The sequence below is a fragment of the Myiozetetes cayanensis genome, unplaced genomic scaffold (assembly GCF_022539395.1).
Source record: "Myiozetetes cayanensis isolate MyiCay16 unplaced genomic scaffold, myiCay2020 scf24, whole genome shotgun sequence".
Taxonomy (NCBI): domain Eukaryota; kingdom Metazoa; phylum Chordata; class Aves; order Passeriformes; family Tyrannidae; genus Myiozetetes; species Myiozetetes cayanensis.
In genome coordinates, this window is record NW_026087456.1 from 1,519,373 (window position 1) to 1,591,461 (window position 72,089).

Consider the following 72,089-nt stretch of genomic DNA (forward strand, 5'->3'; position numbering starts at 1 on the left):
AACAGATAAAATTTAAGAAAATTAATTGATAATGGCTCACATTTATCAGCAGATAAAATGCAAAGAATTTTATAAACAATAGAATCATATCTCTGAGGTAGAAAGCTGTAGCCTGTCACATTTATGAGCTAGAGAAAAAATAACTAAATAATAAATTTTAAACTAAAAGGAAGCCTACCATAAAAAAAAAAAAAAAGGAACTCTTTAGAGTAGTTACGATAACAAAACAGACAACAGATGACAATGTGCATGTTAATGAACAGCAATCAATTTATGTTCTTGAAGCTACTTTGAAGGACATCACATCAGGAGTGTTTCACAGAACAAACAACAATCACCTGACAGGAGTCCTTCCCCTGGAGGGAACTGATATCTAAACCAGCAGAAATATTTGTGAAAAACAAAAGAATTTACCATAGGAACCAAAATTAAACAAGGAGAAATTCCCAGATGTGATGGCATTACTTTAATGAAAAGGAAAAAAATGAAAGCTAAAGAGTTAGATGGGAATGAGAAACAGATCTTGAAATTCACAAAGGAATAACAGCCTGAGTTTTCTTGGAATTCAATTTATGCTTTTGCTTGTTCAAGACTGAAGATAGATCTACCTGGTTTATGTTGATCTCAGAAGATTAAAACAAGATGAAAATATGATTTTCTTACCTTTTCTTTTTTACAGTATTCTTTTTTTAAAGTCCTATAGAGATATTTTTTACAAAAATAGAAAGATCCAAAATTGTCAATACTTAGTCTAATTTTGTTCTTTACCTGTGCACAGTCCCATGGACTGCAAAGGAATTACTCATGTTTTAAATCAACATTCATGTAAATAACTGCAGTATCAGTGGTTTAATCTTTGTGTAGTTCCCTAATGGAAGATTCACTTACAATACAGTTTTCTTTTGTTTTGTTTTAATAATTGTGTCCTACTACCATTGCATGTCATTCTTGTGTTGACATGTGCAGTGAATGTGCAAGTACTGCCAACATCTAGGAATGTATTGTTGTTGTGTAGCACTGTACTATATCTGACACCATTTGCAGTTCTTGCAGTCCACAACCCTGCTGTAAAATCCTGGCATTCAGGTTTAATTGTTTAATCTTTTCCTCTGATGCAGTAGGTGCCATTAATTTTTTGATCAGCTGCTTCAGATGTGATAGTCCTAAATCTAAAGGAGTTCTATGGACTGCTCATTAGGCTTAGCCAGGTAATTAGGAATTCAGGACCAAGTCCGAAATATCTGTAGAAAAATTGTTTAAGGATGCTGAGTAGGATCAGACACTCCTGTAAATGTAGCCATAATATATTAAGTTAATAGCTGCAATTCATTTTTTGTGTTTGAAATGGTTAACTAGAGTAAATATCCAGTTATTACTTTGTATTGCATTCAAGCATATTTGAAATATGGAGATCATTGAAATGTGAAGATCTACAAAGAAATTAAGCTTTTTTTTTTTTTTTTTTCTTTGAGTAGGGGTGGTCTGTGTACAGCACACAAGCTGTTTTCATGTTCTCTCAAGTAAATCATAATATGATGGGTGAAACAGCAGGTCTTCAATTCATAATTGCCATAGTGAAAATAATTTGTCATCTGAGCACAACTCCCACTAGGGAGCTCAAACTATTTACTGTATTTGTTATCATATTGGATGAAAAACCTAAGGAAATACTTAGATGTCTCTACCACATTCAGATTTGCCTGGATAAAGTCTCACTTCTAACCTTTTCATTTATCTGTTACGTATATTGATAGATTTGTAGCTTACATTTTTTAGGGTTATTTAGTAACCTTAACAGGTTTCAGATGACTTCTATGACTTGAATAAGGAAGTATGATTTTATCTCCTTTAAACTTATTTTGACTTTGATGTTGATGGGTAGAGAAAAAAAGGTTTTTAGGGTGTCATTTGACCCTGGAGCCAAGTTTAGTTACGTTATAATATGGATATAGTTTTCTGAATCTGTAAGGCTCCAGGGAAACCTTATATCATTCTTCCAGTGCTTAAAGGAGCTTCAAGAGAACTGGAGAGGGACTATTCACAAGAGCCTGTAGTGACAGGACAAGGGGGAGTGTCTTCAAACTGAAAGAGAGTAGGTTTAGATTAGGTACCAGGAAGAAATTCTTTACTGTGAGAGTGGTAATGCATTGGAACAAGTTGCCCAGAGAATTTGTGGATGCCCCATCCCTAGAAGTGCTCAAGGCCAAGTTGGATGGAGCTGTGATCAATCTAGTCTAGTTGCAGCTGTCATTGCCCATGGCAAGAGGGTTGGAACTGGATGATCTTTAAAGTCTCTTCCAATCCAAGCCATTCTATAACTCTGTAATCATGGCAGAGCTCAGAAAGGAAATGGAGAGGAAAGGACTGTATTTCTTCCTCAAAGAACTCAAGCATTCATTTGTACTGACAAGACTGACACTGAGATGTCTTCCCTTGAATTACTGTGAACTGATGACTAGAGCCATCTTATCCATTTACAAATCTGGATCCAAACACTTTACTACAAATAAATAGTGAGAAAAAGATTGGGAATGGGGATAGATTACAGCAAAAGCTTTTCACTTAGACATTCAAAAATTATGCCTAACCTCAATTTTCGATTTATAAGTTTAATGTCATGCTAGTTGGGGCTAATTTTTGGGGGGTTCAAGGCTGGCACCTGGCTTGCTCAGAACATAGGTAGGATGTGCTTGTGTGTGTATGTCTGCCTCTGTATATTTGTATTGGACTTCCTGAAATCAGTATCCTATGTAATTTTTGACTGGTGTAGCTTTTCTGCATCGTTAGTGAGCTTGCTGAGTCAGTACTGCAGAAGCACTCCTGGTATTGGTGTGGCATTAATCCTCTGCAGAGACCAAGCACCTGGAGCACAGCACACTTGGGTACCTTGTTTAAATCTTTATTTTGAATCACTAAGCAAGATTTACCTAGTGCAGGACTCTGTGCTGGCATCCTGAATGTGTGTGAACTTCACAGCATATATTTGATTTCAGCACTTAGTGTGGAAGTATATGCTGCAAGAAATGACTTCCATTTTGTAGTTCCTAAGGGATGCGGAACATTAATGCTCTCCACGAGCTTCATGAGGCTTCAAAGTGCTCAATAACTTTAGTATTATGCTATTAATATTAACTCTACAGGGATAGATTAGTCATTTGTAACCAGCTAAGATTTTTTTTTAATGTTTGTTTCCTTTTAGGAAATATTTATTTGTATTTTGCTATCAAATATAGGTACATAAGTAAGTATAAAAGACATAACTTTCAGGCCCTGTGGTCATAAAAATATTCTTTGCAAGATTATAAAGGATTTATTGTCTGTTAATTTTCACTTATATTGGTTGGGTTTTCAGGATAATTTGCATGTTATATTGCAATTATTCCACTAGGAATTACTCTGATGGTAAAATTTAAAATAGAATCAGAATCAGCAAATTCAAAAATGCAAGCTGATAAAGATTAGTTTTAATTTAATTAGAAGTAAGCTAAAAATATCTATATTGATATGTGCATACATTGAGTTATAGGTCACTGTCTTCAAACTTAGCTGTCTTAAAGTCTCTCTGAGACATAAATGCTGAGAAACTAGATTGCTTATAATTAAAGCAGAGATCTAGAAACAGAATACATATATATTTTAAATTTAATTTAGCTTATTCATCTAGTTTCCAAGATGTCACTGTAATATTGCTACGTTGTATATCAATGAGATATTGCAGGGCACATCTGAAGAAGTGAAAAAACATACAAACAAACAAAAAGCTACTTTTGCAAAACCTGAACAACATTTTAATTCAGGATTTGCTGGTGTTTTATTTTTACTGTACGTTATTTCATAGGAGGAAAAAAATCAGAATATATTATTGCAAAAAAATCTCCAGAACTTAAAGTAGTTATGCTGATGTAAGAAGGTTTTCTCATATGTGTACCAACTTTCTGTTTCTGTTCCTGTAACTAAATTAGTCTGTAAACTTTCTGAAAAATGTAATGTTATACATAACACTTGTTCATATATGTCTTTTAAGATTTCTTTATTAGGCCAATATCTGAAGATTTTTGGTGGTTCTAGACCTGTGAACCTGCAACCTCACAATTTATAATGTTTCACTAAAGCAGGAGCCTTTTGAAGCATATTTTAAACAGTTCCCAGTGAAAAAGCTCAAGATATTTGGCCTCCATTCTCATCATGGTTTTTTTTGGAGGAACTGGGTTGGAACTCTTCATAGATATCTCCTTTTGGGATGTAGTGAACTTTCATTTTCATAAATTACCAGCAAATGATCTCTAAGTACATTTCTTAAGGCGAGCCTCTAACTATGATTACCTAATATCTCTTTTGCATAGAAAAGTGAAACAGAACTGTAGTCTGGGGCCAGATGAAGAACACTGTTAAAATTAGTAAATATTTCAGGAAATATATTTCAAAACATTTTCATGAGGTGACAGATTCCAAAAGTTAGTTTTAAGCTGTAGAGATATCTTCATTCAGTGGTATTCTTACAAACATTCGGCTTTTGACTGACTTTAAGCTAATGAATATGTGATAGTTTACTGTCAAAACTTATGTATTAAATATGTTCATTAATGCATTTGAATATAAAAATTTATTATACTACAGAAGGTACAAGAGATTTTTATTTTTTCATGTTATTGCAGTGCTGAATTATGTTTGCATCTTCTCACAGTTTAAAATTCTTGGTTTTTTTAAAGAATATCAGACTAACTCTTGCAACTGTCCTTTTTATAATACCATGTTTTTCTGGAGAGCAGAAATTCCTACTGTTATTCCAGTCCTGCAGGTTTATATGTTCTTTTCTTCATTTGTGCTGGCTGTTTGTTACTGAAAAGAATTATATTTTACTCCACAAGGGGTGGTTTTGCAGTTGCTCAACCCTATAGAAATGTTGACATGTAAGCCACAGTGATGCATATCATCTTTAAATTTCAAGAACTCAGAGTTCTGAAAAGTTTCTTTATCATATATTCAGGCTGTGAAAAAAGCATAAGTTGTTTATAAGTGACAAATAAGCACGGGTAATTTTTCTTTGTCTTTCTGACAGAATTCAGCACAAGCTGGGAGATAATGATTAAACATCACTCAGTAAGTACTACTGGCAGAAAAAAAAAATGGTGTTTTTTTTAACAAATTGAATCTTTCTACAAATTGAATTAAAGAAACTGTTGCAAGAAAGTGGAGTCCATAACAACACATACCTCAATGTAGCATCTCTTTAAAAATTCCAGAGCTACATTCAGGGACCTGTTTATTTTAACACTATTTGTCAACAGTTCCTGTGGAAAAAAAAGAACAGGGGCAGACAGGTAGATGGTGTGACTCAGGTCAGTGTAGCATCACTTTCTCAAAAAGGATGGGTGATTTATTCACAGAAATCAACTTCGCAATGCACTTGTGTAGCGCTTGCTTTGAAACTTCACTTTGTCAATAGTTTTTGCTGTTATTATCTCTGACAGAACAATAACAGATGATTGGCAAGAAAAAAAATCCAGAATAGTATTTCTTTGAGTGAGGAAATGGCTGTTATTGAATGTGTTTTTATTTGATGCACTATTCCCTAGTTGCAAAATAAATATTTTAAAAGTTTGTACTGCATTCCCACTCCCTGGTTCTTTATGCTTTACAGAAGAGTGGTGGGTTTTTTTCCTTTTTTGATTGTTTGTGTGGTTGTTTTTCTTTGGTTGGTTGGTTGGTTGGTTATTTTTTCTCTCATCACTTCTGTTACTATTGAATTACTTGGTCTCTGTTTAAAGCCCATTGCTTTAACTGCAATATTTTTTTCCATTCTTTGTAGACAAGATCTGTTCTGGTAGTTTTTTCTTTGTTGCTTTATTCCATTTTACTGTGAAAAGAACAACTATGTATAGTTTTATTTGCCTACAGCAAACTTTGAAGTGTTTCTGAAGTATATGATGCTGAGAAGAGAAAATAAAGAGAAAAATGCCTTATTTTATAAGTTAACAGATTTCCTTGGCTTTTCCAAGATACTCAATGAATAATTATATAAAGATCCAAATTTATGTAAATCTGAGGGGCAATTAGAGGAAAAGCAAAGATATCTCATATTTTTATTACATTCCCTTACTTTCATGAGTGAGATGTTAGAAACATAAATCTTAGGTGTGTTAAGCTATCCAGGGATAAGGCAAAACCTCTTGTGTTCAAATAAATAAGAGAAATAATCTTTTGGAGCCATAAAGGAAAGCAAATCTACAGAAAGTTAATTGAGACATTAAACTATTGCAGAGTTCTAGGGTTAAATCTACAAGTAAAGATACTGTTTAGGGAGAATTAAACATGTTTAGCTTTAAAAATCTAAAATTACATAGGTAAATAAAAAAGACCAAACTCCACCCTCAAAATAAAGTCAAGTCAGCCAATATTTTATCAGTCTGGCTTTGATAGGCAAATAGTTTCATTTGTACTTCCAAAATACACATACTGCTCTCTTACAGGAAAGAGTAAAAAGTACTTTATCATTGCAAGTTATCTAGGAATGTACATTTGCAATATGATTTTTGATATTACAGTTTCACTACCTTTATTTTTCTTTTAAAAACCAAAGGAGCAAGAAGCGTTTCTCTCTTAACGAGAGGAATAAACTGACATGACAAGATTACAGCCTAATGGAAGGTTCTCTTCCCATTTAGCAATACAAAACTTTTATTCTGTTTTAAACGCTCTTAAAAATAGACATATTAATAGCCTACTGAAGTGCTTTGTTTAATTTTCTTTATATTTGGCACCAACAAACACTTGCAACAAATGAGATAATGAGAAAGTCTTTGACATTTGCAGCACAATGCAATTAAAACCAGAACTAGGATTCTTTTCAAATTTCATACTAGAGCAACTTGTAATTTATCTAGTGACTTTCCCAGTAACTTCTGCTGACTTAGTTTAAATAAGAACTCACTGATGTCTTCAAGTTATTAAGTTCATTCTCTGGAAATTATATGTGTGTATATTTAGCCACATTCTAACAAGAAAAATCAACTTTCCGTAAAACAGGGTAGTTTTTCTGGAGGCCTGTTCTCAAGAAGCTGTATAGTCAGGGAATAGATAAATTCTCTGCTGTCATGACCTCACTACTCCTCACAGGGAAGAGATTATCCTGAATCACCAGCACTGCAGTGCCTACCCACAGAACAGGGCTCCTTTCCTCTGCTGCTCACTGAATCAGAGAGGCTCAGTCACTGTACCACAACTGCCTTCAGCAAAATAACTTGAACAAGTGTCTGATCTTGTAGGCTTCTGAGTTCTTGCTGTCCTAAACATTCTTTAGAGCAAGCTCCTAAATCTGTTCAAGACGAGATTTCTTAGTCGTCAGTAATAATTATTTTCTGAGCAGATATTCAGGGATGAGACAGAAGATGCGCAAAAGAAATTGCTCAGCTTTCAAGCAGGTTCAAATATTGTGTGGGAAGCAAAAAGAGGTGTAGGTAATTCTCATTTTTACATTCACAGAACACTATTCTTGACTTAAGGAATGTGAATTAGCAGTATGAAAATTCTGCTACTTGGTCCATTTTTTCTATAAAGTGAACTGAAAAAATTTTATCCCTGAGGTGATGTTTTTGATCAGTCTGTGAAGGACGTAATTTTCCCCTTAGAAGTGGAATATCATTCTGACAAGTTTTGTTATTATTGTTTGTCATTTCCAGTGAAGCATCCTTTTTTATGATAATTAAAATCCGTTGAAATTCAAAGGTACTTATGAAGGAATTGAATTTTTAAATATTTGAGTCCTTTAAGTTCTTCATAACTTGAGTTTTCAAACCATGGGATACAACCCAGCATGTATTTACCTCATACTTGAAATACCATCTTTTAGAAGAAAAAATGTCATTAGAGAAGTAGTGGAGGCAGACACCATTCTATAATATCTCTTTTGTTTTGGTGAAGACTTAAATAATTTAATTTATTTCATTCATCAGCCTCTGGGGTTGTTAACTGAAATGCTGACTCTGTTAGAGCTAAAAACTCCCAGTGAGGCCAAGGATTTCAGCTGAATAAGAAATATACAGACGAGTTCCAAGTTGGATTGGCCTCTCCCAAGTCACATAATGTGTTTTAAAAAATTATTCTGTTTTATTTTTTTCATTCCTCGAGAGCTAGAGGGCAACATTGTTTCAAAAGACGCTGCAAAAGCACATCACAAACTGAAAGTTTTGAGCTAAAAAAAGTCTTTGTTCTGACATGTTCTTTAATTAAGATACTTGCCTAAGACATCATTCTATTAGGTCTTCTTAACAGGGCATTTTAAAACTGGTCTTTTCATGTCCAGTGGCTGGTAAGGATTTATGATGCTTGTGGATTGGATAATATATAGGATATTCAGGATGGAAGATGTGTTCTCCGACCAGTGATAAGGAGAAAGGTAATTTACAAGACAGTCTTGTTTAGTGAAATGCTTTTGGTAGTACAAGTGTATTGTAGGATTGGAGAGAGACATCTAGGGATTAGAAGTGACCATAATTAGGTGAGAGGTCCTTTTTCTTTTATATAAATCACGCTTGATTGAAAATGCAGAAGCTTCAGAGTTCATGTGAGGTGGTATCATACTGTTTATTGCCTGACCCACTTGTGTTTACTGCAGATCTGAATGTGTTTACTACAGTTCTGAATGTGGTCAATGTTTTTTGGACAAAATTATACGATGCATGATAATTAATTGGTTTGTCCATTTGGTGGATTAAAGAACTCTGTTCTTATTTTATTCTATTTTTAAAATTATTGTTATTTTTTCAAGGTTATCATAAAAGACATTTTATGGAGCTATATGAAGCTTTTTGAGCTTTATGAAGTTGCCAAAATGTCCTGTCTACAAGTAACCAAGAAATTAAGAAAGATTAAATAAAAATTTCAAATAAAGAACAATCTCATCATCTAGCAATAAATTCTACTACTATGCTTTTGGCATCCAAACATACAGTAGCAGTTCAGTTGACTCACAATCCATGGAAAGTGAGCTCAGAAGCTGTATGGCTGGATCATCATGTTCCACTTGGAAAGGAAATAAACACTTTAAAAATCAATCCTCAAGTCTGGGTAGAATAAAATATAAAGTTGCAGAAATTATCTACATGAAATTGCTTTTCAGGTAAACTTTTTGAAAATATTGACTTGAGGTCCATCAATTCTACCTATTTCTTCCTATTTTATTTTACTTCTTTCTCTTGGATATTTGATTCTAAATGAAATTACTTGGTTATATGAAACACTGATTTCAGCATAACAATTTATTGTAATGAAATAAAGTCTGAGGAAAAAAAAATGTTATAACCACGGTAGCTTGGTTACAGTTGTTTATGTGGATACATTTTATTTTTTTTTGTTAAAAAAAGTGACTTGAGATTTTAATACGAGTTGCTCCTGAAATATGCAAACATGAAAATTAGAATAATGTCTCCCTTACAGAGATAAATTAATAGAACAAGTAAAAATGTCAATTTGCCATTTCAGATTTTTTTTTACCTCAGTATTTACCTCGGCTTTGCAGAAAAGTACCGTTGAATTAAAAAATGTGGTGTCTATTTGCATGTTTGTGTCTCAATGTTATATCTAGACATATGTGCATGTGAATATCTATATAGTATCTATTACCTTAAAGCTGGAAAGTTATATTTTGATAGTTGTCACATAACTATCAGAGTCAGCTTCACTTTTTTGGTCTGCAACCTGTGTGATAAAACTTAGAAGTTCAGTCATCCCATTTCTTTTATAAAATCCCCTGCATGCTTTAATTGTCCCTGCCTATATCACTCCACAGTAATCTTGCAAGGACTATTACTCTCGTGATCATTCAGGGTTCTATTCTTCCATCATTGAATTAAGAATTTTAATGAGTTTATTAATTTCCCTGCATATTTCTCATGATGAAAAACAAATTGATGTTTAATATTTTTATATTAAGCAATTAGAGTTTAAAATACGAGGGGAACAAAACCCCAATAGAATAGCTGTGACCCCCATTCATAACCACTGCAAAAATGATGACATAAAAACTAAACAGGAATGGAATTTGCCCCACAGATGTGGAGGGCTTTTAGGAGAAAAGAAAAGGAAACTAAAAGTTGTACTGAGGGCACATTAATAGTGTCTGCCCCTACAAACCAGGAGGGAAATCTATTTGTCATTACCTTCAGAATTATGGATTTATAACTACCATCAGAGCTCCAGATTTTTCTCATATTTGTTGAACAGTGCTGTCTACAGATCTTCCATAACCCCTTTTCTGTTTTTCCAGTTCCATGATTAATGCTGTGAAAGCATACTACACTTAATGCTGTCCTGGTGATAGCTTTTATGTTTAGTTATTTCCAATTTTATCTCCTTATTTTTATTTCTTTTATTTCTCAGCTCCTACTTGGATCACTTTACTGGTGATACTCTGTGACAGATTAGCACTAACAGATCACACGGTGATTATCAACACTGGTATAATTTGTCTCTCTGAATTATGGACTCAATATCATGTTCTGATACTTAATCTCAGCCCTGTATGAATTCAATTAAGTGACAGTCTGCCATTAAATATAAAAAGTTAATGTATGCCACGTACTGATACATAAAGCCATGAGTTTTATGAAACCCTTTCTCCCTGCCCCTGATATTTGTGTGGTACCTCTGTGAAGCACATTTGTTATCTCGCAGCACCATGGAAGCAGTTATAAATAACTGGAAGCCAGACTTGAAGTACAGCTGAAAGTCTGTTGTGGTATAAAAATTACATCTGTTGCGACCTCAGGTAGGGTCTATTGAGCATCATTTCTGCGGAAATGAGGGCACCAACTCCAAGGCACATCACAATGAATGCCTCAAGGGAAGTGCTCTTCAGACTCCAGAGTCTATAACACTGCTCAGGCATCAGGCAGCATGTCCACTGATTCCAAGAAATCTTCTAGGCAGGAAGACCTATGACGTACATGTTACCCTAAAATTAAACTTGAAAAACATAAGCAACAGATAGTGTATTTTGGTGTTTTCTAGATTACAGGTTGACCCTGTGTTTTTGTATGTTTACAAATTTTATGAGAAAACCCCAAATTTTAAAAATGCACTGCTAATTCTGGTAATTTAGTAAAAGAAATAACAATGGCTCTAGTTTTTTATTCTTCAAAGTATGGTTTATTTTTCAAATTGCTTATTTTAGTTAATCAGCTTTGTCTAAATAATTATGTTTTATTAATAGGTTTGAAGGCTCCTTTGACTTTTAATGGAAAATGCAAGTTGAAAATATTTGAGTCAGGCTTCTTTTTTTTCTAAAGTAAATAGAGAACAAATCATCATCTTTGCACTTCAGTACTTTTGAAAGTAAGTCTGCTGATATGAGAATCAGATGCTGAATATCACTTCTGCTTATATACTTCCTGTTGCTGTTCATACCTACATAATGTGAAAGATTCATCTTGGTACATTTCAATATATACTGCCATTTTTTTTTATTTTATTTTTTTCTAATTTTTTTTTATTTTAGTGTCACATAAGTAGAAGCAAACATAAAAACAGAAGTCAGTGTATATCTTTTCAAGTGAGAAGGATGCATGACTTCACAAGATGTAAATGTTAATCTAATATCACTTCAGGATATGTATTCATGGCATATTGTTTCAAGAATTGTGGTAGTTTTCCCAAACATGCACTGACAACAAGAAAAAGGTGTGATATTTTGGATCTTGTGTTCCAGTCTGGACTTTAGTAAGGATTAGTTAATATGCATTTAGTCCTCTGATTTCATCATGAAGGAGTCTAATGTTTTAATTATACAATTTCTAGTTCAGTTTCTGATTATGTTCAGTGGGGATGACTTCAAGGAAAATCTTTTCATAGATTTATTTAAGTGAAGATGAGATTTTTAAATTTAGGGAAGAGAAGAATGCTATATAAAAAGATAATTCCTTGCCATTCCCAACCTTTTCCTTCTTTGTAACGTTCACTTCCTGCTGTAACATTGTATTTCTGAACTTAATCACAAAAAATGCTTCACTCTTTTGATACTATAAATCAAGGTGCTCTCATAAGTAAGAGATAATTGCAAGCTTGTTGTACCTTATTAAGCCTATACGCTCATACTGTCACAAAATTTAATAACTTTTTCTATCCAGTTAGAGTATTTTTATGCTTGCTTTTCTTTTCCTCAATTTTCAGCTTTTTCATCACTTTTAGTATAAAGACTTCTCATTTTGCTCCTAAGAAGAATCATGTAATTGCAACAATTTTAAATAGTTCTGTCATAGTTCCTTAACTTGTTTTTTGTGTAAATTAGCATGGCAGTAATATCGTTGTGTCATAAAAGCTCTCAGAATCTTCTAATCTAGAAATTACTGTGTAAGAATAGCTGAAAAATTGTTTATTCTCTATTCTTCTTCAAGGGCAAAAGTCTAATGATCTTACCTATTTGCTTCTCAAATACAAGTATTACATCCTGGAAACTTGCCCTTATTGCATACTAATGATGTATTTTTTTCAGCATGGCACATAACTACGAAAAAATTTTCCTTGTAAAATAATTCATGTGATATGCAATTGAATATCCACATAATAATTATATAGTGGCACTAAATTAATATAAGTATAAGGTAACATTGAGCTATTACTGATTTTTAGATGACTTGCTGCCTGAAAATCCTTCCCTTAGAGATTGACAACATGTCGTGTAGTTTCACAGTTCCTTAAACCTGGTAATTTTTTTCATTATACAATTATTGACAACTGATCCAAGCTGTCCCAGAAAACAAGAAAAAAGAGGAAGAGGAAATATTTTAAGGGAAATATTCATTTAGAATTTTGAATATTATTGGTTCCACTGAATTACTATAGGTGTGATTTCCTTTTCCAGATGAAAATATGGGAAAGCTGGAAAGGTCTGTGGCCAGGCACAGTGTTAATGTAAACTGATCTTCATTGATTCAGCAATAGTCTTAGAATGAAGCTGAAAATTGATTTTTAACTATACTTGTGTGACTTAGCATAAACAACTGGCTCACTGTGATGGAAGAAGGAAGGTAAAATGGCATCTCAACTGGCCATGAACAGAGGAGACAGGTTGTGTGGCACCTGAGCCAAAACTGGGGAATCTATTTGTCTAGATACAGCTCTCGGCCTTCTTCACCTTCCTGTGCCAAGGAAACACTGGCAGCAAAGCCAATTCCTTGCCTTGTTCTCTGTGGTTTCAGTTGGACAGCTGTGCCATGTGGCTCATGAGACGGTGATTGCAGTCTCCATGTGGGCTCTGACTGCTGCTCTATGAAAGATTAACATCTCCCAGATCTGTGTCTGATACATAAATTATTCACGGGACTCTGTCACATAGAGGTACGAGTAAGCTCATCTTACAGGGTAGACTTCGGTTCCTTCCTCTTTTACAAGAGGACTGTTGATGGTTACACAGTGAGAAAGGGGAAAGTATTAGCACATGATCATCTTTCCTCTCCATTACGTTGATGCACTCTGGCTTCACTCTACAATGCACGGCATGGTGGAACAGAGACTCCTACAGAGAGAGCTCAGCCCATGCTGCTGGTGTGGTTAAACACACTCACATAAATTTTTGGAAGTCTTTTACTGCCTTGGAGTTTGCTATAAAAGCGTTTCAGATACAGCAGTGATAATTCAAGGCAAGTTTCTGTTTAACCCATCCTGATGAAAACATTTTAAATCAGTAAATTCAAAATTCAATAATGTTTTACCTAGGGTGTATTATGACAAAGACAATAGAACTGCAATGCATTAAAGACAGAAAGTCTGTAATAATGTCTGTGTTTGTAATTTATTTCATTTTGTTGTGTGTTAATGGCTTTTACATTTCTATGTTCTTCTATTTCTACTTTAAACAAATGAACCATATTTTATGGAAAATTGTAAACTTCAGCCTACGTGTGTCAGGATTCTAAAGACTCCTTAAAGCAATTTCAGCTGTTTCTTATTTATTTGTGTCATGTGATCTTTATTTTGCCCATTTGCAATAATACTTGAACAATCTTATTCTTCCAAGAACTTACTGCTTTTAAGCATGGCTTATTAAAAATGAGGTTTTTTCAGAGTAGAAACAGAATTGATGCAGGTACTGCAAATTCAGAATGTATCAAATCCAGTTTTGAAAGGCAGTTTTTCATTAGTTCTCTTGAATCTTTACACACCTGTTAATAGAACCTGTTAATAGAACTTCAAAGCTATTTTTTTGGTTCACGAAGAACTAACTGAAAGGATAAGAAGGGCTTACAGAGGTAGGGCTTAAACAGGAATTGTAAGGTAGGGGTTTTTTGTTTTAGTCTGTGGCTCCTGGAAAGGCAATGGAAGATTTTTTTTCCTCATCTGGGGATACTTAGGATGCACTTGTCTGTTTCAAAGGGCAGGTTGAGCACATGAGCAGATTGTATTTGATACCAGCTTCCATGCAGAAACTCTCAATATTGGAGGTCACACAGGTGTTTTCTAAAATACCATTCCATGAACCAAAGCCCATTAGCTTTTTGTCCATAGATGATGTTTATAAAAAGAAATAAGACCAAAACACCCTCAGTGCTGAACCATATGGATTTTTGTGCATGTACCGTTGGCATCAAGCTGCTTCTGATCTTTCATCTCCAGAACTTGTAGTCATTTTGACATGGAAAAGTTAGCTCTCAGTTAAGGAAAGAAGTTGCCAAAAGAAAATGTTTTCCTGTTTAATATAAAACTAGGTGAAATTCCCTACTGTTCTGCAAAACCTGATGTGATCACCACTAATCCCTCAGGCTCCCTCTGCTCTTCTGGTGATAAAAACCAGGAGTGATTTGGCTGCCTGCTGACTATTTTCTGTTTTATTTGCTGATTCAAGGGAGGGGTTGTATTATCACTGTTTTCCAAGTTAATTTTTGTTTTCCAGAGTTCTTCATGGAACAAGTCTCCTCTATGAGTAGTCTCTGCAACTCCTGAAAGCTTTCGGTATTGTGAAGAATTGAAGGGCTTTTGTTTAATGTAGGAATATTTCAAATCTGCCACAGAGGTCTAATATTGAGGAGATACATTTATACTGCTGAAAATGCATCTGCAAACGATGCTGTGTAAGTGATAAGATTTTTCAGCTTGTCATTACTTTGTTTATTTTGTATTAGCAACTTACTAACAAGAACAAACAGCATGTTTATGTGAGCTATGCTGATTATGTGACAAAAAGGGAGAGAATTTTTTCACTAGTTCTCAGTGTAACACTGGCATGGTGGTCTTTGTGAATGTTGGCAGATTAACAGTTGTTTCTATTAGAAATTAAGGTTTTACTTATAACTGTGATGATCACTGATATTTTTGACCAAAAATTGATTATTGGTGCAGATGTATAACTCATCAATACAAGAGGTACTGTATGGCACACTTTCATACCTTTTAAATGTCTTATAATTAGATAGCTTACACATCAAACTTCAGGGAAATATTTTGTGCTAGATTCAGCGGAAGAATTTCCATCAAGTGAGAGATCACTGAAGTGAAACAGGAAAGGATTTGGTCAATCATGTTTTACAAAGAGTACATACAAGTGGTCTTGAATACAAGTTTCATGTACAGAGGTGCTCCTTGTATAAGTGTTTCCAACCCGGAGCAGTTTTCATTTTCACAGAAAGGTAAATTTATATTATTAATCATCTTTTTTTTTTGTCAAATAATGTTCATGAGGGAAAAATGTGTTCAGAGGCAACATGGTTTTAAATTATTACTCTGTTTTATTAACTGGCAAAAAAAATGAGAACTGTGAATGATTTCATAACTTCTAACTAGCAAACTGTGTTCCAATTCTTTTCTCAAGCACTTTAATTCTTTTTTGAACCCTGTTCTTCATTCAGGCTATTGGAATACTTCCAGACATTGGTTACAGAGACAGAGATACCTAAAAAGGTAAAATAATCTACAGGGCAGACACTAAAATTCAATTTTACCATTTGATTCTTCTTCCCGTTCCACTTCTGTACTGTTTTAATCACCGCTTACCTTTCTTAGCATCAGTATCAGTCCTTGTTTTGACCTAAAGATGTGAATAAGTATTCTAACAGTTTCTTTCTCTTTTAAACTTTGTGTGGTTTTGCATTTACCAAAAGCTAAATTGTTTTGAAACCACCTTAATGGACTCAAGTATTAAGTCCAATTTATAAATATAACGTCCTGCAAAGACAATAGTTGTTCAAACTGGAATCTAATTTATTCACATAAATCGTGAAAATAACTAGCATTGAGAGGAACAAAGTAAATATTTTCTTTCAATTGTTGTTTTTCTTTCATATTTTTTTTTGTTATTTTTTAAAATTTGCTAGCAAATGATAGGGATATCTCTCCTTTTCATTTCAGTTTAGGTGACAATAAAGAGATCGTCCTCACTGATATTTCCTTTCCTTCAGGGTCACATTGTTCATAATTTTTATCTCCTAGCTGCTTCTCTTGACTTACACCAGGCAAGAAATGCTTTCTTCAGCTGCCATGTAAGCAGAGTTGCAAAAGCTGGGATGTGAGCACCTCATTAACTACACCAATGCACCATAATGTACCACTGTTAACATGCTAGTGTGCATTCAATTAATCTTTCTCCTCTCATGCTGACTAAAACCATTGTACAAAACAAACCTATGCCATAGTGACAAGAATCACACAGAGTTATACTTACAAATGTTTCCGTTATCAGGAATATAATGCAAATATTTTCAAAAGCATGAGGGGAGGAAAGGAGGATGGTTGGCCCATTCCTGGAAATATTTCATACAAATCAAATCTATTAATAATAATTTTATTGATTTTTCTTTCATTGCTTAAATACTACTCATTGAGTGTATATTAAGGAAGTCTAGTTCAATAATACTGTGTGAGAATTTTTCATAGGTATGCTCTGTGTTGTTGGATAGGATCAGCAGTCTGCTTTCTCTGATGAGCACCTTGCTGTTAATCTTGGCAGTGCTATTCCTGCATGAGCAGACATTTAATGGAACATGGAAGGGTTTCAGGAGGATGAGCCAGGTCATCTCATCCCTAGTGCCCAGCCTGTTTGTAGAAGGTGAAAGGTTTAAAATCCTCTTAGAGAAAAGAACTGAACTGTGATTTCCAAATGACTTCTAAATGCTTTAGCCGTAAAACTGTTTGATTAAAAGGGAAATGTTTATACATGTAACTGACAATCTTTGAACTAAAAATCACTTGTGCCTGTGCCAGGTGCAGCAAATTCCAGCTCTGAACCCTAGGTTTAAGAAGATATCTCTGTATAACTATCCTGAAAAGGAATTCAGTTTCAACAACCACCTGTACTGGTGTGTTAGGTTCAGCAACTTTGTGTTCGCTCCTGTTAATCCTCTTTTGAGGTGACCAACTCTCCTAATAAGTAAGAAACCTAAAGCAAAATTTAAAGATGTGAATGTGTTACAGGGGTCAGACACAGGTGAGAGATGTTGTTTTGGTAGTTCAGCCTCTCTTCTCTCTCTGATTATTAACACTTCCCTAATTTTAAGAAAATCTTTCACCAGACTGCAGTCATCTGATCAGTTTTCCTCTTGTTGCTTGAGGGCATAATAGTGGCCTATTAGATTATAATATGATTCACATTTTTATTTTCTTTTAATGATTTAATGCATCAAGAAATATATTAATTTATCCCTGACTATCAATATTCTTTTCATGAGAAAAATATAATTTCCAGTCTGGCTCCTATACTCTGTTCAGCTCAATACTGAACAAAAGTAGAAGAGAAGGATTGACACTTTGGGTTAAAAAGCCCTTTGTGGAAAAAATCTATACACTCTTTACATGATCTCTATAATTTTATGTATTTATTGACTTAAAAAATGCTATGTACAGTCCTAACAAATAAATTCTATCTGCAAGCCTTCTACAGAAATAGTCTTGTATTCTTTCCACTAGATGGTCCTTTCCTTTGTAGTAGATAAAAGCTTCCATTTTGACATTAGGGCTATAACTGTTAATGTTTAAGAAAAGGGGGAAGGGCAATACTTCCAGTTCCTAATTTGGCAATGGAAAATTTCAGCAGCCTGTGGCATGCCTCAGATCAAACTTCATGGTCACAATGATCATCTCCGAACGGCTTGTGAATCTATGGATGAATAATCTTCTCAAGGTCTGATTTACTATACCATTTTTTTCTGAAAAACAATTCCTAAAACATTGAATAAAATATGAACTTGTCTGATGCCAAATTTCTTGAAACCAGTCATTAAGATTTATTATTTCCATCATGAATAATGTCCATTATAAAAGAAGAAAAACATGACTGTAAGGCAAGCATATATTTTCTGTCATAGCACAGCAGTTTGTCTTCAATGACTGATGTTGTTTGCAGTTTGGGAAAGTAATAACAGAGAAACAGCAAGTAAGAATTGTATTTTTAGCAGAAACTCATTGTTCATCGCATACATTATTTTCATCCTTTGATAAAGTGAATGCCTATTACTGTCAATAGTGAGGACCAAAAGCCAGCTGACCTATAGTTGTAGCTTAATAAAACTACAAACATTATTGAAATGATCCTAATGCAAAAAGCATTTACAACAGGCCTCACCATAATGTACACATCGTGTCTTATGTTATGAAGAAACCATCCTTAATAAGACATAATTTTCTCCTTTCTTAATTGAGAAGCAGTTGGAAGGTGACTTAGAGACACCGTTTCACTTGTTTCTTAAAGTCTTTGAGAACACAGTGCTGGTCTTGGCTAATGAGTTAGCAACCTCCTGAGCTGGCAGCATCTCAGCTCCTCTGGAGGTAAGATGCCGATGGCTTTGCTTCTTCCTTCTCATCTGTTCTCATCCTGCTGTTGACTCTTTATACTGGGAGGAGCATATTCCATTCTATTCTTTCTCTTCCTCCTACTCTGTTTAGAGAAGCACAACTTCAGTAACTAACTAAATAACTAACTAGATATTTCCCTCATAGCTTAAATGTTTAAAGCCCAGCCTCATTTTCCACCCCTCAACCCCACATTGTTTGAGAAACTGAATTTCTGATTATTCTGGGAAACTGAGCAGCTTCTGCCTGCAGTCAACTAATAGTGGGCAACAGTCTCAACCTATTTTGTGACCTTGGAGGTTAGTCATCATCTGTTTGAGAAGAGAATGAAATTAAACATTTCCCTAGCCAAAAAAAGTTATTATTAAATTGACAGTAATTTTGTTTGTAGTATCCAATTGGAGGAATCTGTAGTGTGTCCTCATGCTCAGACTTAGCAGGGGTCCTGGGGAATTGTCTATGCGGTAGGTGGTGAAGGATAGTATAACACTACGAGAAGCTGTCTGAACAAGTCCCATACCATATTACAGAATTCCCAGTTATTTATTTCCAATCTTCTTTTTGGTCTTACCTGCTTCCTTTGTGTGCCATTGCAAGGCCAGACACTTTTGCATTCTCATCTCTTCAATTCCTTAGCGATCAACTGTGTTTGTCAGAGACCCACAGTGGTGCTGTCTGTGAGCAGTGGAAGGTAAGGGGAAAAGCTGAATGAGAAGACAGACAGGTACAATTCTTTGTGCTCTCTCAGCTTTCACCTTCTGCCCAGGTGAACCCAGGTACAACCCATGGCTGTTGCAGACCACAGGCTGTGCTCCCACGTGGTGCCTGTGATGGCCGACAGGAAGGATGTAGACAAAGGTCTTCAAAATTAACACGTGCATTTCCTCCGCAAACACAGCTTAGAAACCAAAAACTACTGAACTCGATTTGTTCTATGCAAAACATTCTGCAGCTGAAAACATCATTATAAGAAAAATCCCCAACACTAAGACTCAGGGGCAGAAAACATGAGGTTCAGTGTTAAGCCATATTTCCACTCTCTCGAATAATGTTGTATGCTATTATAATACGTATGTTTAAGCTGTTGAAACTTCTGTTAATTCTACCATGATTCTATATGGTTCTGTCTTTTTTTCCCACAGATGCCAACTCTTCATCAGTGGAAAAATCTGTCAAATTCTGTGTGAACGTATTTAAATAAGTGCCTAAAATAATTTCATCTAATACAATGAAAGTATGATAGAAAAAATTTTACACAACATACAACAGTATGTAGTTACAATATTTCGAAACCTGACCTGTATCATCCGTATATCTATAACAAGATTTAGATTTGCTTTTTCATTATAAAACAGTCTTTGAGAAACATTCCAAAACAAAAATCAAAGAGCACTTGAGAAGCAGAAGAAATAAATTTGTAATGAAGACTTAGTGTTCTATATAGATAGTGAATGAAACTCTAGGAACACGAGTATTTTTCACCGTAATTTTTCATAGTAAAGATGTCATTGTAATAAAAGTATGTTTTTAAATTAGTGACATTTGCAAATTGGTTTCAGATTTATGAGAAAGCTGTGCTGGTGGGAAATAATCCAAGAAAAAAAGCTCAAAAATGTTAATTACAAAGTACAATTCTTGCTGTGTCTTGAGCTACCAGAAATATCTGCTAATTGCTACCAGTCAGCTCCTTTCACTTCAAGCTGATCTAATTAATTTCAAAACCCCCTTGAATTTCAGAACCTGGAATTCTAGGTTTCAGAAAATTTATTTCCTCTTGAAGACTCTAATAAAACCTCACGTGTTATCAGAATCAAGTAGGTGCTTTCAGATAGATCCCATGCTATGTAGATCCAGGGCACGTTTTCCTTCCCATACCCTTCTTTCTTTATATAAATCACTTGTGAAATAAAACATACTTGATATAAACATTCAAAATAACGTTGCTTGTATTAGGAAATGTAAACTCTTCAAGATAATTTTAAAAGAATCTACTTTTTTTTTTTTGGTGTGGTTTTTTTTTGTGATATCTATTGATGTGCAAATTAGGTGATGTCCAAAGTAAGTGAATTGTTGCAGAAATTCTGCATACGTGTTACATGTTGCAGTCTGTGGTCCTTTTTCAGTATTTCAATTTCATTTATATTTTGTGTTTAGGAGTTACTCTGGAACAGGGTACAGAACAGTTCCCTCTCTCCATTTAATAAATTTAGAACCAGCATTTGGAGAAAAAGGTCTTGTTTAGAATTGTGTTTAACATTAGAAAATTCTGTCAGTTGCTTGAGAAGCCTATTTGGGCTAAGACTTCTAAAATACAACTGTATGTTAAACACAGATGAAGCTGATAATAGCCATTATATTACAAAAAGACCACCTAGCAAGTTAAGGCTTGCACAAGTATTCAGAATGTTATGCTTACACTTTTTGAAGCAGAATGGGACAATACATTCGCATAATTTCCTTGGCAATACTTCTATGCTTTCTCACTGCACTGAAATCAGATGTGTGCTGGGTGGTTTGTTTGTTTCCTACCTGCAGAAATTACAAATGTGATGAAGGTCTTCAGCTTTTTCCCAGCTTGCTTTCCTGTGTAAAGACAGACTTTGGATCTGCATTTAAATATGATTGAGAGACTGTTGGCTTTAGACATCTGACTAGTCAGAGAAGTGTTCAGTGAGTAACCACAAAGTGTGCTTCCCTTCAAGTATCTGGCCAGTGATCTCCCTTTTAGCCTGGAGCAGTAATTGTCTGTGCATTTTAACAGTTCATTTGCTTTCACTATGCTACTTGTTTCTTAGCACATTGGATTTTACGCTGTTTTGAAGAAAAACCCTTGTGATGGTTGAAATGAGCATTTGTATCAGATCTGGTGCAGTGGAAGAAATTCTGATACTGGCTGTGTACATTTCTGTACAGATAAGCAATATCTATGGATACCATCTCTAAAAGGATTTATTTGTATCTCTTCTCTTGCAGCAGTGATACATGAAGGTACGACACTTACTGTATAATAGTATTTTCCCAGGTTTTGTTTTTTCAAATACAAATACAGCCATAAAATAAATATTTTCTTTGAGCTCTCAGCACCAAATTAAAGAGAGTGATAAGTTTACATTGTTCACATCGTGGTGTCCAACTACTAGAAACGTTTCCCACGTGAATAAAGAAAAGAAAATAATTAAGCACACTGACTTCTTTGGCCCAAGAAATGACATGAGGATATGATAACATTCATAAGAGTACTACAAAATCATCCAGTCACCTTCTGCTGCAAAATGTCAGTCTGTACTACATTAGTAGAAGGGGTGAAGTGAAATATGTGCTGCAACCTCAAGGGGCAGCATAGCTGAGGATTATAAACATACTCCTATTCAGTTTAAATACAGTACAGTGAAATTAACCTTATTTCCAATGCTTTTTTTGCTATTGAAACTTGTTGGAATGAATTACTGTATTTCTCTCATTGCAGTGGAGAGGTCGTTTTTAATAGCAGAACCACTCTGGTCTGAAAAAAATTGAACTGCATTATAACATTGAAACAGGGAAAAAGTAAATAAAACAGAATCAAGACTGAAGTATATTTAATTTCCTTATTTTTAACAGGACTTTTCCTTCTGTCCACTTTTGTTCTTCTGACAAAAATAAATCTAGGGGTAAGTGGCTTTTCTTTTTTACCCTGTGTTATTGCAACATTACCAGCAAATTTGTCTTTGTAAACTCTTGTGTATCTTCTTTCCTTAAGTAAAATTGCCTATTATAATATTTGATTTCTGAAAAAAAAAATAGGGATAAAAAAAGGATAAGGGAAAATGATTGTCCCCTGTACAATTAGTCTGAATGTGTTCTTTTGTTATTGTTTGCTCTCTGAGGTATTTTCAAGGATTATAATGCTCTTTAGTAAAGAAGAACTTGACATACAGGGTTCTGCTTTCCCTCCTTCAGAGGTGTTAAGTTTAAGCAATATCTTTTATTGATTGCAAGCACAAGTGTCATACTACACTAAATTTATTTTTCTTCCTCTTTTAATTGAAAATATCTTGTACTCTATTCTCAGACATCTTATTTGGGCCTGCAATACAACCACATGCTGTTGTATAATACTGTTCAAGTTAACAGCAATCTGAAAGTGTACCAAAAAACATCGAGAAGTTATTTTCGTGTAGATGATAGCAGGTTGCAATGCTTATAGGGTGTGCTTGCTGTCTTGCACATGTATATAATGATGTGAGGAACAACTGCAATGGGTATCAACAAAAAACAACACACAATTTTGAAAACTGGATTTCATCCAAAGTATGCAGAGACTGGCTGCAGCTGAAAAGAGTGCTGTACCAGGTGCCTGCGTGCTAAAACTTTTATTTACTGTTTTAGCCCACAAATTAATTAACTTATACTGTGTAAGTTCAAAGTCTTTTTTAAAGTAAGCAGCAGCATTGCTGTTCAATAGGTTTTTTATTTCATTATTTTGGTGATTATTGAGCTTTTAGGAAGGTATTACTTCTTTCTTTTAAAAAAACCCACTCACCTTTGTCTTACCTCCAAGGCATTCTTTAGATGACTGCTGGATGACAGAAGGTCACCGTATGTCCTGTCATATCTGTAACATGTGCCTAAATGTTACCAGTGCCACCTTTGCCTTTCATGACAACTTGGAAAGAAGAGTTGATAAAAGGTAAGTGATGTGTGTGGAAAAATTAAAGTCTTATGGCCATGGAGTCTGAGCTTCTGGATTACAGGGATATTAGACATTCCAGAAGTTTAAGGAATTTTTAGACATTTTTTTAGTTATTTAAATCACTGTGAGCATAATACAGTATAATTCGACTTCTGGTTTTCTTTAGCTGATAGCAGAAAAATATCTGTATTACTCTTTTCATACACAGCTAATGTATTTCTCTGTTGTGTCCCACTGTGTTTTTGTTATGTTAATTTTCATGTCCTTTACATACTTTCCTAGTTGAACTTTTAATGTGGACTTGAAACACAGGGTAAATCTTTAACTCTCTGACTCTCCTAGTGGTCTTTTTTTAGCTTAATTTTATTTTATTTTTTATTCCTTGATCAGGTTCAAAAAATTAATAAAGAGTAATTAAGATCACAAGAATAACTGGGACCACAAATCAGGAGAGTGATTGTTGGTCTAAGCTCAAGTAAGGTAAACATTTAGCATATGTTTATCATGAGTATCTGCATTTAAAACACAATAAAGCAACTAAAATCTTTGTGTTTACAGTGAGGATAAGAACCAAGATGAAAGGAATTTTAGCTGCCAATAATTAGATCTGCAACTGTAAAAAAAAAATTTTAAAAATCTCAGTGTTTAGCTTTATACAAGCTACATCATATCCTACAAACTGTTAAGTAATAAGGTACATAAGGTGATTAAATTTTGTTTCAGATATAAACTGATTAAATATGTCATTGACATAATGCCTGTTACTTGAAATCTATATGGAAAATAATTAGGCTCTTTTAACCAGTGCTACAAGACTAAACCCTAAGACATTTATTCCCACTCTCTAGTTTTCTGTCATCTATGCATTTTGATATGGCATGAGAAGTTGCCAAAATAACAGATTTGAGATTATCAATTAATCTCCAGTAACAGTACAATAAATGTCAAACGTCATGAACGGATAGCCTACATCCAAACAGAATGCAATTAATTTTACCCAGGGAACTAAATGTTGTATCACAAATTCTATGAGCAAAAGCATTCAACTATGAAGTAACAGAAAACCCTTAAATAAAGAAAATAAAAGCATTTTGTAATCAGTAGCATTCTTTACAAAACCATTCTTCCCCACACCTTAGTCCCTATTCCTAAGGGAAATCAACAAATTACTTTCAAAAGTTGACTCTGGAGTCATAAATCTAAAACAGATTAACAAATTGCAAATCACAGGTTCAGCAGATGTATTAGTTTTCTGGCATACAATAAATTTCTTCATACCTAACATCTAAGTAAGACATCAGTGTTCTAAAATCAATATTTAGCTTTCTCTCTCTGTCCAAGAGGGTTAATGACTTAATCATCTCCCTCTCTCCTAACAGTTTTTTTAATTCTTCTGGTTCAGATTGCAATTTTACCTCAAATTGTTTAATTGGCTTATATAGTAAATTAACTCCCAATGAAAAGTTCTGATGTCTCCTGTTTCTGTTCTGCATTTGTGTTAGTCTTTCTGAAAGAAAAATAGGAAGCAGTAGAATCAAGAATGTAGATGCTTCAGCGACTTCAAATGACAGTTATAAATAATTTTCATTTTAATTCTAATACAAAGCCAATATCTACTTGCTAGAAACTGTGCTAACTTAAATTTCAGAAATGTTGCATATCAGAAAGTTGCTCTGCTTAAAGCACAAGATTTGGAATTAGGTAAATTAGATAAATACAATGATGAAGACACTGTAAAAACAACAATTTTGTGCAAAATTTCTGTACTGTCTTCACATTTCTGTGTCAATATTGAGTACAAAGTTTCTCCTTACAAGCACATTTGAAATTATATTCAGGGTGTTCTGCTCAAATTAAATTTTCACTGGTAAAATATTGTAATTCATCCTAATTTCTTTAGTGACTATTTTTATTCTTGGTTAAAATGCTTGTCATGAATTTCTGTAGGCAAAATTGCCATATTAGCACCTTATACTGTAAAATCCAGTATAATTACTGTGGCAATGCTTTTACTAGTTTTGTGAATTGTCTGGAGCTGGCAAAGCTTAATGAGGCATTCTTGGTGTGATAGATGGATTAGTGTGAACATTAATTTGTGTTAATCCACCTTACATGAGAGAAGTATGAGCATAAAAAAATGTAAGTAGGAATTACCTATTTCAAAGTGTAGCATCACTGCTAAATACTCATCCTTAGGGATCTGTTTTATGAGTTGTGGAGGTATCTAACCACGTGACTGCTTTATCAGAAAGGAATTATACACTTCAAGATTTCGTCTTACCGTTCTTTTCTGAAAAAGTTAATTTCATACTTTCAGAAAAAGAAATACTTTTAACTTTTCAACATTGCAATCTGTCTCATAGAATTCTTTAAAGCTTTTGGTTTTGTTTTTGTTGTGCGCAAATCTAATATATGTTAAGAGTTTTCAAATATTGAATCATCAGTTTCACTGGAATCCCTGCAAAGAGATTAGAATAAACTAAGTTGTGCTACCACCTTCCAAAGCTGCAAAGTAAATGCTTTACTTTAACAGGCAGTATCACTAGGATTTAGGAAATTAAAATTAATTATTAACATGCCCATCTCAAGGAGATAAATATACTTAGAAGCACCTGACCAGGTCTGGAGCTTCTGTTCCCTTCTCTGAATGAAATATATTTGCAATTATTAAAACTGAGGTGCTTTTAAAAATTACATCAGTTTAACTGTAGAATTTGCACACTGATCTTAGTTTTATATCTATTTCAATAGCTTACTATTGACTGATATATACATGAAGAACATTGTATTGAGAGGCTGTTATATACATCTGTTAATTCTTAAATGGAAAGGTCTATTAGTCTTTAAAAAAAACACAACAGAATTTTTTCAAAACAAATAAATTCAGTTGAATAGCACTTGCAGATTTTGGTATTTTTGAAAGAGAGACAAGTTTGCTCAGGAGGTATGTGGAAACTTCAAACATTTTCCCACCCACAGCAGTAATTCATAGGTTAAAGTGGGATTTCAGAGACATGGATTTTTCAAGACCGATGTTATCCACTGTACAGTATCATAGACTCTCAGTATCTGGGGAAGGGAAAGCAAAAACTAGCAAATATAAGAAAAACTAGCAGATGAAAGCTGACAAAGGGAAGTACTAAACTAAATCTGCAATGACAGTAAGATTTGTCCAATTACTAAATAGAGAAAAAGGAAACATTTTATAAAATGTTTGAGATTAAATTATTCTCCTAAGGAAATGCTGATGAATTGATTATCAATCAGAGAGGGCTCAAGGAGAACTTTTTTTTTCCTTTTCATTAATTTGACCAAAAAAACCCACAAGTTTAAATTCCTGTGGTGGAGAAGTAAACAAACTATTTGCCTTAAAGTACTATGAGTTAAAAAACCGAAGACATTTAAAACAAAAAGACATTTAAAACAAAAACTGTTTTGAAAGGTCTACATAGCTGTTGTGAAAGCCAAATGCACATGTATAGAGAGAGATTGCTGTAAAGATCTGAGTAAGGCAGATGAAGCTAATATTGTAAATGGCATCCCTTTTACAATCCTGTTTGTTTAGTATTGCCTTTGGAAGGAGAGGCTCCAGTTTCACTTAGAAATGTAACGAGAATCTGATAGAAATATGATAGGAAAAGCTTATACTGATACCATTTCATCTGTTGTTTTGAAGTCTACCCACAGATACATTTTCTGAGGTATATCCCTACTTTTGTGCATAATCCAACATATGGGACTGCTGGTTGTAGAATTCAGATGGTAGTCTGGTGTAGTTGAGCACATGGAGGGGATGACAAAATTTAGCTAGAGAAGCAACAAATTACCCAGGTAACAAAAGAATGTATAGCATCATTTAGTAGCTATTTTCTTCTTTGGAGTCACAATGTGTAGCAGTCTTTTAAGGGATATGGATGAACAGAAATTTTTCACTTTAGCTTAGCTAGCAAAGTTGATGCGTATGAAAGAGTAACACAGTTTATCATTAACAACATAATTCTATTTCCAGCAATGAATAAAAAGCCTGGTATGGAAAAGAATGACAGTTCTCTCAGTGAGTGTGGAATCCAGCATCAGTTGTCTTGCTATGATAACCCAAGACAAATGCTTACACAGACGATTTGTTTAATTGACCAAGTCAGAGAGCAGTCAGCTTTGAAGAAAAATCATCTTGTAAAGTTTATTATGCCCAGTTTGAAATAATAAACCAAATTAACCTTTGGACTGAGGAAGAGTGAGCACCGTTGATAGCTGCTAGTCTGAAGGGATGTGGGCATAGTCTGCCCAGCAATCTGCCAGAAAAAGACAGGAAAGTGTTTGCAGGCATTAACAACAGATACATTATCTTGGCATTCTGGAGATGGACATCAAATAAAATTGGCAGAGATACAGAATTACAGTGGATAAAGTGAGGCATCCGTAGCAGAACTGTCTGAACAGGAAACCATTGAAGATTTTTCTGTCAAGCCCATCTGGATATCTCTAAAGACCTCTAACTTATCTAAAAGACACATTTTAAAATGCTTTAATACTAATAGAAAAGATAATAAAAATAAACTCTTCATTAAAAATAAACATAAAGCCCTTGATAAACAGTGCTAGAATCTGTGGAATATACTTTGACTGACATCATTCAATTTAGCAAATCTCTGAAATGAAAAGTAAATGAAAGTAGGTGGATTGAAGAAAGAGAGTTGAATCAGATGCATGACAAAGAAAAGATCAGGGCAAGTACTAACAGAAGATAAACAAAAACCAGGAAGAGTAGTAGCTGACAGTTTCTCAATCACTGTGAGAAAAGTCCAAATCTCCACTATAGTATAAGAGATTTGCCTTAAAATCAATCATAAAACCAAAATCAACCAAACCAACCCAACCCTACAAGCTAATAAAGGACACACGTCCCTCCTCCATGTTCTTTTTTTCAGGAAAAGTGACTACAAAACATTCTGCTTGCAACCAGAACCATGTTTTTTTTCTGAAGATAAAATAACTTTTCATTCATTTAAATGAGACTTTCAGAGATGCCATGGAAAGCGGTAGTGATTTTGTACTAATCACTTTGATTTCGGTAGCAAGGCTTTACCAACCTTATATTGTGGTACTTCTATGCTAACAGTATATATTTTCCTGCCTGTCTTGTTTTGTACATTTTGCCTGATTATAAGTTGACTGATTATATGTTTGGTTCTCATGTTACAAGATACATAAATATGCGTGTGATTTACAGTATTGCAGGGTCTTTGTGTAATGCAAAGATTTTTGTTTGCATCCAATGAGTTGCAACAAAATTTTTGGCTTGGCAAGAATACCACTCTTGTTATACTGCAGTATATTGAAGTCTTCTAACACATCACATCTGGGTAAATGGGTAAAAGCTACATTGGTCAAGAGAGTGACTGAATATCCCCACACTAAGGTGGTAGTCTGACAATTACTGTAACAAACAGCAGAAACATATTAATTGTGTTAATTTAAAATAGAGATTATTTCTCAAATTACATGAAGGGCATATGGTATCTTATTTATAAAATGGAAAGAAATCCCTTAATCTTTCAATTTATATCTAGATATTCATAAAAGGGAAAAAAATGAAAGAAAACAAAACCATAAATTCCAAAGCATTTAGAAAACTATCTTGTATGTTCTTCAGTATGGCCTGAACTTAGCCTGATGAGACAATATAATTGAGGTGTATTCATGTAATATTTGTGGTACAAATTACTGTAAATAAGATGTAGGAGGATACTCTAGACCATATTCAGAATTCATAGAATTACATTTACTATATGGATTTTTATTAATCCACACTGTCTTATTATGTGGCCCTAAAAATAATTAGAAGACATTTTTTAGATTATTTGCATTTTGGAGGAAGATAATTGAAAATAAACTATGCAATTTTCATCAACTATGCAAATCAGAAAAATGTGTTCTTTGTTTAACTTTTCATTTAACTTGATGCAAACAGTCAACAGTGAAATTGGAAAAGTTCAAAAATTGTGATTAAAATGAAAATTCAAATTAGACTTTTTAATCAGCACTTAAAGATCTTCCAAATACTTGACTAATAATAAATGAGGTTTTATTAAGTACCATGGTAATTAGATAGTAATCTTTTGTTACTATATTGGAATTTTTAAAAAGATACATCATAAAAACTGTAAAATTATTTGCCTTAAATTATACTTCCATATTTTTCTACTGTGATCTTAGCTGTGCATGTACTTTGGCATACAGACTTGGCAAAATACATAAAAGTTTCTGTCCTCTTCCATATTGAGAAAAAACAGCATCCAGCCAAAATACCCAAATCGGGGGGAAACTAAATTACTAGTGTGTTATTTTGAAAAATCTTAAGCACCCAGATCAGCTACCCTGAGTTTCATAGCTGCCTGTGGTTCCTCTTCTGATTTATGCAGAAAGTGCATGTACTGAGTGGTTTTCAGACTTGGGCTGCATTCCTGAATGCTTCCACATAGATTACAGTGTGTCGGTGTGGCTTTTGGTGCTTACATTACGGCACTTGACTTTTCTGTAGTTGTAATTCTTACTCATCTTTCAAAAATGTTAAGGATGAGGTGGAAACTTGTTCTTTTCCTTTCCAGAATGTGCAAGCTCAAGGCAAGATTCAGGTGACCTCCTGCTTTTCTTTGTCGATGTCTCTGTCCCTGTTAGCACTATATAATCATGTCAGGTTATTAAAACAGAAATGAAAGGTCTGAGTTTTCACTGAAAAAACAGACTTAAGTGGTAAGTAGTTAAGTTTTCTGAATAATGATAATTTTGGAGTATTTTCTAAGTGAATAAACTGGATTCAGTATTGCTGCAACAGTATGCTTAGTATATTTTCACAGGGACAGAAGTTAAGAAAAGTTCAAAAAATCAGCAGTATTTTAAATGTACTTAACACATGATATTGTTTTCCTTTAAATTATTATTTTTAAAGAAGTTAAAATTAGAGAGGGGGAATCAGTTTTTTAGTCTCTTCTCTTATTTCTGTGAAGGCAATCACATCTTCCATCAATCTGCCCAGAACTTAGAGGAAAGTGCAGAGGTGATGGGAGTACAGAAACCCTTCTTGGAAAGCACATGATGAATGAATGATCTCAGGAAACCGTTCAGTTTGTAAAGAGGCAGTTTAGATTTTTAAGTGTGAATGTGTCCTGGTTTGTGGGTTTTTTTCAGTTTAATTTTACAAGACTATCTTTACAGGCATGTTTTGTTACCCAGAGTGCATGTACATGAAGAGATGACTGCTGGTGTAGGAGATCCTTACTAAAGAAGGCGGTGTTTACAAGCAAACTGAAGCAACAGAGGTTTAGGATGGTGATAGAACTCACGCCACTGGGAACACAAAATTTTCAAGGAAAAAAAATTAAAACTTTCAGGACTCAGGAAATGTGGATGCAAGAACTAACTCTGGTTATTAAAGATAAGAAAAAGAAGGTTTGGTTTTTTTTTCTTTTTAATGTGTGAGTTATTTTTCTAAGCAATCTCAGGAGGAGGGAAAAAGTGGAGGATGAGAAGAAATGGAGATAACAGTGCCAGGAATAAAGCCTGACATGTTGAAAAAGCTGATAAATTTTGTTAATTAGTACTGTTATTGAAAGCAGCCTAAGAGTGGCATTTTTTCTAAAATGGTTTTGGAGTTTGTTTGGAGGTTTTTGTTTGTTTCGGTTTGGTTTTTTTATCTGTTGCTTTTTTTCTGAGCAACTCATTAAAAAATTAGATACTATAAAATTCAAAATTTAAGACAATCTGATTTTTCATTTCTAGTTTTGATGGAGAACAGAGTTCACAGTTCTCAAGAAATGTAACTGTTTATTTTAATTCTTTGAATTTATACCACTGTTTTGAAAGAACTTCCAACACTCAAATGATAGGTAACTACATGAAGAACAGATAAACATGAAAAGCAACAACCCCATTACAGTTTTTGTTGAACAGACTTATATTGGACAATGCAATTACCAAACCAAACTGGGTAGGTTGATTAACTACAATTATAACAGTCAGGAGCCAGCAGTTATCAAATTAATATAGCCAGTCATAGCATAACAAGATTAAATCAGCTGATAGTCAATTCATACGAACTCCAGTCTCAAGAATATACTCAATGTAAGGCACAAACCAAGTGTAGTGAGTAGGGCAATTTCAAAATAATCTCCAAATAGTTTATCCATTAATTCCTAAAGGGAATGCCAAACGATGATTCCCTTACTAAATACTTGACTACTGCCGTGTAAAAAGAAAAAGGAATTAATACAGATCTATCTTGCTAATATTTTTCATTCAACTCTGCTAAAAATGTTGTGTCTTGCCAATTTTTTTGGCTTAGATTTGGGGAAATATTGTGGTTTTGATTTTGTATAAAATTCATGCTAAGTTCAGGTGTGCAGAGGAATGCATCCATTCATAATTCTGAAGAAATTCAGCAAAGTATAATTGGTATTGTAGTTGTTTGAAAGGTGTGAAGTTCTTTCCAATATCAACTTTATATAGTATATTTAGAATCAGATGTCATCAGATCCAAGGTTTTCTTTTGGTGACACAACTTTGAGGGATTTGGTCTTCATGAATCTCAAAGTTTGGCTTTGAATGCCTTGATTTTCATCTCTCTACAAAATCATCTTCAGGAAGCAGAAGGCATTGTTCTAGAGCTAGATAGAGAAGCAGCAATGTGATGAAGCAGAAATTTATCCACTCTAAATACTTGCTGAGGTACCAGATAATATGAATATTTGAGTGTTGTTTGTCATGACAACTATATGTGCCAAGATGCAGTCCAGCAAATTATGACAACATCTCCACAGATAATGAAGTTTATTGGACCTGCTAAAACCAAACAGGAATCTACCTTTGACATATGATTTGGGGTTTGGACCCTGAGAGCCTTCAAGCATACTCCTAGAGCAAGTAATTCAAAAGAAAGTCAGCAGTGTAAAGCGATTGTCAATTATCTCTCGAGGTTCTTCTGAAAAACACATGAGTTTGCAGGATTAGTTTAGCCAGAGATTTTTAAATAAGCAATTAAAAACTATAAATGAGAATTTCCCATTTTAATGAATTTCAGTGCTGCATAAGAGCCAAGGCATGAGAGCCTAAGAGCAAAACCCAGTATCTTGCAGTGCTTTCCAGTGAAGCACCAGCAGATCCAAGAGTGGGATGTACTGACAGAGGAGGAGTTGCTGGCTGCGGGATTTTGGAACAGCACAGTTGCACTGATTCATCTTTGGGCACAAGCTGAGTGTGAGAGCCTGGATCCAAGGTATTAATACTATGAAGCAGCCACTGCTGAATAAACCCTCATGATCACAGTGTGCTTTATTTAGATTCCAGCCTGTGATGTGAAAATAAAGCTTTGCCTGCCTAGGATTGTCACTACTGGTGGCAGCTACACTACACAGGGTATACCTTCCTGAGCACAGCACAGATGGCACTGTGGAACAAGAGAGTAAGTCTATCAGCATGCTACATTACCTTTGCATCTGGGAGGCTCCAGGCAATCCAGCAAGTCACTGAAGAGGAGCAGGTGCTGCAGGCAGGAAAACAGTGCATGCTCTGAGGATGGCCAGTACCCAGTGACACAGGAGGTTACACCTATTGCACCATGAGGACTGTGCAAAATACATGCATTTGATTACTTACTTACATTTATTAATGTTTAATTATTTTATTTTAATTTATTTTTAGTTTGTCTAAAAATTTCTTTCAGTAGAAAGATTTAAGGGCTGACGTCATGAAATAATCACGTGCTTAAAAAGTCCAGGCAAGAACAGTCAACTGAGAGAATTATAAAGCAATGTGTATTGCACAGTGACAGTAGTGACAGGCAAGACAAACAAGCTTTAGAGACAGATATGTGCAATCCCACTCTTAATCTACTGAAAGGTTTGGAACCCAAGGGCCATGCTCCACAGAGGATGGGAACTTAATAGTCAGGACATTATTAATTTAGATCATAGAGTCAGACTTTCTGAGGAAACTTAGTCAAGCTTAAGTTACTAAAACTAAAGTTACGTTTTCCCAAGCATTGTAGATCTGATGTGCTGTGATTAGCAAATAGTCACAGCAAAAGGCCATGGATTTCAAAAGGTCAGAGCCAAGAGGAATTTTGAATTCAGGGAGTTTTTTAAGTTACAGGCTACCCAGTAAAGAAGAGATTTTTTTAGTAATACACCCAGCAAACTAATGGTCAAGGTAGGAAAAAAAAAGGAAACCTCCTTTACCCCTGTACCTGGAATCACCAGACCAACAAAGGCACTTTCAGCTGTAATCGGTGTAAGTCACTGCATATCCCAAATTCTTCTTCTGTGTATTTAATTCTCTTGTTACCTTTATCATAAATAGAGAGTATTGTAAAAGTACAGGGGTTTGGCTCAAGTGATTTCTGAAAACTAGAGATGGAGTTGTGATTAGAAATAGAACTGGCTGCAGGTGACTTCCCCAAGGCCCCGTCAGTACTGAAGGGAGCAAATTTCATGAGATAACACACTTAAGCATCAATTTTTAATGTTCTCTGGTTTATTTGGGAGTAGTATTAAAGAGTTCTGCAGAGAAGCCTGTACTTAGAAGTGAAGGAAGAGGTCTTCTGTACTTTTCTTGCCCATTGCTCCTTTGGCACTGGGAGAGGAAAGCCACACAATAAAATTCTGGAAGTTTCAGAATACTTCTCTTGTTGTTCAATATAGATAGGAAAAAATTTCAAAGCATTTTTCCCTGTTTTTTAGGCAGATAACAGGGAGCTATATTATTAATAATTTTGCTACCATGAGATGTAAATCTGAACCTTTAGGCTCCTTTTGCATTGCAGCTCAAAGAAAAAGGGAGAAAAAATCCACAAAAAACAAACTCTAAAAAACCAATTCATGAATACTTAATGAATGAGCAAACATTTGCATCATATAAATATTTTCTTTCTCCTCGTCAGTATTCAGGGGCTGTATTGCCATCTGGCAAAGGTTTCAGTTGACTAACGCTGAAGCAATAAATTAATACAGTAAAAGATGCTACCAACGGCTTTAAACCAATTAAAATGCCGGAAGCGGACTATGTGTGTTAAAATGTCATGTCATGATCCTGCAGCAGAGAACCAAAGAACTGTAATAATGCAAGTGTGAAAGAACAAAGATTGTAGAATTCAAGGGTATTGCTTGGTGTGAGCCTTATGGCATGCACAAATATTCTCATAATTCAAAACGGCGCATAGTCTGACCCATGTGAGGGTGGACACCAGTTTTTGGATAGAACAGAGTTTGTCTCATGCTTTTGTAGCCTTTAATTTGGATCCAAAAAACCAACCAAACAACAAAAAAAAAGGGTAAGTGAAGTGAGTATTTTAGCTTTTCTATGACCATCCAAAAGCTTAATGGAAAAACGATTGAGAAAACCCTCAAGTTACAAAGGGTTTCGCTGCTGGGAGACAAAGAACAGCAAAAAGGTACACTGGAGGACAAGGACTAAGCAGCAACTGCTTTTGTGGGTCTGTCTTTCCAGGGCTTAGACTGCAGGACCCAGGCTCCACAGGATCCCCCATCCAGAGTTACCTCCTCAAGCACAGGGCAGCTGCAACCACTCTTCAAAGGAACTGATCAGAGCTTACTGCTCTCTTTTGAAGGGTCTGCTTTCCTCCAATTCTTTATGGAGACTGTAAAGGTGGATGCTGTGCTTGGGAGTTTGAGACTTTCCTTACAAAAACACCCCATGGCCTGACTCCTTTCGTGGGGAAAAATGTCACTGGATTTGCAAGCTGAATGGAAAGCTCTTGTAGCAGTGATGCAAAGTGATGCCATAACCTCTCCTGAAACAAGTTAAAGAATTTTATGGAACTTTTTAGGGATTTTTTTTTTCCTTTAAAACAGGACAGAATAATTTAAAACAGTCTGGCAAAAGGATGTTATCAAAGATCTTTCTTAAGGTTTCCAAGGCAGGAAATACCTCTTGGTCCATTCAAGACAGGTAAGAAGCCCATTCCCAAGCCTGTCAGTTTGGTAGACCACTTTTGTACAAAAAAGAAAGGAAACAAAATAGAAGAAACATTCCATATCCTTCCAAAATGACAGTATAAAAATCTAAAAACATTTTTCAGTAAGTACCACTTCTTAGCTTTCTACAGATATTTATGAAGGTAGCAATAGTGTGCCTGTGTTGCTAGAAAATATTTAACACTGTTAATGTCCTTCACAAATACATAGTGAAATATGTATTTGTACACTTGTACAAGTCAGACATCCTCAGCTTTCATTTATGTTTTAAAATGTTTTGCAGTTTAATGAGGTTTTTTTAATTGCTCATAAAGCCTTATCTATATTTTACTAAGTTATTTTTATGTTTTATATTAAAAATTAAATAAACAAAAAATAAAAAGCTTTAAGAGCTCCAAATATATTTACTGAATGAAAATGCCATTTTCATTTGAACTATAAGATATGATTTAATGTCTATCATAATTAATTCAAAATGCTCATAGTACAGGAATGTTGTGGGGAGAATGCTAAGCAGATTCCTCAAGCACCCTTGATTATATAGAATCATATAACATAAATATAAGTAGAGGAGTTTTCCAGATGAAAGTAAAGTTTTTATTGGAAACCAACCATTTTTCATAAAGATTACAAGGTAAATTTATTTTCTTCTGTATGTGATGCAAGACCTCTGAGAATTAACTTACAGCTGCCCATCACAACCTTTCCCCATATTTCTGTTTTTCAGGGATCTTTTAAAAATAACTTCTAATGGACTATTGTATATCAGGGAAAGAAAAGCAAAGCAGTAACCAGGAATTGAGTTTTGTTTTCACCACCCTGATCTTCATTATCACTAAGGAACATCATATTGCACCTAAACAATCTGCCTCCATTATGCAAAAGTAGGTTCCCACAGTTGAAGAAGATTTTAAGGGCTTTAAACAAAATTATTTTAGTAATGTGGTGACATGCCTCCACAGAACTGTGTACTCTGATAGTTCTGTGTTTCCTTTGACAGAGCAGGAAAACTGATATTAAATTGTTTCCTTCCATAAACAGAAAAAAGCCCACATTTTGAATTATCTAGATCAAATTTTGATCTGTTAGGTGATATATGAGGTGATTAACTATTATAAGTTATATATAGTCTTATTTTTCAATAATTCCCAGAAAGAGCAGTGTCTTCAATATTTGTGCTAGTATTATGCTAACAACAGCAAGCAAAGGTAAACTGCAAAAGATAAAGCAATTTGCTTCCAAACTACCTTTTATTTTGTCCATTATTTCTAATCTAGTTTCAGAGCTAACTTGAAAATCGAGGAGAGTGGTGGAAACAGCCCTCTGCCCTGACCACCTGGACTCCTCACACATACATTCCAGAAAATAAACCTTCTGCTTTATTTAGTCCTAGGAAGTAGCTCAAACTTAGTGAGAATTTTTTTTTTTTCATCTACATTCAGATTTAGGTGTTTTGAAGCTTGGATGTTGTGTAGCATCCTTCTACCTCAAACAGGGTGCCAGCATGGCCAGCAATGAGTAACAGCCTGGACATCCAGGAGTTTCTACAGCACTGTTTTTTATTGGAAAGGGCAAAACATGCAACAGAATAACATCAATCTTTACATTCAGAAACCAGGGATCTTCTGGGGAATTGAATTAGAATAAACAATTTGAGAGTATATCCAGTGCCCTTGCAGAGCATATTATAGCTGCAGTAAACCACTTAGCTGACATGTTTAAGCTCTTTTTTCTTATTTGAATAATGTAGTGCTACTATTAATGTTTAAAACACAGATAATTCTTGTGTCCCTTCCCTGTTGATGTATTTTAATGAACTAATGCCAGCTGAGTGGGATGAGTCATTGGCTTAGTGACCTATGTTCAAAATAACACTCAAGATTTAGAGTAATTTTGCCTAAAATTATACAGGGCAGACACAATGTCCAGGGAAGGTTCTGTTTAAAATAGAGATGGAGATACTATACCCAAACCAGATGGACAAGATGATTGAATAGATCATTTGTAGGTATGATTGTTATTGCTACTGCTCTCCTTGAGCTTTAACATGAGCAGAAAACCTTTTTGTTGGTTCCAGGCCCTTTGCAAACTGCTGCCATGGTAATTTCACTTCAGTGATTCCAAACCCAACTTCAATTATATAAGCAAAAGAAGACCAGGAGAATTAGGAAATGCAAATTGATGCATTCAGTCATAGTCATCTTTATATTTGCAGTCTGCACATAAAGTGTTATAACATTAAAAACACCCCAAACCCTTCTTGTTTTGAAACTAAAACATTAGCACTGTACAAATTAGTAGAAGTATCAGTGCAGCAGTTCACACAGATGTAGAATGTAATTCAGAGTTTGCCTCGTTATATTCATCCCCAAACTTACTTTGATAGTCAGAGAAACATGCAAACTGAACTTCTGAATTATTAATTCTGGTTGAACTTCTGAGTTATTAGAGCTAAGATGCTGTCTTCATTTTATCATTTTTGTTCCAAAATTATTATCCCAAATAAACCCTAATGGAGTTGTTATTGGCAGCACATTGTACATCCCCAGCATGATTCTTCCACAAAAAAAGAGACAAGAATTTTCAGCAGTTGTAAGATAGTGACTTTGGGAGGTTCATTAAGACTTCACAATACTGAGAATTAGAAGAGAAACAAAGATTGGGAACTCGAAGGCTTACCCCAAAGTATTTAATTTTTTTTCCCTTAAAATTTAATAACATGAGAATATATTTTCAGTTGGCATTTCCTGCATTCTACAGAAGCCAAGAATATAGAACTAGAAAGGGGTAAAATTTGTCAATATTCTTTTCAGTGAATTTAGTGAATTATTTCCCCACTGAACTTTAGTGTCTAAATCAAAAGCATTTTAAATCTCAGCCCACACAGAGAAAAAACTTTTAGTATAAATATTACATAACTGAATATTTTCCAAATTCCTGAATTTTACCTTTCCCTGTTTTAGTTTCCTTATGCAAATACCCTGTTTGTGAAATAACAGTCCTGAGTGTGAAATAACAACTCAATATGCAGAATAGTTCAAAATATATATTAATATACCAAAACCCCATTTTCTCAAGGTGAAATCTAAAATTCAGTTGTCTTATTTAATACTGCTATAACTTCATTTACTATTTTTTATCCCTATTTGTTTCTCATATAAAATTACACGCTGCTTAGAATATTTTGTGAAATATTTTTTACTATATAAATCAATAATAATATTCTAGGCTACAATTGCAATTGCAGTGCTAATATTAACTGCTGCTTAATCAGTTGATCAAATAACTTTTTGGTATGGTATTATCAAATATTTCAGCTTTTGAGGCACTGTGCTTACTGTCAAAATACACAGAATTTGTAACTGCATTAAGAAATATTGACTTAACACCTAAAAGTGTTTCTTATTGAAGTCACTTGTCTCCTGTGGAAATACACCTTTAAAACTTGTGGAATATGGAGAAGACTATTTTGGGGCAAGTTGAAAAAGCAGACTACAGAACATCATATATGCCTCAGACAGCATGGGGACCTGAGTAGAATGTCCTACTGGGATGGAATCCTTCCTGTGAAAAAGTGTACAGTTGCATAGGAGAATATTATTAAGTTCCCTGACCAGTGATCCTCAGATATAGGTCTTCAAACTCAACTTTGTTTGGTGCCATGGGGCTGTCTACCTGTTTCTTGATGGTGTCTTCCTTCATTAAGGTTTTTTTACAAATATTTTTCAGGGAAAATAATTGTTAACATTTTCCCACTAATCCTCCGGTAATTTTTCATGTGAGATGAGTCTTAGCCAACCAATGGCACTCCATGCCATACCACACATGCTGTGTCACACTGCAATGTGGATGATCCCATTGCCTCTTGTTCACTGTCAGCTTGAGTTACTTGAGTAAACATCAGTGTTGTGAGAAGCATGGAACAGTACCCCAACCATATTTTGTTGCATAGAGAATTCTTTCCTCAATATTCTCATCCTCAATGTTGAAAAATCACATAATAAGATAAAAATAAACATATATTCTAGGTCCTGTATACCTCAACTTCTATCTATTTGCTAATTACCTTAGTCTCAGTCATTTGAACTAAAGAGAATGATAAATGTTAACACCACAGTTTGACCTCACAGGGAATGAAAAAAGTTGATGATAAACATCCTGGCAAAACTCGAGAAAGCTGAACTACTGCAGAGCAACAAATTTGTTTGTAATTTTTTTAGCAGAAACTGTGATTTAGATATATGCTCCTGGCAAAATCCCAGCCACAGAAACATCTTGGGCCATCCTGACAGGTATTTATTATTTTGTTTTACAGCTATGTAGGAGAATCTAGATTTTTAGTCAAAGGGGAGACTACTGTATCATTAGTCCCTCTGTTCCTCCTCTGAGTGTTACATGGGAAGGAGTGTTGCATGCAAGATTTTCTTCAAAGAAGCTACAAAATGGTTTCTTCTATAAAATTAATTTTTTTCAAAAGTTTTACCAGGCTTGACATTGTCTGTTTTTGCTAAACATGAGAGACATGTGTTTCCTCTTAAGCCATCTGAAGAAAACACGAGTGAGCGTGCTGACTTAAAGGGAGTCATCATTTTGGTTTTTTTCTTGTGGCTTCACTGCTCCCCTCCACACTCTCTCCCCCCCCTCCTTTGTTTTGTCACATCTGAGGAGATTTGTGGAAGGAAAGTGTAAAGTGATTTTCTCAGTTTCCTAGGCTTCAGGCTGATTAGACATGTTGAGGTGCACTTTGGCTCTGTGACAGTGCTTGACAAAACTGGTAGAGCTGGTGATTCCCTTGAGGGACATTTTTAGTACATAACTCTTAAATAAGAAAACATCTGCTTTTTTCTTACTATTTTTCTGCCTTTTCTTATTTTACCTCTCAAAATGAAAGATGCCAGAGACTGTTGAAAATAGTTTTACTTTCCCCCTGGCATAAAATAATAAGTCTTTTAAAAAGACTGTTAAACTGTTGTTGAGGTTCATCATAGAGGCAGATGGGTCAGAAAAAACATTATCAAAGAATTGATAATAGCACACATAATTTTCTTTCTTTCTTTCTTTCTTTCTTTCTTTCTTTCTTTCTTTCTTTCTTTCTTTCTTTCTTTCTTTTTCTTTCTTTCTTTCTCTCTTTCTCTCTTTCTTTCTTTCTTTCTTTCTTTCTTTCTTTCTTTCTTTCTTTCCTTCTTTTCTTTCTTTCTTTCTCTTTCTTTCCTCTTTAATTTTTTTTTAATTATTTTCCAGATTTTGTCATGAGTGTTCACAGAGCAAATTAATCAAGCTGTTTATTTTATATGTGATATAAGAGCAATTCTAAGGTCTTGTCTGAGCATCCACTACAAGCAAACATAACAAAATTTCTTTGTGTATTACTGGTCTCGATAGTTTTCATAGGTCAGTCATAAATTACCACCTTCAGAGGTCACACAATTACCTTTCAAAACAACATTAAAATAAAGTCTCACTAAAGTCAAAGGAGCAAATTATCCCAAGTCACTTGGGATTAATGCATTCACACACAGATAACAGATACTGATAGAAAAAAGCTTGCTAAAATATTAATAATCTGGGAAACTCAAGGTTTGCCTTACTATGTATCCAAAAGGACTCAAAATATTACATTTACCACTGTCATTTAATTATTTATGGGTGTAGTACAGATAGAGATAACTGAAAATTTTACTAGAATTTGTGTGACATCTTCTCTAACTTGGCTTAATTTCTTGGGATATTTCCAACAAGAAATGTCACAGGCTGTATCATGTCTTACACCTTGGATGCTTTTTTACTCCATGCTGAAAGAGAATATGGAGCTGGCGTCCCTGGCACGGCTGACTTTGAGACATGAAGCTCTCATTTCACTGGTGGCAAGGTCCAATGATCCCATTTCCCTGAAAACACAGCACAAGCTGATAGGCAATCACACTATATAAGAGCTATGGCAGAAGGCAAAACATCGTTGCAATATTCTAACCCTCGTGTGTTCAAGTTCCACAGGAACCTATTATGCTACAAAGGTTTTCAGGAACTCTATAAAAAGCTTTTATTTCATGTTTTCACAGCGTGCAGTTAAGGAAATTACTGGCTGCTACAGGAAGAGAGAAGAGATATGTCCAAAAAAAGTATTGTAGAATCACAGGAGAGAGATTTAAGGCATTTAAAAAATCTAACAATTTTGAATCGATAATAGTTGTGTTCTGTCCCATACAGCTGAGGAACATTTTGAATATTTTATTGTTTAAAGTTTTGAAATTGATGGTTTTGATCAAAAATGTAGCATTGATTTCCAGTGCTGAGTTATTTCTTGGTACCATCAAGAGTTATTAAGGAGAAACTCGCTGTGAATTGTTTGACAGGAAGATTTCTAGAAGTCCATTTTCAGAGCACAAATTGCCTATTCCCTCTGTTTGGGAGGTTTCAGGGCTTCTACACTCTCCTCGTAAAGAAGCTGCTGAAACAAAAATTACTTTTTTTCCACTTAGATGCATTCAAAGCCTTGCTATCAGTTTTTATTAAAAATGTGAAATGAATTTTCAGCAGAGCTTTGACAGTTACATTGTTAATGTGCCTTCAGGCATATAATTAGTAGGAGACTTTAATCTTTTATATTCCATACTTTGATCAGAGCAAATAAGCTCAGAGAAGCTATAAAGTATTGACCAGCATCTTTGATAAAAGAAAGTTGTAAGCACCACTTGAAGATCCTTTCATAAACTGGAATGCACATCATTGTTTCTACATATAATAGACAGTATGTTCTCTTATTGTTGTTATTATTGGTATATCAATCTATCCCATAGAACTGGGATTTTTTTCTTCCTCTCCCCATGGTTTTTTTGACAAAACTTATGATATTAGTCAATATTTATGGAAAAAATCCTTGAAAACTGCTTTCTGTAGCAGTAAATAAATAAATCTATTGACAATTCCATGTGAAATGATTTAACCCATCATTAAGAAAATGGGTCTGGTTAATTGATGTTAGTTGGGGAAGTAATCACATTTTTTCTTACGGAACATCCAAAATTTTCCAGGTGCTTGGAGTTATGAAACATTAAAAAAAATAAAATAAAATATTTTTTTTCTGCTGAAATAGAATAAGTAAATCAATTCATCAGAAATAAAAATATTCACCTCATAGTTAATCTATTTAAAAAAACAAGAAACTTGAAAAGATGTGCTGATTTAAAGTCTTTCTGTTTTTTAAAAAGAAATAAGAATGACTTCTTCTGATTCTTCTTGCTCTCAGAAAGAAAGAAGGAGGGGAAAGATCACATATTGTTTAGTCTGTTTTATACTGGTAGTTCCTGTGGTTTGTGAAGACTCTTGGTGCTCCACTTCTGCCCCCAGTGCACCCCCAGTGAGTCTCCATCCACCCCTGGTGAGCAGCCTTTCAATTTAGGCAGCTGGGGTGAAGAAATCAAAATCACATATTTCCAGCTGTTTTCTCTTGTTTTTCAGCATGAGAGAGCTGTTGGGCCCAGCCTCAAGAGAGAAGGCAAGCTTAATCAGAAATTCTAATGATCACATTCTGTTAATTTTTTTCTTGTTTCATCTATTTCCATAATGAAAATGAAAATGCCTTTTTGTCCCCAAATTTTGCAAAATTAATTTGGTGTATTTGTGACTTGTGATTCATATCATACTAATGACTAATCCCCAAAGGAGAATTCTGTTGGGAAAATACATATGTTCAGTAGATAGTACCTTAAACACATGACCACATATTAAGAAAAAAATATGACCCCAAAGTAAACTTGTTGCTAAATTCAGGAAAAAGAAAAGAGAAAAACAAACAATTTCATTCATTGCATGTTGCACTCAGTTGTTTCAAAGACAGCAGACTATATTTAGCATTCAAAAGAATATCCATAAATAATTCTATATCATCTTTGAGAAATAATAAATTTATGTCTTTTAATTATTTCTTATATAAACAAACTAAAATATAAAAACATTTTAAAGAGTTCATTATGCTGCCTCTAAATTATGAAACTCATTATTCCAATCTCCCTTCACCAAACTCGAATCCAGAACTTACATTTTATCTCAAACTGTTTTCTCATCCCTTTCCAGAATCAAACCACTGTAAGGTAACAGGAAGAAATAATTCAACATCAGGAAACCTTTTCAAATTCCTCCATCTTTACTTCCTATAGGGCAGATCACTTCTTCTACAGTTTGAAATGACAATATTGACATTTTAGTCTTGGGGGTAAAGGAAATCTGACAGACAGTGCTTTGAGGTTATTTATTTCAAATTTTTCCAAAATAAGATAGTAACAGTTTCTCCTGTCAAATATCAAAATCATTTAGACTAAGTATTCCTGAAGAGGACATGCACATATCACATAAAGGACTAAACAAAATAGTGGATTTAATGTGATTTTAACTAATTTGCCTGTCTCTAGACAATTTCTCCATAATTTTCTCTTTCCAAGGCTTTGCTCTTCATTTAGTTAGATTTGCTTGTTCATAAACAAGTTCTCTGTGCAAATACAAAAATTAATTACTTTGCAATCTTTGTTCTAAATTATTCTTTCATGGGTAACTTGTGTTGATTTATTCACCAAAACACAGTTCATTTGATAGCTAATATATATTGATCTGGGTTATCAAAAAAAAATGTACTATAACAAAAAATAATCTTTCTAAGCACAAGTTTGATGATTTCTCTCAAAAAGAAACATTTAATCTGAGGATTGTGATAGAAGTATGTTACGTATTTTTTTTTCCTTTTAATGGTAATAAAAATCAGATAATCATAGTTTAATGTGCAACTTGGATACAAGAGCAGGGCACTGTAGTGATGAAAAATGAGGGAGTTAAAACTCATAGGGGCTATTTTAAATAATAACAGTTTGTCATTCTTTATTTTTTCCACATGACAAATTCAAGACTGTATTTTCATTAAAAATGCAATACTTTACACACTACTTAGTACCTTTTATATTTAATCAGCACACTGAAAGAGATAGTAGTCTGTCAGGAAAAAAAAAAAGTAACCATAAACTTGTATGATTGAAGACTGCACCATAATGCTTATTTTCCAAGAGCTCATTTAGTAGTTTTTTTTTTTTAGTAGTTTTTCTCTCAAATATCTAAAAAGCATCTGAATAATATTTTGTATTTGAAATTTGAGATTCCATTTGCACATGAGGTACTGAGCCAATCAATTTGAAAATGTGCTAAAAGTGAAAAAATTACTTACATTTCTTCAAAGCTGTAAGTTGTCTTTTGCAAGAACTTTCTAATGTAACAAAAAATAATTGTGTTACTTAAGATAATAAATGAGGCCTGTAACTAGGTTATTGAAAAGTTTTAAAGCTTACAGATATTGAATAATATCATAATGCATATAGATGCATTTGTGCTAAGAATACAAATTTTATTTTTCCCCAGATTTATTACAAGCCAAATCATTGCGGGGTGTGTTGTGTTTGTTTTTTTTTTTTTTTTTTTAAGTCATGTGAAGGATGAATCAATACTATGAAAAATCCAGCAAGTTTTAGACTGAAAAAGAATTTCAGCTGCAGAGAAACACAGCCAGATTCACCACACCTCTGCAGCTAGAAGTCTATTTGTTGTGTCACAAGCTTCATTTGACCTGAGCAGTGGCGAGGTAAGTGAGACACCGTCTCAGCTTGTGCCTTGCTGATGGTTTTCTTCCTCTCTTCCCTTCTAGGGGATCCAGCTCATGCTGCAGATGACCACTGGTGCTGAACGTCACAGCTGAAACTGCAACTTGCCCGCCACAGGCAGAGTAAAGATGGATCATCTCTGGTGGCAGCAGGGAAGCTGTAGTGAGGCAGTGATGGGCTGTGACTTTGTGGTTCATTTAGAGAACAGCTGGATGGGGATATTTTCCAGCCAGGGGAGGCAGCAGCTCTTGCATTCCCCCTCCGCAGCAAAGGGAAGTGGCTGCACACCCAGGTAGGACGGGGACAGCACCTGTGCAACTGACTCTGATCTTCCCAGTGGACTTGCTCACTTGGAGAGACTTCAAAGTAGGCTTAACTTTATACTACAGAAGAAAGAAGTCAGATTTCCAAATCACAAGTTATCCTGTATTAAAAATGTAGTATTCCTTGTGGCCAGTGCTGATGTACCCATGAGCATCCTCATAGGCAAATATGTTTCCACCCTGAGACCTGCACTCAACCTGGAAAATATTGCATATACAGCATGTGACAGAAATTATGCCAATACCTCATTACACGTGGTTATCCTACTGCTATACAGAACAAACTACTTTAAAAACATCAAAAAAGCCAAACTATGTGTACTCTAGTATTGCTTTTCTTCACATTTTTCCTGCAGTTTCCTTATGGTTTTGATAAACTCTTTGTGTTTTGAGAGTAGTACTGTTATCGTGGGTTAGAGTCTCTGTGTGAGAAGCCAAGTGCTTTAAGGCTGGCTGTGAGGCTAAGAAAGAAGCCTGGAATGATCAGCTTGAGGTACATCTTAGTTATGGGAATCACAAAATTCTTGCCTGTCTCTGGTGGAAAAGAACTCTCAAGGGCATGGACACCATAATGTTAGGGAACTGCCAACAGCATAACTCTGACTTAGAGATGTGAATGTTTGCTTAAACTTTCTCCAAGGGAGGAAATAGTGCTCAGAACTACACACAGCTTATTTCCACGCTTTTGTGTCAAGAACGGAATTCTCCTAAGATAGGAAATTGAACATAATAACTGTTTATGTAAAATAGTTAATACAGTGATGGTTTGTTTTTTTTTTTTTTTTTTTTAAATCAACACTTTTAGAAAATCGTAGTAGGGGTTTAATAGACAGCTGTTGAAGGACGCATGAGTATGGCAACATTAGCTATATTCAAGCTGCTTGGAGGCCGGAGGCTTTTTCCTATTTTTTTTTTCCCTCTCATAAATCTTAGTGCATGAATAGGTGATACACAGAGTGTTACAATGTCACTTCAATTCTTTACATGAAAGTTAACAAATCCTACATGCTGAAGCAATGTGAAACCAAATTCAACAGAAGTCAGGTGGCTGCTATTTGTGTACTCTAGCATGAGTGCTGGTAACTGTGCAGTGATGGAAGATCAAAGCAAAACAAACAAAACCTTACAATACCTCTATGCTTCCCCAAAACAAAACAACAGTAATTAATGTTGGATAAAACACTTTTGACTGTAAGCTGCTGAATATTACTCACAGAATATATTATCCTCCCAAAGTAGCTGTTATTCATTAAATAAATTATTCAAGAATAATCTTTTGCAGTATTTGACCATCTCTCTATTTGGTTGAATGCCAACTCATTGAACAAACTGTTCAAAAGATAACAGCTTGATTCATGTATAATGTACTTGAAAAGCTTCTTTTCTGGTTCTTACCATCTCTGCTGAGACTAAGTAGTATCCTGGGCATTTATTAATAATTTGTCTTATGGCTGGCAAAAATGAATGTAGGCACCAATAAAGGACAGGATCTGACTTACCCTGAGGTCAGTCAGGGTTTTTCCATTGACTTTAAGCTAGTCCAGGGTTTCACCTGAGGTGTTTAAATGATGACTTTGAATTGTGATGCATATTGTTAGTGTATTTAAGTTTGTCTATAAAGAACTGATTCTATTGTAATATCTTACAGTGATGACAGTGTGCCATAACATTTTGGTATAAACTTTCTATAGATGATTGATGTAGGAATAGAATAATTATCCAACATGAACAGACCTGTTTGTGTTAGTTACCTCTCTTAAGAGTCACTCTTTGAGCTTATATCAATCTGTAAATCACTGAAAGTATGGAAATTGCAGTGGTGATGTTGATATATTTTGGTGATAAATATATGAATAAAAAACCTTGCAAATTTATACTGTCTCTCTGCTTTATGAGAAGCTAGAGTCAGAGGTGATACACAATAAGCAAGTTTCCAGAAGCCTGTTTGCTGAGCAGTTCCTGCTTGCTGGAGACAAAGTGACAATGATAAAAGACCCATGCTGTTGATTACATTAGACAAGACAGGACAAAATAGCACAAGATGTATTAATGTTGAAGTTAGATTTAAATCCAGGTATAAACGACTTCAGGCACTGTGCATAAAGCAAGGGAGCTCAAAAATAAAGCACCATGCATTTATCCAAGGCTAAGGGTTCATCTATCCAGGCTGTGAATGTTTTAAGATGAAGTTTGCAACAACAGCATTGTAATTTGACTTGGAAATCCATGCTGCCTTTCTGCTTGTGGGCACTGCATTGTACACTGAACTAATTTTCAGCTATATTTTTTCTTGTAATCTTTCAGCTTTTTTCTCAAGGCACTTCTTTTCAAAATACAGTCATTTTCATGTGTGACCTTCAATTTCTGCTTATTGCCATGTTTAGATAAGAGCAGATTATTAAATATAATATTGGCCTATTCTTACAATTATGTTGTATTCCAGTAATTGGGGTTTTTTCATTCATTTTCTAAATGCATTATAAGAATTATTTAATACCATTAAGCTTTGGAAAGTTGCTTATAGAACCCCCACTTAAAATTCTTGGATGGTAAGTACATAAGGATTTTTAAAGAAAGATTTTTTTGCTATTGCTTTTTGTGTTACTTTGAACTCGTACAGTACGACAGTTTTACCGAGTTGAAAGGAGACAAGAGTCTCCCCAGCTCCTGATTATAGCTGCAATCATCGTCATTTGGCTTATTATGGAAGATGAAGGTAGGAAGAATATTCTCTGGGAGGGCTGAAAACCTCTGGGACCTTTCCCCATCTTGCTCTGATAAGCCTTAAGACTGACAGCTGCATTCTGAGTTCTGATTTGACTGTGTTTAGTCTGGCTGATGCCAGGGGGTGTTAGTGAGACCTTTCATGTATCGGTACATTGACTGAGTCTCACAATGGCCTAAATGATTTATGGCACTAGGAAAATCATCCTGCTGAGCTGTAGTGTAATCAAACTATTCAGACACCTCAAATATTCACACCTGCTTTTGTTTTTTCAAATTTAATTTTAAATGAACTCTATGTTGACTTCACTGAGCAGGATTTTCCAGTGATTGCAAACATTTACCCACCTGAACTGAGGATGTGTTTGATGATCGCTAATGAGATTGGAAGTATTTTTTTTTACAGATTAGAGCAGTGTATTCCCAGAAGAGTAGTAATGGAATAAGGTGCTTACTCCAGAAGAGCTAAGAGTCTGTGACTGTTAACACACTGCAGTACAGATGGTGGTGAAGCAGGTGTGCACCTGCAACAACAGCATGCAGGTGTAATATTCTTTCCTTTCCTTTCTACAATTCTTCCCATTTTGCTGTTGTTGTCCACAACTTAGGGGGGAAAAGAATTCAACCATTAAAAAGAAACCCTCAACTAATGCTGCCAGCTTCTCCCTTTAGATCTTTAGCTCTTTTGCTTTGAAATAAAAGCTGGAAAATCACTTTTTTTTTTGGGGGGGGGGGTGTCAAAATATTTGGAACTGTATATTTTAAGTAGCAATTCAAAAATGTGAAAGCTCACACTAAAATCATTCACTTGACATCAGTATAAGTGGAACATTTGGATGATAAATGTTTAAAACTAGTTTCTTGTACAAAGTTTTCTCACTCTAGATCTTGGCATTTTGTTTTTATATCCAATAGCTCTCCAAATTACTGCATAAAAATGCCAAGACACAGCTTTGGTTATTAGTTTTGGTTTCTTATGCTATCTTGTTCCAGATAAAACATCAGATAAAGATTTTTTGAGAATGTAAAGGCTTGAAAGTTTCACTTTGATATCAGTACCTACCCCATATCTTTACACTTAATTTGAAAGTTTTCACTAGAAAGAAGAGTAACCAGATGATTTCTACATTCTGAATAAAGTGGGATTGATGCTAATTATGAAGATCAGAAATTGTAACACCCCCGTCTTATAGAAATGAACATGCCATATTACATTTTTACCAGCACTGAAAAGTTTTATATCTCTATTTTTCCACTGCCTAAACTTTAATTATAGTTAAGATAATAGTGGTGGTTCTGAATCACAATAAGTGGAATACTATTTGCAGTGAACATGCTTTCATCTCTCTTTATTTTCCATTTTTCCTTCTTCATTAAAAGAATGGTGTCAAATTTAATTGCCTAAAAATGAGAGACTGCTCAGAAATAATAAATTATGTTGAATTTGGGTTCTACTTGCTAGTCTTTGCTAAGATAAAGTGAAACTGCTTTGGAACTATAATTTGAAAAAAATTTTAATGATGCTAAATGACCAAATGATGATTGTCACTTTTAATGCATTTATCAAAAGACCTCATCTGAGGCTTGCTGCAGTTCAAACTACTTGTTCCTCAAACAATATGAAATGATTTTTTATTCACCTTTAATGTAAAAAATGTGATCTACTCAAATCCTAAATGACAGTCTGCTGTTCAAAAATGTTTGAGTAATGGAAAATGATTTTATAGAACTTGATCAATTTGGCCTTGATCACTTTGGCCTTGATCACTTTTTTTGCAAAACTAAGAATTTGGAAAACCTCTACTATTTGTGAATCAAATATGCTTATAAAGTTGCTTAATAATTTTTGGAAAAGGAAGAGATGAAAGGTGTTCATTTACCATCTTAAAAAGTTACCAGTTTGAAACAACCAAATTCACCACTTCTTTTAATCAAATCCTCCTTCTGCTTAAGTAGCATATACTCTTTCTCCTGCAAATTAGCAGTGGATCTTGAGTTGATGCCCAAGGCAGTGGAGCATTCAACTCTAGATTTCTAATTGTATACTGAATTTGATCTTCTCTCTTATACCATGATTTTGATAATAAACTCACTCAGCCTCACATTACTCAGGGTTGAAAATAGTGAAGACTTTTTAGTCTTAAGAACCAAAACAGAACAGTTGTATATCCTGCCTGTGGTAACTGAGGATTGTGAAGTCAAAATAAATAAGAGCAGTAAAAAATCTATAACTGGGCATTTGTCTTGTAGCAGAAGTATATCTATTCCTTGACATTATGTCTATAGAAGACAATATGAATAAATGTGGGTCATTTTATCTATAAAGGTAAACCGCACAAGCGTTCACATGTAGATAAATTGAAATCTAATCAAGATGGAATGCTGGAATATTATTTGAAAGAGAATTATCACAAAATTAGATATTGATATACTGGTGGAGATCTGTTTAACGAAGTTGTCAGAAGGCAATTTCAGGTACATAAATATTTTTTAATAGAGAACTTATCTAATGGATCGTATTTGATATGTGAGAATGTTTAGATATTAGATTTATTCTTCAGTATTATTTTTTCCTGTATTCACTTTTGAATTTCTGATGTTTGTGCTTTGGTAAAACATCTGTTCTTTTAAAATTTCTTCCCCTTTCATTTCAAGAATCACCAAAGGTATCTTATTGCTTACCAGGGTACTATACTTGTATAGTGGTGTTGTGGAAGGGAATGTGCTGCCTCAGGTACATTAGTGTGATGTCAGTAATGGGACCATGAGGAAGAGGGGATGTGTTTCACAGGACTTAATGATAATTTTACTCTTCTCTGCAATCCCAACAGATATGTCTTTGTCCAAGTTACAGTCAGAGGCTGATTTTTACTTTGAAGTGTTTGTGGGAGTGCTAGACAGAAATTATTTAGGAAATGTCTCTAGTGTGTGTTTGCTTGGCTTGCTGTTTGCCTCTAGTTTCCACTCCCTATCAAATGCTGTAATCATACCACATTTCAGAAGAATAGGATAGATGGGAGTGCTCTGGAAACTTGTTTGTCTATACTGTCTTCTAAAATTTAGATGTCCTGAATCTCAAAGGAAAGCATCAATCTCCAGTGCTTAAACCCTTGCAATTTCCTCCCTTTCATTATTGGTTCTAATACCAAATACAAAGGGACAAACATTGTGCAACTCCATTCAAACACAACATTTTAAGCATTTAACATTTCAGTGATATAAAGAGGACTGAAGCTTACCCGGAGATTATATGTTCATCCATAATTAGTGTGTTGTCAAAACCTAAGGCAAAAAAATAGCATATGCTATATCCAGAAAAACAGAAATATAAAAAAGAAGTCATAGAGTTAGAACTACAGAGACTTGTTATTCCTAATTTTCTTAGTATTAACTTTTCAGGAATGAGCTTATCCTGTACCGGATGTAACACAGTTACTCTCACAAACTTAACACAGTAAAAGTGATCATGCCTATGCAATTGGGCAGATACTACAATATAGATACTGTGCTGCTGCAGTAGCTTCCCAGAATCACAGAATATTCTGAGTTGGAAGGGAACCACAAGGATGATTGAGTCCAGCTCTTAAGTGAGGGACCCATATAGGGATCAAACCCACAACCTGAGTGTTATCAGCACCAAGGTCTAACCAGCTAAGCTAATCTCAGCATGCTGTGTTTAGGTAGCCATGCCTCATGGTTCACAATCTCTAGATAAGATGTCAGAGAAATTATTAAGTAAATAAAAATATTTTACAAACCATGAGGTGCTGGTAAGCCTTTCCATGGATTAGTTCTTGTGTTCTCTTCTCCCCTTAGCTCTCAACATGTGACAGTAGATTCTTTCTGATATTTGGAGGATTCAGTAACTTAGATGTTTTTAAGTTTAATTTAAGTTTTAATGTGCTGAGACATTTCCTAATTCATACAATACTCAAAGAGTGGTAGGTGTTTAGAGCATGAAAACAGTAAGACATGCTTATGCTTGAAAACTGTATAGCCAGAACAATTTATTTAAAACAGAAATTTAGTTACCTTTTTATCCTTTTGTAGTTTCTCCTCTGCTTTTCCACTTTTTGTTTTGTTTTGTTTTGTTTTGTCTATCTCCAGAAAATAAATCTGATTCTGTATTTACTGATTTATTATGTTTAAAGGTTGGTTACACTCAGATTAGAGTTTTGGGGTTTTGTTGCATATACAAAATAATATAGCAAAAGTATTTCTAGCAAAGGTATTTCAAGTCTTTCTCAGTTGATTAACTCCCACATCTATCCTCTCCTACTCTCTCCTATTCCAACCTCCATCTGTAATTTCCTGCTAACACTTTATTGAAGTCTTTCCCATCTCTTGACTTGTATTGATTCACTTGGTTATTTTTTTTTTGTTGGTTTAGGGCTTTTTTTCTGAGGCATAAAAAGTTCTCTATCTAAACCCCCAGTTCACAGTTTCTTTGGCATTAAAATTAACTACCACAGTCATTGTAGAGTTTGGTTTTCATTCAATAATTATTTGAAATCTTATTTCCCACAGATAAATGTTTTGTAAACTTTCTGATAAGAAGAGAAAGTTTAAGGGAATATAGTACAAAAAGGAGACTAAAGTACTTAGTGAAGGTTCTGTTAAATATGTATGAGGCAAATGTTATATTTTTCCTCTAAAAAATCATATGTCCCTTCTGTTTATTGTTTAGTTAAAATTTGAAAATCAGTGATATGCCTTCAACCTTTAATCATATTGTCAATAGAAATATAGCACTTAGAGGAAAATGTCAGACCTCATGGAAGACATCATTAAGGAAAAGTATCCTTAATTTTTTTTTTAAGTATCCTTAAGTATCCCCAATTATTTTTTACATTTTTTGAAATTTCAGGGTTTGTTTAGCAATTTTTTAATTTTTTTTAAAGTAGGAAGGTTATGTTGGAGGAAAAAAAATAGAAAAATACAGACTTCAAAGAAGAACTTTGACACAATTTTCTGCCCTTTTTTTTTAATTTATTTTTAGTAGGGATGGGTCCTTTTAATTATGTTAGTTCATGCATAAAGATGTGTCAGTTTTCACATCAGGAAGAGGTATTCAGAAATGTGCCTGGGATATTAATTTTATCCTTCAGAAATTCAAGATGTAGTAAGAGATCATCCCATTGATATTATCAGAAGAGAAGGAAAAATTTAGACTGAGAATTCAGGAAGTTTCAACAAAATAAACAGAAAAAGGCACAAATACAGTAGCTTTTCATTATGATTGATATGGTAATTTAAGAAGATAGGCAAACACCTTTAACTGCTGGTCATGATTGTTAGCAAACACCAAACTTTGAGCCGTTTATATTGCCTTATCATGAAGCAAGTAGTTTGGCCATGATGAAAATAATCAAGAATTACTGTCGGTCTAGTTCCAAACAGCAGAGCAAAATACCATCATACTGGCAAAGAATGTAGGAACAACTAACTTTAAAATTATTAACATCTGTGCCAGCTTCAATAGAAAACAGTTATTCTCATTAACTTGGAAATGATTTGGGTACAAAGTAGACACGATTGAGGGGAGAAGGAATATCAGGCAATACTGAGTAAATACTATTGGTCATGAATGTGAAGTGATCTTAGATATCTACTGGAGTGGCTGTTAAACGAGTCTGAAGTTCTCTGCAAATCACCTGCTGTTCTGCCTATTTGTGCACCTGCCAGAAATCCCTATTCAAATGCACAGGGTGTCTGAAGAGCACGATAAGGTCAGGCTGCACTATCGCTCCAAATTCTACTGAAACCTGATCTGCTTGGGAGAAGGAGATATCCAAGTGCATAAAGAGTGTGGCTGATAACATCCCTTCCGAAAATAAGGCTGACTAGAGTCATTTCTTAATGAGATGAATGCAACTGATAAATCCAGATTTGCCTCAGAGCTATATGTAGGAAACTCGAGTTTATGTTATAGGCTATTGTTGCTGCTAATTATGAAAACGTGAAATTTGAAATAATCTCTAACATTTTGGCCTATTCTACATTTCTATTTTTTCATTTCCCTTCTTTTTTTATCTATGAAAGCAAAGATATTGAGTTGGAACAACATTTTACATCCTTGCCTTTCATGCTGCAATAGATTCCACTAAAGAAGAATTAAAAAAAATTAATTCTTATGCTTCTAGTTCTAATTCTGCTGTCTCAAGAAGGTAAACTCATCATCCTCAGCAACCCTTCAAAAATTAAATTCAAAGAAAAATCTATAGGTATCTCTCTCACATTTCCTAGTGTGATAAAGGTCATTAAAAGCACCTAAAACAGCTAAATGCTTCATATAGAACTATTGAATAATAATATTTATAATCTTTCTTTTATATCTGTCGAGACATAAGGTGAATGTCTATTGAGTCATAGTAACTTTTTTGGAGTTCATTCTTTTAGTTTGGGTTGTTTGCCTCATTGCCTTTTATATTCCACTTACAATCTCTTATCTTTCCTTTGTCAGGTGGGAAGATTTGTGGTAACAACATAAAAAGCAGTAGATGTAAGTCTATTAATATTTCCTGTATTATTAGATGCTTTATACGTATTGCAAAGCTTAAAAGACAAGTGACAAATTTAAGCAGAATTCACAGCAGTGCCCACACAAATTGCATTTTGATGGTTTGGTACATCATCATCAGTAAAACAGAGAGATAAGTTACCTCAGTATAAATAAAGCAAATATTTACCAGATAAACATCCGTCTACATCTCAGCTACCAGTAATGTTCCCAAGTGTACTCCCTCTACAGTTTGGTCTATAGTTTTGCCACCGTGCAGAAGAAGTGTTTTCCCCAAGAGAGCATTACAATCTTGTCTACGTGATCTGTGTAAACAACATTAATGAACAATAGATGGAATTGTCACCTTCTTTTGCATTTTTCACAAATATTTTGTACTTCATAACAGTCCTCTGTTCAAAATCTCAATTTGATGGTTATGCTTTTGTTACAAAAAGTACATAAAGCACAGCAAATTTGTAGAGATTGACTATTTCTTTGTAAATTAGAAAATGAGAGATTTCCTAGAAAAATTATCAATTTATTTCAGGTAGAAATTGAACTCTTTTCTCTAGAAGTGTTGCCATACTGAATGGAATTTGCAGGAAGTTAAGCTTGTACAAAAATTATTTGCAAGATTATAGTTCATAGATACTACTGGAGAAATTACTTTGGTTCTGTAGACCAATTTTAATATGAATTTTTGACTAAGGGAAAGGGACTTTCTTTGAAAAGGCATAGTGAAAAGCGAGAAGTTGGAGCAGCTTATCTCTTTCACAGCCATAATGAGTACATCATTCATTTGCCCTGAAGAGCTTCTGATCTGAAGAGATGAGATGAACAAAAGAATGATAAGTGCACTGCATAGGGTCATGCAGCAGGTCAGAGCCAGAGCTGAAAAAAGAATTCAAAGTGTCCATTAGCCTTCGTAGTTTTGGAAAAGCTTGTGTGCCAGGCATAAATGGACAAAGTATTATGAGAGACCATTCCTGTATAGTAGATTTTTAGTCGCTGTATTTGTTTTATATATATAATAAATGTAAATGATTAGGCTTCAGCATACTAGGAAAAAAAGGAAGCTGCAAGATGGACAGAACTTGTCACAACTCATTAAGAGAGTTATAAACATTTCCTTCCTGAGAATTACAGCCTCTCCAGATCTAAGCAGAGAAAAGAAAATAAAGAAAATGGCATTTACGTTCTTAAAGGAGAAAGTACTGTGCTACTATTACTTGAGTAGCTACTGATGAAGCTGTATCCATGGATAATTTACATTTCAGCATCAAAAATCACTATATCTCTGTAGTTCTGCTCTGTTATCTTCTCCTTAAGACTCTTAGGAAGGTTCTGCAGGTCAGTGAATATCTCCTGTCTGCTTGTTTCAAGCCTGCTCAGGTTCCTTAATGAAATGTTTCTTAACTTTCTTTGTATGAGGACATTTTCTGAAACAAATATCCTCTGAAAAAAACTAAGGAATTGGTTTCTACACAAGAAAAATCAACCCAAACCAACCAACCAAGAAAAAAAAAAAAACCAAAACAGTCATAGCTGTTTTTAAAGTTAGCGAAAGTAAAAATTATGCCTTCTTTTTCCTATTTCTTGAAAAAAGAAAATTAAAAATCCCACAATAGCTTATTTGTATAGCACTTATATAGACAGTAGATATGTAGGTACATTGAATTTAGGGTACCCACTCATGCTCTTTTCTGTCTGAGACAGCATAAAATTGTATCTAACACAACTCTGAAAATTACATCAAACATAATTCGAGCAAAGAACTGATAATACGAGCTTTTAGTGCCAATAGCTGGTGTCCCCATTCTTCAGTAACAATAAGTGACTCTTAGTTCTCTCACCCTCTGTCAATGTCAGCCTTTGGAATCCAGCTATTGCTAATTCTTGTTGCTTAGTGGAAAATTGGTGAGAGTCCTTTAGGGGTAAGGAAGAGAGAAATCAAAATAGACATCCGTCTTTGCCACTGGAAACTTCTGCCCTTCTTCTTCTTTTTTTTTTTTTTTTTCTCCATCAGGAAAACTTTTAACCAACTCAACATGCTGTAGGTTTTGCCTCCAGGTTGTGGAAAAGTCCTTTAGGAGTGTCTAAGGCCTGTGACTTCTAAAGCTTGCTGTCAAAGCTGTCTCTCTCTTAAGTTTGGGTGTTCAGCTGGCTAGGAGTTTCCACAGTCAGATGTTAAAGTAGAATAAATTTTAAAACTTAGTTCTGTATCTTAATTCAGTATTGAGTTAAAACTGAGCTGTTTCAAAGATGGTTGTGTGTGTGAGTACTAGTGATTTCAGGTTGTGTTCACAGCTACAGTTATCTTGGCATACAGTCTCAAAACAGTTTACCTTGTGCTTTTGAGCTAGAACAATCTATTGATCTGGAGTAAATCACCATCTGCGGACACTCTTATGATATGCCCTTAGGATTTTCTGTGCTCATGTGTGCTCCTGTGTGCTCCTTTTAGATGTTGATGAGTACTGTTACTTTCTCAGCAACCTGTTTCATACCCAAACAGGTTCTAAAACGAGAGAGAAACACTGTATTTTGTAGTGGGACTTTGTGACAAAGCTCAGCGGTGTGGTGGCATATAAAATGGTCTGCCAGGTCCTGAGCCCTCAAAAGGTCTCTTAGAGACTGAGTGATAAAAGTCTGGTCATGTCTGGAGATATTTTAAGTGTAGAACCAAAGGAAGTGTCTGTTCCTTCCACCTTCCTGCTCTGCTCTTTCCATATGCAAACTGATTTGCTTTTAGTATTACCCAAAAACTCAATCAGGCCAAATTACTTCCATCCTGTTCTGCATAAATTATTTTCAGACTACAATTTCTCTCAGAACTTCTTCTTTCACTGTACCTTCTTCACATGCATGGAATACACCTATTCCTCCACCCAGCACCTTCTATTTCTTGTCTATAATCTGGATACAAGAATACAGCTGGACTTTTATGTACTCTGTACTTGTATACCAGTCTCACACTGGACTGAGAAAAGTAGGTTGAAAAGTCAAACATGCAAGCTGAAAATGGCAGTACTCGGTCCTGGACCCTTATTTGAATGATTGGAATTTCAGGAACTAAGTGGTTGTTATTATGCAAATGTTATTCATTCTTAGCATAACCTTTGCCTCCTCATGAATGAATGAAACCCCATAAAACACATTTTAAAATGAATGCTAATTCAATCTTTGTGTGAATTGGATTATGAGGGTATATCATATTTCAAAAATAGTATGTAGTTATTAAAAAAGATTAATTGAAAACAAAGGCTACATAAACCAAATATTGAACAGTGAATCAAGCAGGATTTCTGAAACATGAGTGGGTTTGCTGGCACGTAATGCTACTATCTCAAAAAGTGCATAACTAAAATTATGGAAAATAACTTTCCAAGGTTGCACAATGACAGCTTTGCACATCCTTTCTCCATAAAAAAATGTTTTGAAGAGAACATCACAAAGATTTTGCAAAAACAGCTTTCTTGCTCTAAAGGAAGCCTGCCTACCTTGAAGATCAGTTGCAAGTAGCAATCTGGTCAGCAAGGCAACAAAACTGTTCGTCTATAAGGCAAACAGACCTTTTTTTTTTCCTTCCCTCCCCCCTCCTCTTTTTCAATACATTCATTTTCAAAGGACAAAGCCGGGCTCAGCCTACCAGTGTTCTCTTATCAAAATAAATTCCCTAAGTCATGGTGAATGTTTTCAGACTAAACTGTTGAACTTATGATAAAAAATGTCAGTTGTCATCAACAATCAGATGCTCTGTACAAAGAGACAGGAGAAGAAATGTCTGCAGCTTGACACACGTTGTGCATAACAGATTTCTGCATGGCTTGAAAAGGCTGTGCACATCCCTTTCTCAGCTCAAGAGCTCTGCACTGAGCCAAACCTAAACAGGTGAACAAGCTACTATTTTTACAGTTCAGCAGAGCCTATCTAGACAGAGGAAAAATGTTTTATATAAAATAGCTTTTTAAGCAGTCATTCAATAAAATTCCAGAGAAAATGTAATCAACTTATTTTTAACTATTAAGCAAATAGATTTCACAGAATCATTTAATGTGGATACTCCCAGAAAATGCTTTTGGAAATATAAGTTTGTCAACCAATAGACATACTTTAAATCAAAAACTGGACAAAGAAAACATAAATGCTTCTGAACAGGAACACACTGGATCTACCTGGCCCCATACCTTCCTTTCCCATCATAAGTATATCATCACACTTTGCTGTCTGTTTCCTTTCCAATTTTGCTTTGAATGCAGCCAAGTTACTGAATCAAACCTAGAATAGAAGAAATATCATTAGTGTGGTTTATGTCTTGACATTGGCAGTATTTCTGGACACAGCCTTCTAAACTATTTCTCAGATGTTGATTCAGTTACAAGGACTAGCCGACTACATCTTAAAAATCTGGGGCACAGATCCATAAAAGGTTTCAGGGATTCACAGTGTTCTCCCTGGGCTCCTACAGCATTCCCTACTGATTTCCTTGTGCATGCCATGTGTGAAGCTCAGGGAGTTGGGCTCATCAGGGTGTGTTGCACAACAACTTACAGCATTTACATTATGCAGTCATTGGCTAAAAAAGACACTTATGGTCCTTGGAGTAGAAACCAAACACAGTCCAGCTCCTGGAAAAGTGCCTTAACTGCAAGGACACCAAGTCTTGTTTTTCCAGTCTGTTAAAAGTGCAAGAAAAATGAGAGAATGAGACTTTCCCTGATCCTACTGGTTAGCCTGTGGTATAGCTGGTGCAAATAGGATATAAGTATATGGAGAAACAAGAGATGAATGAAACAGAACCCTTCTACCATTAATGAATCCTGTCAGACAAGGCAGGTAAAAGCTGTGGTCTGCACATTCCCAAAGGCCTTCTGAGCCATCCCAGTGACTTGCTGTATGGGTCATGATCAGAACTGTGCTGCATAAAGAGCTCTGAATATTGAAAACTTTGCTTCTATCTCCCTGCTTAAACAACTGCCGAGCAGGGTTTAGTGTGTCTAATGTTGTATTTGTGAGTTGGCCTCATTGCTAGCAATTAAATTTGCATTGCATTTGACTTCTTCCTTTTTTAGATCTTTTCTATTATGATATCTTTCATTATTATCAAAGACTTTTATGTATCTGCAATGCATATCCACCATGAAAGAAAGTGTTTCCTCTGAGAAATGTAGTGCTGGCCATCCTTAACCTCAGGTTATGAACCATCTGCTAGAATCATTATTCCCTCTTCTCTCAGTCTCTGAATAGTCTGATCCTTTTCATGAAGGAGAAGTATTAACTTCCATATAGATGTGAGAAACAGAAAATAAATATTCTGTCTAAGACTTCCTGTAAAATTTTAGTCTAGGAGAGAGGCATGTCTTTGATTCTTAACTTTAACACTGTCCGAGGCTTTCATCCCAGTGATGACTTTGTAACATCAGTTGCTTCATACATGGAAAAGTAACTTTCTGTTTGCACCTACAAGTTCCCTTAATGGAACAGCTGCATATTTGATTCGGTCAACCAACCGACTTTCAGAGTTTGTTACCTGTACTCACCTAGTGAAGACAGTCAAAATCCAAAGTTTATATCTATTTTTTAATTATTATTTTGAAAATGTCTTACATGTGCGCTTTTTTTTTTTATTTTATTTTCAAGTTTTCTGATCTTTCCCTTTAGCAATAGCTGGGAACTGTTTGGTGCTAAGAATTACAGATGAAATGGTCTATATTTTTACCATTTTACCATTGAAAGATCACAGTTCTGATCTAAAACTCTGAATTGCTCTAAGCAATTATAAATCATAGTCCTAGTTTTAGAAAAATGTTATTTCTATTAGAAATTCTGACACTACTTAGAAATATGGAAATTGATAGAGACTATCCTAGGTTTTTAAATTCCTTTATAAAGATATTTTCTTCGCTGAGTGTTGAGCATTAATGCCATTTAAATAACATACAGTAGAAACAATAACAACAAAACAAATACCTTGCAAACTAAAGAGTATCTCAAATAAAAAATAAAAATGGTAGCCTGTCAAGAAGTATAAATAGCTTCATAGGAGGTAGAAAAATGGTTGATGTGGTAAAGTACAAAGAATAAAAATCATCATACAGATTATGTTGCTACTTCTTTTTAATAAGGGAGCAGGTAATGGGTAGAAATATGACAAGAACAGGATGCACAGAGGAGCAGGTGATACAAGAGATCATTTGGAAGCAGAGATCAAAAAGTATCAAACTGGGTAGATAAGAGAAAATGATTTGGGAGTAAATGAGTATTCTATGATTGCCATATATTTGAAAATATTTGAAGTGCTGATTGAAAACTTTATACACCTTCCCATAATGCTGAAGCATATGGCAATAGCTCTTGCTTCACAATATGAATCCCCAAATAGTACAAAGACTGAACTCATTAGAACAAATTACAGTATATCCTGTATTGCCATAGTTGAACCAATTAAAGATTCTTGCTTAGAATATTGAAGGATAGTTGTGGGAAAAGTTCAATATAGAAAATTATCTATTTTTATATATATCTTCTGCAAATGCCACAGTTAGAAACAGTCCTATGACTCCTTTTTCACTTTGGTCTTTTCCTATTTTGCATCCATTTTCATGAAATTTACTTTACACTCCCAATAAAGTTTTTATATTATGTGATTAAGCTGTTCTTTTTTTCCTGCTTCTATATAAGTAGTGGTGGCTTTTTAATGTCAATACTTCATAGAGGTTTGTGGCCTGTTGGTGCAATTCTTGTGCAAAATTTAAACTGAGACCAGTGAGAATTTTGCATGAAAAAATGCATAATAGTGCATAATAGTGTCTCAAGATGAATCAACTAGTCCAAGGGTGGTTCCACTATGCTGTTGGGGTAGTGGTACCAAAGAATTTGCTCCGTCTATAGAAAGAAATGAGTTATCAAGGGCAGATAAAAATGGTGCATCTTGAAGTTATTCTACAGGTCAGAAACATATCCAGACTGGTCCCCTTCAGCTGGGAGCAACAGGCTCCTGGAAAATATTTTTCTCTCTTGCATGTGTGAACCCCAGGCATGTTAGATACATTGTTTTGTGCTTCTCAATGCTGTAACTTGGGTAAGGGTTCCCAAGAAGAAAAAAAGATTAGCTGGAGACTAACTTAGATAAGACTATAAAGGTAACTCAGCTCTTTTTAAGGGCCTATTATAAAGAACGTGGTTGCCTAATGTATATAAATGTGATAAATCATTGTGGGTTTTTAAGGTTTTCGGGTGTATATCTTCAGTTAGAGGAAAGATAATTTTACTGGACTTTCTCCCTTGGAATTAAGACATATCTTTGTCATCAGTGTCTGATTCTACTAAATTGCTTACCAGAACTGGACATCCTAACCTAAGCACACCCCAAAGAGCCCTTAATCCCTTCAAACAGCTACTAATGGGGTAATGATCCGTCTACTAACTGACTCGACCAGATAGGGAGAAAGCACGTGCTTCCATTTGCAGAATGTGAGATACTTTAAATTTTACTTTAATGTTAGCTTTTGTTATGAATATGAGTTTCCTCCAGATAACAATCAAAACTTAGAATTTGATTGTCAACATTCATTTAAATTATGCACTAGGAGGTAAATTGGCAGAATTTTATTGTCTTTGTTTTTTTAAAAGTTACTTATAAATAGCTTAGAGATGAATAAAATTTTAGGTTCATTAGTTTCATTTAAGCTATTTATGTCAATAGATTTGCACTAAAAATCAGATTCATTACCCATTTCCAAGATTATTCATATTAATGCTAATGATGATACTTAAGAATGCTGAAGGATCAGCATCTCTACTCTTCTGCCACCTTTTTTCCTGAAGACATTATAAAGCTGTTGACTGGACATCTACCTGAATTATCTGTGAGAAAAGATACTCGTAGATATAATACAATTATTTTTTTCATTACCTCTTGTTCGTACCTTGTGCTCTCATATTGACATTATCTGTAGGCATACTTATCAGATTTTATTTGAGTGGTTCCTACCTTTATTAGAAATATCTCATCATGTTTGGTGACAACAGAGAAAAATCACATTATTTAACTGAATCATGTTTAGTTGATGTGGAATGTGGACAGAAAAGGCTTTTCTGAACAGTTATTGATTCAACTCTAACAGCATTGGCTATGTGATGTCTCAGGCATTCTCCTTTAGGTTGTGATTAGTGTTCTATTTACAATCGTTATTTGATATTTGAGCACCCGCATTTGTTTATCATAACAGAATATAAGAGGCCACTGTAATGAAAGCAAATGCCTTGTGCAATATAGTAGTCCCCCTGTTCTTCTTTACTTTTAGACAGTTTGGTAAATTACATAAATAATTTTTTATTACTATGGGTACAAGGAAGTTGTATAGATTTCAGCTGGCACTATATGAGCCTTACTGTCTAACACAATTTTTATTGCATATGTTATAGTCTCTAATGTACAAGATTTAAAAATTAATGTCATAATATAAACTATGTTTATAACTTCTGTTCTCATTTCCTTCACATAACCATAGCATTTAAAATTCAAATTTGTTTAGTGATAGAAAAGGAAAAAAATAAAAATAAAAAATTGAGCTAAATTAGCAAGAGCAACATCTTGGTTTACAGAACATCATATGGAGAGAGAAGGGTGAAGAAAGATGATGATCTGAAGAGAAAAATACACAGCTGAAAAAACCCCAGTAGTCCACTGATTAGGACACAAGGCTACAGGACCAGTTGGGAATCATGTTACCTTTCTACTTACAGTCTTCTTCGTGTAAAAAAGACCCAAAGAGACATTTTGTTGCACTTATAATAAATGAAAACAAATATTCAAATTTATAATTACGTGAAAGACTTGTTACCTTTCTAGGTAGCTGTATGAAACGGTATAAAATTTGCATATATTCCTCTTATTTCTTTAAACACAAAAACTTGTTCTGTTTAAGAATTTGAGTCTCAACTACTCATTTAACTATCTTAAAACATTTGTTATGTCATAATTATATTGAAATAATTATTTATTTATTTATTTATTTATATTCTTTACTGCATTCATATAAGTCAAATAAGAATATATATAGAATGATGTGACTGAAGTGACACAATGAAAATTGCATAAACTCATAGTTTGTTACTGAAACAGATCCTATATATAGCATAAACCTTCCTGGTCTGGGGATGGGACAGTGGTGGGGTATGTTGTCAGAGATATCTGATTCATTTTCATTTAATCTTTTTACAAAATACTAGCTAAATTAGTATTTACAAAATACTAACTTTTAGAACTTTAGAATTCTAAACCTTTTATAATTTAATGACACTACCTTACTGTTGGCCACAGAGCTCCTATGGAAGAAAAGAATGCCAAAGTGGGGTTTGAGTCTGAGGAGGTTTTGTGATATATAGGAGACCTTTGTGTCGTGTTATTCAAGGCAGGTATGGCTGCAGATTTCTGGGCTTTATTTCTACTGGAAGAGGAGGAGTGCTTGTATCTTTAAGATGTTCTCAGTTATCGTTTTGAAATAGAGTTACCTTGTCTGTACAACTTCTCTTTCCCAAAGTAAATGGCAAATGCTTTATGACTGCATTCAAGATGAGTTTAATTCACTAGGTCCAAAGGTATTTCCAGCTTTGTGTATCACAAAAAACACAATGGCACCACTCTACAAACTGTGACAGGTGTGGAATGTATGCAACAGCAAAAGAAAGTGACAGCAAATGCTTTCGTTTGTTATGAGGTGGAAAGTGATAAAGTAATGGGTTTTTTTGGTTGGTTTGTTGGTTTGTTTTGGGGTTTTAAATATGCAATTTAAAAACTATCAATATTGTCATTGTAATTTCAACATTATACAAGCTACTGCACTTGAAAATAGGGATTTGTCAGATGTTATGACTAATTGGACTAACATAGGGATTGATAATATCTAGAGAGCTTTTGTAACAGACAATTGCATTTCTTTTCTCTTCCAATTTCCTCCATTCTTTTCCCTAACCTTTATTCTATCAGCAGGGAAACAATACAAAATGTTGTTTTTGTAATTATAAATGTTGTAAATACAAAATGTTGTATTTACAAATCAATCTTATTGATGTCATGATCACTTAGTAGACACATGGCAGACACATGGACGTGAGAAGAACTTCATACTGTAATTGAAGTATAGGAAAATTCCAGGTGACTATCTCATATAGAACAAATAAGTTAAAAATATATATCTATTTTCAGTCTGACTGCTTCCATGGGTTCAATACAAAGACAGAAATTCTGTCCAAGCAAGTGAAAGACAAATGTAAATTTTTGTGTTTCAGGCTCCTGCAGCTGAGTTACTTCATTAACTACTTCCAATTCATTTTTTCTTTTATTGAGAAAACAGAGTAAACTGACAATAAATGTTGAGATAAAATATACTTTCATGATGTGAACGGATGTCCATTAGGTTATGAATCAAGACACTGAACTGCAACATTTCAGTTGCTATTAAATACCCTAAAGGGAAATTGGATGGTTTATTGACCTAAAGATTGTATTCAGCTATTTTCTTGCTCTGCAAGGTTACATTTTTCACTGATAAAATGGGGATAAACATGGTAATTTCATTTCTGTAGTTCCTATATATATATATGTATATATATGGAGATAGTTACAGCATGTAATAATGATGTTTCACTATGGTTGAGATAATGTAGGAAAAAACAGTATATTTGTTTCTAAAAATTCTTGAGTACCTCACTTCAACTTAATGAGAAGGATGTAAAGTGGTCTCATCTAGAACATTGTACAGTCTACTGGCAACTTCAAATGCTCTTTCCTGTTTGAATTCCTTCAGGCTGATTGCAACCTGGAACTCCAATTTTCGCTTGAGCGGATTTTCTGTTCCATAAAATGGTGATCCCATAAACAGCTTTATAAAATAAGCTGCATCTCTGCTTAGTGTGCTCTGAAAACACAAGCCATTAGTCATTTGTTATACAGTCCTAAGCTGGGACAGCTTTGTTGTATGTTGGATGCCTTTATCCTTCCTACCTTCTGCTTTTCTCACCTAGATTCTAACCTTAAAGATTTATATTTGCTCTTCCCAGTGGGATCTGATGTGGTGGGTTAATATGAATGACTCTGAGCTGACATCACAAAATAGTTTTTTAAAGTCTCTGGGCCCTATTTGCATTTGGAATGCAAGTTTTGAAGCCAGAGATAACATTTCTCAGCTTTGCAGTTCAGAGTTGGTAATTCAAATTCCAGAGAACACCTCCAATGTGACCTTCTCACTTTCCCTGCTCTCTACTTTTCCTTCCACTCCCTTAGTGATTTGAAGCAGTGTTTGCTGTACAACTTTCTGTTTCTCCAGCTCCTGGTAACTCAGAACTGCCAGCTCTGTGCAGTGAGTTCCATCCCTTGCAGTAAATACTTTCCGAGCAAATCAGTAATTAATGTTGCACTGATGACTGGTGGCATCTGTATGAGTTTATTATCATCTGTACTGAAACACAATGTACAATGAAAACATGGGGGACTTTAAAGAAAGAAGCTAATAAATTTACATAAATTAACATTAAATTTAATTTGCCACATGCCGAACAAACTGTGCAGCAGATCCAAATCCTTTAAAAGATATGGATTTCTCTGTTGCAGCTGCTTCCCAGTCCTGGCTGCTACACTGACTTCAAGACTTTGCTCTGTTTCTCAGCTAAAACCAGTTTCTACACATGGTGACTGATATACATGGATTATTCTTTTCTCATTTAGAGGAAAAACTTTATTTACTTTTGTCTTTTAATAGTATTTAAACAGTTTATTTACCAGTGTATATAATATAATACATAGAATAAAAATTATCTATTACAGTAATTTTCTCTCGGCCAAAATATGAAAGGGCACTAGAAAACTAACATGAATGAAATTATAAATTTCTTTGGTAGTATTTTGTTGAAAACTATGACAACATTGAAACTGTAGCAACATTGAAAGAAAAGGACACTAATCACTATTTACTTGTTTAGTAAAGAACTGTAAGCTGATCCCTTCCATAATGGATTATGTGGTGGCTTCTGGCCTCCCCCCAAAACACCAAACAATTAAAATTGATAAAGTAAATATGATTGTCACTGTTTTAACAACCATGTTCTCAAAGAGAGCTTAAAATCAGAATAAGTATAGAATATACGGAATAGAAAGAAGACATAGAAAGGCAGATAGCAGGAAACATAACTTTTCATCAAAGAAGTTTGTCATGACTTCATAGCTCAGAAACATATCTTTCCACAGTTTTACAGAGAAGGGAATGTGAAATCAAAGTCCAAATTCAGGCCTCAGTATAGTCAGTGCTTCCTCTGAACTCCTGAGTGTACTGGATGTGACAGAAAATAAAAAATACAACATTTTCCTGTGAACTTGCAGGGGTTCTGCTGAGAAATTTTTCAGGAAACTCTTTGGTTAAAAGGAAATAAAATCTCCCAAATATTCAAAATTATATCAAGTTAATAGATTTTTTTTGAAGGATCTTTGGCTTGATTAACTGAACCTAGTGAAAAACTGAAAACTGAAGAACTCTCATAGGTGCAGAAAAATCTGCTGGTTTAAAACTTTGGCTTAAAATCTTGGCAACTGATGCAGTTCATCCACGGGGCAGTCACAGCTGGCTCCTTCCAAGGATCAGGGAGCCATGTGCTCAGTGTAACTGAGATCCTTCTTCCCTGGCACCTACTGGTTTCTCTGTAGCTGCAGTGTCTGAGGGCATCTGGGTCCTTAGATCTCAAATACCGAGACCCTGCAAAATCCCAAATAAAGAGCTTTCTGGATGTACTGTGTACCAGAACATCAGTTTGATTTTACCATTTGTGCTTAAAGGAGATACTACATTTAAGCAATTTTTCAGTGCCTGCATTGGTTGCTACTCCTACTGCAGTTGCTTTATTAGGTCAGAAAGAAAAAATAAAAACAACCAAAGAACCATCAGTGATAATATTTTCAAACATAAACTAGGCATTTATCATAAAAGTAAACTGTTAATATAAAGGTCTGTAACAGGCATAGTTTGCAATGGAAAAGTTTGATATTCATGTTACTTATTTCATAGTGACAAACTCCTGTAAGGAAAGGGGCTTGTCCAGGTATGTTAAAATTAATGTAACAAGAAAACATATTGTTTCTGTTAACTCATCTATCTTTCACAGCTTGTCAAGGTGTATGAGTAAAAAGGAAATGGCAGTATGATGAGTACTTATATATCACAAAAGGAAGAAACGAGTTGGAAGAAAGTGAGAGCTACACAACATTTTTATCAGTCATATGCATGTCACAGACTGCACCGGTAAGGTGCTGTCAAACCTGCAGTGTTAGTTAGTGCACTAAAATTAGACTTTCAATCTGAGAAATATGATCAAAAGAGTAGAAAATGCAATTAGTCACCCTCATCTGTTTCTAAGGATTCTTTATTTTACATAAGGATTTTCTAGTTTACTTAAACTCTGTCCGTCCTTTTCTCCTTCTTTTTGTCCTTTATGTGAAAAACTGAGGATGAAAGAAAAAACTGGTTGAAAATAGGATTATATTAATACATTCAACAAAGTATATTTAATGTGACTATGAGAAAAGAGCTCCTCTAGTAACAAGAAAGCTTCAACACTGAGGAGACAGAGCATCTGTGAAGCAGTATATTTTTTTCTGACTGAAATATAACAAGCTGCATATTACATTTTTAATTATAAGAAAAAAAAATGTGCTGTCAAATTTAAACAGATATCTTTGACAGAAAAATTCTGTTGTACACTGACTTAGCAGATATCAAAAATTTCATGGTAAAATAAAATCTTCTGAAAATAATTACTACCCTTTATTTTCACATATCTAAATGTACTTTGGTTCACAGTTATAGCTACTTTATCAAATAGCTTGGCAGAAAAACTGTTTCTGCATTTCCTTTCATCTGTGTTTTAAAAGAAACAGCCCCTGAGCCTGGAAAGGATTTGGAGCAATGCTTACTGACTAAAGGTGTCCATCCTTTGCACCCAAATTCTGATACCTCTGTTGAAAAGGGTTTTAACATAACTGCTTCAGGAGTTTCTTTTTAGCATAGAGACTGCTTTAACTCATTAGAGAAACTATATTTTTTTCCTTTGAATTATATAAGGTAACTGTAATACCCTAAATCCAGCAAATCAGTGCTTCATGTTACCGGGTTGGCTCTAGTGTAAAGCCTGACCCTACATGTTCAGTTCTTCAGTGTTTAGTTTGTTCTGTTACAAGTAAGCAGTGCTTTGTGTTTAGATCTTCTGACCTTTAAGAAGGATTAAGTGTTTCCCCTTAGTCAGTTCTGTTGTCATATTAGAAATAAATGGAGTGAAAGATGATTATACCTGAAGCTTTGTGCTCCCTAAAGGAGTGGTCATTCTGAAAGGGTATCGAGTCTTTCACCTAGATTTTCCCTATAGCCTCCATCTACAAAACAGTATCAATTGTCCAAGGGAAAACTTGAGGAGGGTTACATGGGATCTCTCTGTTTCTATATGACTCGACTGGACAACTCTTTCAGAGTCAAATTACACAACTCCTAGCACTGCTTTATCTGCAGGATAGCATAGAGCCAAAACAAACTTGTCACCTGTTCCCTGATCCTCTGTCCCTCTTTCCTCCCTGGGGCAACAAAGAGGTAAAGAGGATCTGGTTTCAAAGGTGAGTATTATCTTAGTGCTTTTCCAAAACTGAGTCTGTCATGTCACTGTTACCAGTGAAAATGCCCAAAGGTTTGCCTTTAAGAGAATTCGGATGTAGGCTTAAATGTTTAAATTCTTATCAAAGGGTTACTACTAGTATTTAAATGTGTGTTTTTTGGAAGTGGATGTTTGGATTTAGTTCTGAAGTGGCTGAAGGTATACTCACCAGTTAAGGACACGTGGCTTTTCTTGAGAAAACAATTGATGACATGACTGTATAAGATGAAGCTAAACTAGCTTTATACCTATAAACTGTGATCTTTAGCCACAATAGATTTGCCAATGACTGTTTGTATTACTAGTGCACAGCTGGGCAAAACTATAAAAGTTCAGGAGAAGAAGTTGCTTCTTCCAAGTATTTTAAGTAGTACTTTAAAGGATGTGTAGTCCTTAAGTGGTAGTATAACAGTACTATTTTCAAAAACTTTCACAAAACATGATTTCTTTTCTCCACCTCTATCATTATCCTACATTTTGCTGTCATTGTTCTGAAATTTTAGGTTTTATTACATTTCTATGAATGTTGATTCAAATGGAGTTTTAGGAAGTACAATTTTAAGAGAATGATATTTAAGTTAAAAAAAAGTAAATGAGGAAAAAAAAAAAAAAGAAGAAAAAAGCTGCAAGTTTAAATGTTCTATGGATTTTTTAGCACCAGAATGTCAGAATATTTATTATCCACCTGGATTTTCTATGAAGAATACAACTGGAACTTTTTTTTTTTCACCACAATACATTTAATTCCAATCTATCTTAAATCACTTTCCAAATGTACAATAATTTACTATTGCACTATACTACCTCCAGAGAAAAATGTCATCTATTTGTCAGAAATGAAAGGCTTGAATGTATCCAACTGTTACTGAATTAACTAAAGATGTTGTCGCTTTAATTTTCTGGTGGTTGCTACATAAGATTTTTGGCTAAATATACAATTAATAGATGAGAGGTTTGGATAATTAAGAGCTACATAATTTCAAGTGCCTGTAGTGGGATGTAGAAATCAAAGAGACCGTACAGGGGTAGGTTTGTTAAAGATCAATGAGTCAAGCAAGAGAAATACCTGAGCCATGTTTTAAAAACTTCTGAAATACATCAAGCAAAACTGTATTTTAATGAAAGTTCTGTTTTGGATAATGCATGCAGGCATCAGCAAAGATATATATATTTTATCTGTATATATATATTTACACTGAGGTGTTTATCTGGTAACTTGATATGGTAATTCTACATGAATTTATAACCACAGCTGAAGGGAAGAAGACAGAACACTGTGAGTAGAAATAAGGAGTCCTTTAGCAGAACACATGCAAGTAAAAATGGATAAATGTCCATAGTTTTGATAAGCTGGTCATGTTGCTCTCATCGAAGGTAAAATAATAGTAAAAATTCAGATAAAATACTGTTTGGAAACAGTAAAATGAAATTATATTGTTAGTTTCAGAAATGTATTTTATTAAATGGAAAATGGGTCACATCAAGACAAATTTACTGTGTTTTTGGAATTTGACAAAAGCAACTTAGGGGATTTTATGTTTTACCACTTATGCAGGCAAAAGGAGGATGATTAAGAAACCTAAACAAAATATAAGTAAAGACAAACCTAAATATAATAGCAAATACCTAGAGTGAGTGGTGCTGAGGAGTCTGCACTAGAATCTGTAGAACTTAATGTTTTCATAACTGATGGGGAAATTAATATTAAATTGCACATAAATTTCATTACAATTCAATCTGTTGTGATGCCAAGTTGGTGAAATGATAGGAATTGGAGTTAACTATCACATACCCCTGACTCCTTTAAACCTGCTGAAACAAAATACTTTTTATATAGAGACAGAGAGACTGCAGGCCGTGACTTTGGAATGGCTGAAATTAAATGCATCCGTGTTATCAATTTATTCATGAGCAGAATGATCTTTATGTGACTCTCCTGTGTTTGTGCTTTGGTTTACACTTGGTCTGTTCAGCCTGGAGAAGAGAAGACTTAAGGGAGACCTCACTGCAGTTACAACTTCCTCATGAGGGGAGGAGGAGGGGCAGGCACTGATCTCTGCTCTGTGGGGACCAGTGACAGGATGCGAGAGAATGGCCTGAAGTTGTGTCAGGGGAGGTTTAATTTGGATATCGCAAAAAGGTTCCTCACCCAGAGGGTGGTTGGGCACTGGAACAGGCTCCCCAGGGAAGTGCTCACAGCATCAAGCCTGACAGAACTCAAGAGGTGTTTGGATAATGTTCTGAGGCACATGGTGTGATTCTTGGGGATTGTCCTGTGCAGGGCTAAGGGTTGGATTCGATGATCCTTGTGGGTCCCTTCCAGCTCAGCATGTCCTGTGATTCTGTGACCTGTACTGTTTGCAAGTGCAGACAGAGCCAATAGACAATTGAAGGCAGTGCAGTTGTGTGCTTTATCCTGGACTCCTGAAATGACACTGCAGAAAGGGTTGATGCCATCCTAAGGTGTTTCATCAGGGTGGTAGTGAGTAGAAATGTTTTTTCTTTAGCATCTTTCCTTTTGAAGGATTTAATTAGTTGTAATTATGTGCTGTTAGTGGCACTGCTAACAATGTTAAGGAGTCAAACACACTGGATTTGTTCCCGCAAACTAAATTTTTAAAGGCTGTTAAAAAGTTAGGGAAGGTTTTATGAAAGATCTATGAGTTATTCAATGGGTAGTAGACATGTCTTAGTGTGAGAGCTTTAAAGAATTCAGTCTCAAAAGATTTAGAGACAACTTGATTATTCTGCAAGAGTACTTTCTAGGAGAGAGAATAGTGG

General features: G+C 34.7%; 1 long non-coding RNA gene across 1 annotated transcript; it reads left to right on the forward strand.

Annotated features, from left to right (window-relative positions):
• The first annotated feature begins 8,294 nt into the window (after positions 1 to 8,294).
• LOC126642713 (uncharacterized) lies at positions 8,295 to 47,222 on the forward strand. The gene is made up of 4 exons (XR_007629510.1): positions 8,295 to 8,395; positions 22,372 to 22,421; positions 23,312 to 23,440; positions 45,113 to 47,222. It is a non-coding gene; the product is annotated as an uncharacterized LOC126642713 (long non-coding RNA).
• Positions 47,223 to 72,089: the final 24,867 nt, after the last annotated feature.